Source organism: Castanea sativa, chromosome 8 (genome assembly GCF_040712315.1).
Source record: "Castanea sativa cultivar Marrone di Chiusa Pesio chromosome 8, ASM4071231v1".
Lineage (NCBI taxonomy): Eukaryota > Viridiplantae > Streptophyta > Magnoliopsida > Fagales > Fagaceae > Castanea > Castanea sativa.
Genome location: NC_134020.1, coordinates 40,110,251 through 40,161,165, shown reverse-complemented (window position 1 = coordinate 40,161,165; position 50,915 = coordinate 40,110,251). Strand labels below are relative to the sequence as shown.

The 50,915-nt window shown below is 34.5% G+C and overlaps 3 protein-coding genes across 5 annotated transcripts; all 3 read right to left on the bottom strand.

Moving 5' to 3' along the window:
- Nucleotides 1-3,552: 3,552 nt before the first annotated feature.
- LOC142608172 (F-box protein At4g18380-like) lies at nucleotides 3,553-5,281 on the bottom strand. Its single transcript, XM_075779886.1, has one exon. It carries the CDS (start codon nucleotides 4,847-4,849, stop codon nucleotides 3,776-3,778), a length of 1,074 nt encoding a protein of 357 aa, XP_075636001.1. The 5' UTR covers nucleotides 4,850-5,281; the 3' UTR covers nucleotides 3,553-3,775.
- A 2,228-nt stretch (nucleotides 5,282-7,509) lies between these two features.
- LOC142605529 (serine--glyoxylate aminotransferase) lies at nucleotides 7,510-13,557 on the bottom strand. The gene is made up of 6 exons (XM_075776930.1): nucleotides 13,429-13,557; nucleotides 10,668-10,950; nucleotides 9,886-10,170; nucleotides 8,437-8,803; nucleotides 8,053-8,263; nucleotides 7,510-7,815 (listed from the first exon to the last, which is right to left on the bottom strand). The coding sequence occupies exons 2-6, from the start codon at nucleotides 10,870-10,872 to the stop codon at nucleotides 7,678-7,680; spliced, it is 1,206 nt and encodes a 401-aa protein (XP_075633045.1). The 5' UTR covers nucleotides 10,873-10,950; nucleotides 13,429-13,557; the 3' UTR covers nucleotides 7,510-7,677.
- A 1,585-nt stretch (nucleotides 13,558-15,142) lies between these two features.
- Nucleotides 15,143-43,316, bottom strand: LOC142607460 (protein CHROMATIN REMODELING 5). 3 transcript variants are annotated; one of them, XM_075778968.1, is made up of 32 exons: nucleotides 42,929-43,316; nucleotides 42,002-42,092; nucleotides 41,231-41,910; nucleotides 41,061-41,128; nucleotides 36,077-36,514; nucleotides 32,604-32,828; nucleotides 32,394-32,477; nucleotides 31,182-31,241; nucleotides 30,969-31,072; nucleotides 30,630-30,681; nucleotides 30,005-30,068; nucleotides 28,839-28,932; nucleotides 28,418-28,505; nucleotides 28,195-28,329; nucleotides 27,099-27,287; nucleotides 26,937-27,004; nucleotides 25,927-26,020; nucleotides 25,437-25,561; nucleotides 25,276-25,339; nucleotides 24,829-25,038; nucleotides 23,371-23,613; nucleotides 22,927-23,037; nucleotides 22,646-22,732; nucleotides 22,242-22,424; nucleotides 21,811-21,891; nucleotides 21,466-21,702; nucleotides 19,209-19,364; nucleotides 18,921-19,098; nucleotides 18,652-18,833; nucleotides 16,543-16,893; nucleotides 16,368-16,461; nucleotides 15,143-16,133 (listed from the first exon to the last, which is right to left on the bottom strand). In XM_075778968.1, the coding sequence occupies exons 3-32, from the start codon at nucleotides 41,868-41,870 to the stop codon at nucleotides 15,628-15,630; spliced, it is 5,211 nt and encodes a 1,736-aa protein (XP_075635083.1). In that variant the 5' UTR covers nucleotides 41,871-41,910; nucleotides 42,002-42,092; nucleotides 42,929-43,316; the 3' UTR covers nucleotides 15,143-15,627. The 3 variants fall into 3 exon arrangements, with proteins under 3 accessions (XP_075635083.1, XP_075635084.1, XP_075635082.1); XM_075778969.1 differs by having other exon boundaries at nucleotides 42,051-42,092; nucleotides 42,929-43,068; XM_075778967.1 differs by lacking the exon at nucleotides 42,929-43,316 and having other exon boundaries at nucleotides 41,231-42,088.
- Between the last annotated feature and the right edge of the window lie 7,599 nt (nucleotides 43,317-50,915).

The window sequence follows — 50,915 nt, the reverse complement described above, 5'->3', positions numbered from 1 at the left end:
TATTGTTTTTTAAAAAATGAATCATTTTTCCAAAAAAATATTTTCTATAATATTATTTCATTTTCTTATATCCGATTTCAACCTTAAATGAGTTAAAAAATAATCTTTTAACTTCTTTTATTTAGGTTACCATGAGATAGTTTCTCAAAAAAAAAAAAATTTACTGTGAGATAAAGTTGTTTTCCAAATAATTTTAGTAAATAACAATCTCTAAAAATAAATTATGTTTTTTCTATTGAAAAAAAATAGTTATCCTTTGATACTCATTTTTTCTAATGCTACTAAATTTTGAAAAACATGAAAATTATTTTTACACAAAGTTTTCCATTGAAACAAATGGAGTAGATGGAATTAAGTAGTTTTACATCAAATAGTGATTAGCATAACATTTTTATCGATCTTTAGTGCATTCACTAAATTTATTCTAAGGACTTCTTCTTCTTTTTTTAACGTGGCAGGAATATGATCAAAAGTGAATGCCGATCGATGCAGAAACCTACCGGCTATTACACCCACAAGAAGAATATTATTACTTATTTCTCATTAGTTCGTGCGTCCTCAGTTTTATTATTAAAAAAAAAGTGTTAAAGTGTACTAGAGTATAGTAAAAGAAAGTCAATGAGATGTATTAATGCTTTATTACTACAAAAACTCATTTCATATACGCTCCTGGAAATGTAATTCCTTCAGAAATTACAAGTAATATGCTTTAAGAATAACTGCCCCAGGAGGGGTGGCTCAATTGGTGGAGATCCCGCAAGCAAGCACAAGGTCCCTCGTTCGAGTCGTAGCGGGTACCATATGGGGGGTGGGCTCCTAGCTTGCTTTGTGCCTCCTCCGCTGGCTCTCTTGGGGTGCTAGGGTGAGGTTTGTGGCACCCCGGTCACAGTAGCTATGGCTCAATCCAACATTCCCTAGCGGGGGTGCCCCTATTAGGTCACGCCTTGGAGGGTAAGCCACATATGGTCGCCCCGCCCCCCCCTTTTCGTTTATCAAAAAATATATATATATGCTTTAAGAATAACTATATCATTATTATAGGTATCTATTTCTCTAGTGACATATTTTTAAGAATTGCTATGTGTCATCTACCGATTGAAAACATTGGAATTAGCAGTCAAGTTACACATGCATTAATCTCAAGTGTGATATCCTAGATTTTATGGACTAAAAATGATATGAAAGCACTGCACTTGCCTATATATGCTGATTGCTGAGTCTCGTATTTGTGCAAAGTAGATTTAGGTTAAATAAGTAATTATGGGGAATTTCAATGATCAGTTATTACGCAAAGTTATAAGAATCTTACTCTTAGCTATGTCCCAATCTTAATATTTCACTATCAAAATATGAAACTAAAATTCATCAATTAACTAAGTGATTGAATAATTAGAATGATTCCGGTTATATAGGAACTAAAATAAGAACTTGAATGGCCAGTTTGGATGGAGGGGGAGAAGAATAGAGTCAGCCAAAATGTATAACCCATAGAAGTATTACACCTGTACAAGCATCACATGTGCACAACACATGATCCACTAACTAAGCCTAACATATATTTACAGAAGGACTAAACGATTGTAGTTTAGCTACCAGTAATACACTAAGCTATTGTAGCTTTGGAACTAACAGATGAATCTTCTTCTTCTTGACTTGTTTTTTCTATTCCTTCTTCTTGCTTATCTGATATCCGATTTCTGTTTCCTCTACTATAATGTGTTGTGTTTGATTTTATTTGGCGTAAATGCACTTTTAGTCCCTACATTTTGACCCGATTTCTATTTTGGTCCCTACATTTTATTTTTACCACTTTTAGTCCTTAAACCAATTAACACATGACGTTTAGGTCCTTTCCGTCACTCAACTAACGGCAAAAGCTGACGTGGCAAATGAGTGCACTGTTGGCACAGTAAATACTGACGTGTCTATTAAAATAATATTAAAAATGCTAACGTGTCCATCTACGTTAGCTTCCACATCAGTATCTAATCTTAAAAAATAAATTTATTAATTTTAAAAATTATAAAAAACAAAAAAACATAATTAAAAACAAAAAAGATGGGGAACTTAGATCTGTTATGTTATGTTTGTGCCTAGTTTCTTTTTCTTCTTCTTCCCACTTTGCGACTCTGTCAATTCCTTCTTCTCTCTTTTCTCAAAATTAAATATAACAGCTTTTAGACACATTTTAAAAAAAAAAAAACTTTTGAAACCCCCACAAACCTAGATTAAAATCTCAACCCACCGGCAATATAGATTCAAAATTGTCTTAAGTCCTTTCTCTCCAAACTGGTTTAAGTTCAAACTCTCTCTTTAACTCACCCTCTCTCTTTACCTCTCTTATTGACCCTTCATATTAGATCGTGAAGAGAGAGAGTGGGCTTTCTTTTCCTCTCTTACTAGCCCTTCAGATTAGACGGAAAAGAGAGAGAGTGGGCGAAGGTGAGAGAATTAGAGAGGGAGGTGTGGGTTTGGGAGCTACTGCCTAAGGTGGCAGTGTTGGCGAACGGTAGTGGACAAAGGCAAAGAAGATCAGGATGGCGGCTTAGGGTGATTTTGGAGTGGCGGCTTGGGGTTTTGGTGGACAGGGATGGATCTTGAGGTGACACTCTTCTTCAGATCCCAGCAAGTCCACCTCCACCACCGAAGCAGTGGCGCTCTTCTTCAAATCGGTCATTCTATTTGGGTCTTGCTGGGATTTGCTGGGGTTTGTCTTGTGGGTCATGTTGTTTGGGTCTTGAGACCGTGAGAGTTGATCATGATTTTGAGTGGTCATGTTGCTTGGGTCTTGAGACCGAGAAAGTTGTTCTTGTTGGGAATGAATGGGAGAACTCGGGTTCATCAATGAAAGAGTTATTGTAATCTGGGTTTGTTCTTATTGTTCTTGTTTGATCTCTGTTTTTTTATCTCTGTTTTTTGATCTCTGTTGTTCTTGTTTGATCTTTGTTTTTTTTTTCTTTTTTGGTTTGTGTTGTTGTAATCTGGGTTTGAGTTATTGGTTGCTAGGTTTGTGTTCTTTGTAATCTGGGTTTGAGTTCTTGTTGCTGGGTTTGTGTTCTTGTAATCTGGGTTTAAGTTCTTGTTGCTGGGTTTGATTGGGAAGATCAAGAAGAACAGTTTGTAATTTTCTTATGAAAATTATTAATGATAAGTATTTTTTTTTTAAAATTAAATTAGATTTAAGGTTTTTTTATTTTAATTACCAAATCAATGCCACATCAGCGTCACGTCAGCTAATAGGGTGTTCCGTTAGCCACGTCAGCATTTTCTGTTAGTTGGGTGACGGTAAGGACTTAAACGTCACGCGTTAATTGGTTTAGGAACTAAAAACGGTAAAAATAAAATGTAAGGACCAAAATAGAAATCGGATCAAAATTTAAAAACTAAAAGTGCATTTATGCCATTTTATTTTCCATTTAAAATTAGATTTTTTTTATCAAAAAAAAAAAAAAGAAGAAAAAGTGACATATGACGGACTTTAATTAAAGGAGCATAAAATAAAATAAAAAAGTGAGGGTGAAACAAAGACTATGACCAATCTAATCCCAACAATCAAAGAAAACATTGAAATTCTGATATATCGTGTGTTATATACAAAATAAATAAGTACAATTATTAGCTTACATGAACACCATAACGTAAAGTCCACAATATTGTAGACAAAAAGATTCTTTCTGAGTGGAAGTGTACGGGCCTTTTGCCAATGTACACTTCACATTGTATCGTTCATATAAACTAATAATTTTCCAACAAAATAAATATGCGAGTCTACAACTCAAAAGGAACTCATTTCCATTACATACATTACCTTCTTCTTGATTATCTCTCTCACAGCTTCACCAAAAACTACCTTCTCTTCATCCTCTCCATCAAAATCATCACTTACCAACAAATCATCTGCCACCAACAAATCACCATCACGTACTACCTTTCCAATTACCCCACTGACAGGCTTGATCAACACAAGTGCCACTTCTTTCATGGCATACCCCAATGCTGGTAACTCCATTACAGGCACATACCAGAGCTTCATGCACAACTTTGGTATTGGAGTCCTCTCCAACGAAGACTCTGATGTCCTTGGTGAGTTCATACTGTTTCTAAGCTCAACAAGTTGTTCTTTCCCCATGCAAAGCTTCCCTCTCTTCCCTGCATCCGTAATAACTAATCTTTGAAGCGTAGGAAAGTTGGGTACAATTTGTTTCAACAAGTGATGCCTCACTGATGCAGATACTAAGCAAGATATTGTCCATACTATTCGTGACTTTAGCTCATCCTCAGCTAGAAATGATTGGAGTTCTTCTTCTTCCTCTTCACGTTCATTTACATAGGTATAACTTGATGATGAAAGGTTTTCCCTACAAAAACATTTTGAGCTAAGGATTGTGCAGCTTTTGAGCTCTTCACCAAATTCAGCTTTCCACTTGAGCAATGAACTTCCACCATTAAATTCAATCTCACTCCCTAAGGAAGGAAGCTCCAAATGCAAAGATTTTAACCCATTGAAGTTTTTCAAAACTTCATTAGGTGAATAGTACAAGAAATGGTCAGAGTTGGAGTTTGCGGCATGTGTACAAGTCATGATATGGTGAAGGACTTGCATAGGTTTGATGATTAACTTTCTGGCCAGAATCTTGAAAACCTTTCTGGACAAGCCACGCCTCCTTTTCTTGTTCTGGAAATGAGGAGGGAGAGTAACGAAAATGGTGTCTATTTGTGGTATGATAGAAGCAAAGCGCTTGGAAACCAAGAGACATCGGATTAAGGTCTTAGCATCAAGCGAATTGCTCAATATGAAGAGGAGAAGCGCGTCTGGAAGGCGATCAAAATGATCAACCTTCATTAGCATTTATTTGACTTCAGTTGAAGACAAGCATTTTTTTTGGTTGAATCTTATAGTGCAAATAAATAGAGGAAAAAGTGGTTAGGATTGGAGAGAATAGAATGGTTGTAAATGGTGTCCGTGGTTTATTGGCCTATGTAAAACGGGGCCATTACGCTGTTTATTTGACCAGAGCCTACGAATTTGGACACAGTTTTAGTAAAGACCAATATTATAGAAAGGATGTTCCAGCAAGGCAACAACTTTATCCTATTTTTCTATTGAAAAGAGAAAAAAAAAAACAACAAAAATAAAGAAAGAAAGAACCAAAAGAAGCAATAAACAACGAGGCATTCGGAAAACTTTGACGCTGCAAATAGTTAAGCTACCTGGCATACTCATCCTAGGAAACGAAATTAGAAGTTGAGATATTGGTGGCATACTCAACTCATGCTAGGAGGCTGAGGACGGAAAATTAGGTGATATCGGGTTTAAACAGAATTACAACTCTTTTCATAACTATCACAACATGTATGCTGTGATTGGCATTAGTAAAAACTGGTGTCCGTGGCAGGCTTATTTAAGGAAAAATCTTGTTAGGCATTTGTTATTGCACACTTTATATACACTCTTTGAAATCGTATTTTCGGTCAAGATTATGGAGCTGTGAAATCATATTTTCACAATTTTAATTAAGACAATGTTTCGAAACACAATTTCTATCCACGTGGCAATGTGTGTATGGTGAGTGTGCAATAAGGAATGTGTGATAATCATTGCCCCTTATTTAAAAGTGATATTTTAATCGCAAATTAACACTTTTGCAAATTATATGAAAAAAATATTATTAAAAAAAATGGTGTCAATTGATCTTAAAATGATGTAATGCACTGCATTATGAAAGAGGTGACGAAATGACTTGAGAAGAAGAGGTGAAAACGCTACCCACGTTTCTGGTCTCTGGTCCAAGATTGGCTTCAAAGCCAACCTAAACTTCTCACTTTTTCTAATTTTGTTGCTTTGTTTCTTCTTGCTTTGTTTCATGTACCCATTTTCTTGAAAGTTTCTTTTATTATTTTTTTGCAAGCATGTTTTCTTATTTGTCAAGCATTAAGTTATCTTGACTAAATTTTTTTTTTTAATAAAACGAAGAGTCAAAAGCTCCCTCAGATATAACATAAATGGTTCTCCTAAAGAGCAATGGTAGAACTAAGATTTTTTAAATCAGGAGGAATACAAGATTAAAGGATAAAGTTGACAACAAAGTGGCTCTGGAAATGTTAATGGATACAACTAACAAAATAAATAAATAACAAAAAATTTTAATTCTCCATTAAGATAATATATTGATTGTATGTGTAAGGTACAAGGCAAGGTTATGGATCAAGACCCACGGAGTGCTTATTTAACTTAACAATAAAAAATTCATCAATAAAACTTTTTTCTGTTGAAAAGTTTAAACCTTCAATGAATTTGAATGTAACCAATCAATATATATATATAAAAGCAGAGACCTCATACGGGAGACCTTATACGGGAGAGTATGAGGTTCTGCCATGTGGCACACCCTATGAAGAGAATTGAAATACCTTAACTCATATAAGAGATAAGAACAAATTAATTATTGACTTTTGATTTTATTTGATTCAATGTTTTAAGACTTTTCTAATTAAAAAAAGATATTCTTTGTATTATTTGGTTCAATGTTTGAAGACATTTCATCTCTCACGCATACACACAAAACACTTTGGATTTTAATTCACTCTTTTCACCTCTTGCACTTCTAGCCCTTTATATATACCTATCTATTGCCCTTTATGCTATCCCATGTCAAATACATATAGACAAAAAATAATGTCATTTACCTTCAATCTTTCAAGACACCTACTTAACTCTAATATTGTTGCTTCATCTACTTCTACCCCGTTTGAGTTGGCTACAACCAAGGAAGGAGGGTTCGCGTTTTATATTGAGTGACGATGGTGATTACAATTTTGATGTCAACGTCCAATGTTGTAAATTTGTGGGTTTTGTAAATAATGTGATTAACTGTGGGTGTTTGGGATGTGTATTTTGTTTTAGAATTAAGGAGAGAGAAAGACACATTCTATAAGAAATTTTATTCTATAATTTTTCTCCGAAGTTTTTTTTTTCATTACTTCAATTGAATAATTATAATGAATATGTGTATACAATTTATAATTGTTGCTTTTTTTTATGAACTCATTACTAATAAAGTTTTGTAACAACTATACTATAATACATATACAACATTGTCCAAAATCATCTTATATAAAATATTATAATATTATCCGTGCATTGCACGGGTAACTTACTAGTACTATATAAAAGCTAGTTACATGACTTTTCATGATTAGGTGTTTGATTTGCCTTCTTCTCCTATAAACAATGTGAAACACATGCGCACTCACACACAAAACAAAATGTTGTGCAGCAATTAGTCAAATTCCATTACTATGTTGTATGTCAATATATATGTAATGTCGTTGTCATAGGTGTAGTGGTGCCTGGCATAGTGAAAATTAGATATTCTGTACTTGTGTGATAGAATTGATGGATTCCTGGACATATTTATTCTTTTAACTAGCTTCTAAGACATTATAGTTTTAAGCAAAGTGAGTTGATAATGAATGTCATGTTCAGGACCATAATAATAAAACACATGATTGGCCTCAGAAGATATTTCCAGACTCAGGACAATTAATTTAAGAAGCATTGAATAACATAGGGAATGTGGTGAGCCTCAAAACAGTGCAGGCAGAGGACATAATACAGTTTTTTACAAGAACAGCAGAAGGAAACAACAGGAGGAAAATTACATGCATTGAGGTGACTCAAATCCTGGAAGGGATGAGTGGAATGTTGTTCTGCAAGTACGCGCAAGCAGCAGCAACTCCACTTCCTAGCTTAACCGGGTAGCCCACATCCTTGAGTAGCATCTCCACACCAGCAAGACAACCCAATAATTGCAACTGAACATAATGAAAATGGTTATCATACAGAATAAAACAGGGCAATTCACAAGGCAATGGAAAGCCAAGAAAGAAAATGCTTAGACACAGAGAAAGAATTTAGCATCATTTCACAAGGCAATGGAAAACCAAGAAAGAAAATGTTTAGACACATAGAAAGAAATTAGCATTTGGAATATCAGAAATTTATATTCAATACGGTTATAGTGACATTAGAGATATTATAAATTAACATACCTCATTCAAATTGCCAAGATGCCCTATTCTGAAAACCTTTCCAGCAACTTTGTTCAAGCCCAAACCTAAGCTTAAATTGTATCTCTTCCATCCCCTTTTAACAATTTCTGTACTATCAATATAGGGAGGAACAACAACTGCAGTCACTGTGTTACTGTGCCACTCTTCCTTTTGGGTGCAGTTCTTCAAGCCCCAAGCCTCCACAGCCAGCCTGCATTTTAAGTTATAATGGCCGGTCAAATCTATCGTTCATATATGTAAGAGATTAAGATAACATATGGAACATGAACATCACAAGGTTCTTCTTTCAAATATTACATTGGATATTAGACTCATTTTTTTACTTGGGAACAGACCTTACAAAAAAGGAAAAACATGGCTCACCTTGTTGCATTGCCAAGACGGCTATGCCTTGCAATCACATTTTCAAGTCCTTCCTCAAAAATGAGATCCAGAGCAGCTCTCAGTCCATACAGCAGTTGAATGGAAGGGGTGTATGGCCAAAATGTTCCCATTTTGTAGAACTTCAAGTAATCTTTCCAGTCAAAGAAAACTCTAACTGATCTTGCAGTTTTAGAAGCCTCTAGAGCTTTAGGGCTTGCACACAGAATTCCCATCCCAGTGGGAAGAGAAAGAGCTTTCTGAGATCCAGTTAAAGCCACATCTACTCCCCATTCGTCCATACGAAAATCAAGAGCACATATGGATGACACTCCATCAACAAGGAAGAGGGCTGGGTGCCTGTACTCATCTGAGATTTTGATAATAAACATAAGAAACATTTTTTAAAAGGCAAACAGGAGAAAAAAATACAGAGGAAGAGAGTGTTGTCCATTGCGAAGGGATACATCACTGATGAAAATATCTGAAGTGGAGTAAGAAAAAAAGTAGGAATTTTATGAGAATTTTTAGCATGATGTCTACATTTGCAGTGGCAAGTCAGTAACAAATATTAGACATTAGGCAATATAAATAAGCATGTTATATTTTGTACAGATTCTGGGAATTTTTGATTTGTACATCATGCACCATGTATGCCAAGCAAACTGTGGCTGATCTGTACATTTCTAAAACTTTTTTTTATTACAAATTATTGAGTAGGCAATAGCACTTTATGGCCGCCACTAATTTTGGAAGCTCAAGTATTTGACTTGCCACTGCGATTCAAATACTCCCATGAGGCTGGCCCAAATTAAGAACTGAAAAAAATCAGCAAGCCATATGGATATCAGAACTCAGCTGCTTTCTCAGCAAAGATTGTCAATCCACAGTATAACTTTAGAACGTCCAAGTTTGAGATAACAGCTAATCACAATGGCCAGCTATTTAGCCTTATTAATAGCATGAATGGAGAGAAGCATAATTTTAAAACAAGGGATCTGATCAATTTTATTACTATAATACAGGCACACGTGTGGCGTGCACACATGCACAGAAGAAACTTCATAACAATTGAAGTACGTATATATGTGATGAGCAAAGAGAGGCTTTTAGTATCTGATGTTCAAATGATCTGAAAGAACTTAATGTATTTAATCATGCCCAATGTACACCTACTCAAGCAAGTATTATCCACCAAAATAATTTGCATAATTCACAGAAAAAAACACATGTCAATCACCAAATACGTTCCAAGAAACTCACCCAAAAAGAAAATGTGTTCTGAGAAAATCTAAGTCACAAGTGTACCACTGTAACTAGCAAATACTTTAATGGGTTTGTGTATTGAGCAATGACACCCACCAAGATAGAACATAGAAGTATTGAAGAATGATGGTTTGGTTCTCGTTTTGACTATTTTTACCTCCAAAATTCAGTAGATGATACACTTACCAAGGAGTTTTCTCACTTTAGACAAGTCATTAGTAACCCCAGTTGCTGTCTCGTTGTGAACAATGCAAACTGCCTTTATAGTGTGTGCACTATCTGCTGCAAGTTTTGATGCCAGAATGTCTAGGTTGGCACCTTGGCCCCATTCACTTTCGACGACATCAACATTGAAGTTAAGGCGCTGCTGCTGATCAATCCAAAGCAGACTGAATTGACCAATGAGGAAAGATATAGTCCGATCTCCAGGAGATAATGTGTTAGTAAGTGCACTCTCCCATGCACCAGTACCTGAAACAGAACAACATTGTTTAACACATAAATACATAATAGATACAAAAATAACCAAAATGCATCAAATTGTGCCTAATATTCCCAACCTCGTGTGGATGTTAAGCTTGAAAATAACAGAAACAAAATTTTATTAGTAGCATTACAAAATTACAGGTATGCTATTGGTATTCTAGAAATGTGCCTAGACATATGCTCCATCCTTCCTATTAAAAGTCAACTTTAAGATTGGTGACAGAAAATGAAAAGGATGAAAATCCTTGAAATTGCAAGAATAGTTGTCATTCATAATACCAAACTAAGCTCAATTGAAATGATACAAATAGATTTTTTCTTCTTTTAAGAAACTGACACATTTTGATGCATTAGAAAAAGAGGAGCCAATCTGAACTTAAACCTTATGTTTATTAAGATTCAATGTAATTCAAATCTATAAAACAAAACCCCATATATGACTTAATGAAAAAAATGCTGTGACCACAGTAATATCACAGTACCAGTGGTAGGGATCAGAAATGGGGTTCCAGTAGTAGACTTGAAAATCTTCTTGACATCCTCAAGCAGAGTTTTTGTCAATGCTGGGACTGCTGGAGAGCGGTAATCCTCATTGTTTCTGTTCATGGCCCGAATGACAGGTTCCGGGATATTGACTGGCCCCGGAACAAAGAGATGGTTCCTTCCTGGTCCATAAACATAGTCCATCTTTCCCTCCTTGAAATATCAGTATGGAATTGAATCCTAACAAATTTCTTGACACTTTTGAGTGCCAAAACACATCAACTGCAAAAACACATGAAAAAATTAATCTTGACTTATTTCCATTATCCATTTGTGTTAAAGTCCTTGAAAGTACAATTCTGTTACTGCAAGTATAGGACTTTAGATGTCAAGACTTAGAATACCTCATCCATATTTATTTATATCTAAAAAATAAAGCTCAATACTTATTATTGTTAAGCTTCTGTTAAACCACATTAGTACTCACGTCATCCACCTATTTCCAACGTCAAAACTCAAAATACCTCATCTATATATATATCTAAAAAATAAAGAATAATGCTTATTATTGCTAGGCTTCTATTGAGCCACATCATTAGTCACGTCATCCACTTATTTCCAACCCTCTGTCTCTCTCTTATTTTTATTTCTTTTTCTTCTTATTAATTCTCAATTTATTGTTACACTTTCCCTAATATTTTTCCTGTCTCTTACATCTTCATCTCCCTGTTATTATCTATACCTTAATATCATTCTTCATCTATCCTTTTATCTTTCTTTATTTTTTTCTCTTCTTATTTATATCCTCTTACTATAAATTTCCAACACAAAAATATAATTTCTCTCCCTCAATTTTTTTCATTTTTTGGTGAGTTTTTTTATCTTCCATCTCTACTTTAGGTTGATTAATTTTTATATTCTTTAAAACTCTACTTTGGGTTGATGTGATTTAGTTTTGTATTTTTTAGTTGTTATCTTTTTTCTTGGATTTCATAGATGTTATCCTATTGCATTATAAAGATATTATATACAAATATAATGCTATTATATTACATCACATGATTTAGATAATTTGGTATTTATTACTATATTTTTTATTTTCTCTTTTTTCTTCTCATCTTATTTTTTATAAATTTGTTATCATCTCTCATATTCTCTCCAAAAGAAATAATTATTCTCTCTCTCACTCAATTTTTTATTTTTTCTTGTAACTTTACTTCAGGTTGACTAGTTATTGTGTTTTTTTATAATTCTAATTTGGGTTAATACATTTTGGTGTTGTGTTTTTTAGTTTCCCATCACGAGTAGTCTCTCTTCCTCTTATAGCTTTGGTTTGATTTTTTTTATTTCTTTTGAGTTAATAGATTATTATTTTGGAAATGATAATTTAAATTTATATCAAAACACTATTGGTTATGCATTTGAACGTGCAATTATTTGAGTAATATTAAAAGGTTACATTTAGTCATTCAGAGACCCATACAGTGTGCGTTTAGCACTGAAATTATTTCAGTGCTGCATTTTGCCTTTTTTGGGTCCCACGACACTGTTTATGGGACCCACAAAAGTCATCCAAACACAGATTTCAATATAAATTTGCATCCCATAGCATTATTCATTTAAAAATTATTTTGCTAGTGTTTTCAGCAATAAAATTTTAGTTTTCAGCAAATAAGCGGTATCCAAACATATCCATAGTCAAATAGAGTACTAGGGGAAAAAAACACAACGTGACAAAAAGTTCAATGTCATAACATTCGATTTTCTTTTCTTGACTTATAACACTCGATTTTCTTGATAAGAAGTATTTTGTACCATTTGAAAAAAGAGATAAGAACAAAGGGGAACCTGACATGTGATTGTAGATAAAATTCTAAAATTTCATCCAATATTTCCACAAAACTATTCCTGGCCTTAAATAGGATGAAAAATAATGGAACTGACCTTTCCTTTCTTTCTCTTAGACCATTTATTTCCTCGAAGTTTTTTTTTTTTTAAGAAATAATTACAACATGGTGGTATTTTTTAAATAATAAGAAAAAAAAACCATAAATTGAACACACATGTGCTAGTAAATACAGACAAAAAGAAATTACTGCAATATTCTGTTACTCCATATCAGAGCAGCAAGAGATTTTTGTAATATTGTAAAGGCTTTGCTTTAATTTCCCTTCATTTATTCTCACTATTAATTAAGGTAATTAAATTCAACTTATTAAAGCCATAATTGGAGAGAAAAAATAAAAATAATTTTAAAATGTTATTGAATCATTCATCACAAACCTTTACAGCTAAAATTTACCTAAAATTTTAGATTCAAAATCCAAGGAGGAGAGGACAATTTCCATAGAAATACAATATACAACAATACAATATGCCAAATATGATATATTCACTCCTCCATTGCTTCTTCCACTACTTATTGGATAAGACAAATAAAAATATGACGTGGAGAAGTTAGAACAAAGTTTTTTTTTCTAGTTTGTTTAGTTCATTAATTTCTTCTACTTAATTGTATTCAAATTTTCTTGTCAGAGGAAGCAAGACAAGATTGGCAGCAATAAAACCAGAGTCCAGACTGACTCAGCTACCAAACATAGCTGAACCAAGAAACAATCAGAACTAAGACCTACATACACTGACACACATGTAACTATGTAAGGCTTGTAAGCACTGAAATATATATATATAATAAACATAAGAAATTCTTACTAAGTTTTACCATATATATATATATATATGTGAAGATGGAAGAATAACCTGGAAGAGAATCTTCCTTCCCTGAATAGGGTCTGTGCTTGATTTGCTTTCTCTCAGTCTAACTTTTGCAGAGAGAACTCACAAGTCTGAATTCTCAACCTTCACATAAGGGTAAGTTTTGGTTTTATAACACAAGAGCGCGGGAGAGCCAATCAAAACGTTTTCTACGGGCCCCACCCATGCACAAACGTGGCAGATAAGAGCTAGTGAATGAGTGATATGAGAATCTTCATGAGATTAATTTGCAGTTTTGTACCATAATTTTTTTTTTCTTTTATATATATATATTTTTTTTATATTGAAAATTTTCATGTGCCCTTGTATTTTCATTGATTTTATATAATCCCATGCAATACTTACTATAGACTCAGAGTGTGGAAATTATTGTTTTTAGAGACCTACTGAACTTTATTTTGGTCAAATATAATTATGTATTGAGGTAAGACAAACCTTAGGTACAGTACCTTATTTTAGGTTTTAATCTTAAAATTCAGTCATGTGGCTATTTAATTAAAAAATACATTTTCATTTCATGAGAAAAAATTCACGTAATAAAATCTTAAAAGGGGAACCTAAGGAACAGCACCTAAGTACTGTGCCTAAGTCTTGTCCATTAACTTATTTCCAGATGTTTTCTTATAATTTGTGTATATATGATCATAATTTTAGCTATTGGAAATCGCATCAAATTGACGACTCAGATTATTGAATCCAGTCCAAGTTGGCTTAACAGTCTTTTGGAAAGTGGAAGTCTGAGGTTGAGAAGGTCATGCAAAAGATAAAGTGATAATGTTCTGTCAACCACACCTGGCTTGTGGGAACCATGGCCACACAGCAATTTGTATTTATGCAGCTTCTTACTTCTTTTCCTAGCCCCTAATTTTGAGGCTGTTTGTGAAACTTAAAACTTGTGGGTTTAATTTTTAAACATGCGTGGCTGCACGGGGTACAAATTTTGTCCTCTACTCCTTATCGCTGATATCTAAATTCTTTTTGGTAGTACTAGAAACTAGTATGTCCATGACATGTATGGTCAAATCTCTCATTGTAACTATAAAATATAGATTATAGAATAAAGCAATGTCAGTGGTTTTATGGTGTTTACAATAACAAGGCAGACCTCCCGTCTAAATGCAAAATTGTTTTGAACTTTTCTTTGATAAATAATCAAAAACTAATAAAGACACAAGAAACTGAATACATCTGAATTACACAACTATTGAAATCCGAACTGTTATGAAAGTGTTACAGATCTACCCAGTTCCACTTCTAATATAAACAGTTTGCAAATCAAAACTAAATTCCTTTCTGCCACAATAAACAAATTCCATACCATAATTTATCAATTCGACACACGTTGCAAATCTTGAAATTCGAATCTCCAAGTAAAACTGGCCCCCAAGACAGGCATTCTGTTCTTTGCTCTTGTTTTCCTAGAAATCTTTAACAGCCATTGTTCAAAGTGCATGTCAAAGCCATATTTCAGCAAGAGAGATGAAAGCCAAAAACATAAACACGAACCAAGACATTATGATAGAATATGATGCAGCTTTGCCCCAAGACCTATAGTTATTAGTAGTGTATAGTGTATACATACACCGATATAGGTCTTGGTGGTGCAAAGCTGCAACATCATATTCTAGCTAGAGCCGCTACAAAAGACGATTTGAAAAACTAACGAAAAAACATCAACCTTCTTATGGACAAAAGGAAATAAAAAATGGCATGAACAAGTCATCCAAAATTTTTTTGCAAAATTTGATAATGTACAATTTTCAAAGGCATATTACATATAACAGGCTCTTCTAATGTGTGTGTATATATTGAATGGGGTAAATCCTTTTTCTGATATTTTTTCACTATTTACGAGAACAAATTACTGAACTCTTCAAAAGAAGAAAAAAATTGGCAGCAAGACTCCTCGAACCTCGGACAAAATAGAGCAATTTTGGCTCTCTTTTCATCAGCCAGCTTTGATGAACGGTGGATGCAATTCCCATTTGATGAATACTTTTCCCATTTGATGGATACTTCTGAGATCAGCCGCAGGATACCTAACAGGAATCTGAACCACTTATTCCCTTGGGAGAAAAAAAATTCCAGGGAGAATATATAATGGCTGAAGCAGTTGTCACCAAGTGAGCATATGGCCATGATTCTCAAATCAGATGTGCTCCCCTCCCATAGAGAGCTTGAAAACTACTTGATACCAGATGAGAAACCTTGCCTCGGAGGGAAACCAGTCTGACGCATCCTAAAAGGCTTCTCACCACCCAAATGTCTGTTGTCAGATGGTCCAGCCCCAAGAATCCCCAATGAATTTGGATCAGCTACCCGAGCACCATTACTCATAGGTCTTAGAGCTGGGGGCTGAACTTGGATATGATTATCAGTTTCTGCTCTTCTCCTTCGTTTCCATGCTTCAAATTTCCCTGTATCAAGACCCTTGACAACTGGTTCTGACATTTGATAGTTACTCATATTTTTGAACCCTCTTTGCCTCTCAAATTGCCGAGGGAAAGGAGGAAAATAATTGGGGTCACCGTCTTGGCCAATAGGACCATGTGTGGATCCATTAACATGGGAAGGGCCAACCGCTCCCTCCTCATCCTGCTCCTGTCTAAGTTTTGAGTAAATTTGATGAAGCCTCTCACCGGAGAGATTTGAAAAGGTAGAGACATAGTTCCAAAGTCGCATGGTCATCCCTGAAAATTGAATAACCACGTTGTAAACATCAGATTAAATTTGGAACAAAAGAGAAAAGATCATTAACAACTATAACATAAAAACAGAGTCATCTATTATTTGCGGGGAAAAAAAATTGGAAAATGGCACTGTACACTCACGAGGGAAAATGAGAATCACTTACAGACCCGAATTTAGATTGAAAAGCAACATAAATCAGTCACTAATATATGAAGGATAAAAAAAACACTTACTATCTTGTTTATACGGCTCCTCCTCATGTTCTAAAACAATTTGATCAATCCTTCGGCCTAGAAGCTGCAAGTAATTCCGAATTTTTGAAAGCACCTGAAGAAGAAGATAATGAAACATAAAGTCAATAATAAAAAAATGACAAATGAAGAATGAAAAATTAAAACTAATATGTACCTTTTCCTTTGGGAGATCAGCACTAGTGGTCTGCAACCTCTGAAGACGTTTCAGGGTTTTTATTTCATCAACCATGACATCTTCACACCATTCCATCCATTTCACTTCCTTGAACTGCTCATATACTTCTTCATTGTCCGACATTTCACCCTCCTCTTTTACTAAAGGTTCAAGTTTCATGGGTTTCAAAGGTCTTCCTTTGTTCATTTGAACATTGAGTTTGGGAGATCCAGGCTTTCCTTTCTTAGCCCGGCCACGAGAGATTGAGGTGCTCAGAAGATTTTCCCTCTCCTTCTTAGAAGTTTTACGACCCACTTTAGCATTTGCTTTCTTTCCAAGAACCGCAAGTTCCTGGCAACAGAAGTCCTAGTCGTCAGTTCATGCAATTCATGAACCAAAATAATACTAAAGATGTGTTTGGATACCGCTTATTGCTGAAAACTGAAAACAATGTAGCAAAATAATTTTTAAATGTGTGAATAGTGTCATGAGACCCAGTTTTGAAGTTATTTTAAAGGAAAAAATGTACTTGCGGGTCCCGCAAACAGTGCACAGGACCCACTGTTTTAACGCAAAAGCAGACGTGAGTTTGGATTTCAGCTGTATCCAAACTCACACTAACATGAAGCAAAAAGTGATTTTTTTTTTTTTATTGGTAAGTTATACACATACCCAATGGGCCTTGAACCCACCTCACCCTCCACCTAAAACTTATTAGGGGAGGAGGTGCCAATTGAACACATGAAAGAAAAAAAAAAGTGATGTTCATTCTATAATAGATATCAGCATATTTTACAGAAATGGGCACATTCAAGTTTGCATCAAATAAATGACAGCAAGATGATATGTGCAGCCACATACTTCAGGATTCCGATCTTACCGTTATGGATTTTGTTTTGATGTTGTGATAAACAGATTCTATTAGACTGAAGAAAAACCTCAAGTCTACAATACATAAGCAAAAGGTTCACCTAAAATATACAAGCAAAAGAACAAACTCTACAAACTCCTCGTATATCTCTATATTGAGTGTGAATTTTGAAAATCTAACCGTTATTCTTCATACATGTAAAATTTCAAGAAGATAAAAGGTCAATTACTATCTCATCAAACAAATGTTAAAATTTCAAATTTTTATGATCTAAAATTGTGTATAAAAAATATGTTTATTGATTGAATAGTAAATAATATCCAATTTGAATGAAATTTAATATGCATGTTAAGAACATAAAGAACATGAAATTCAATGGTTAGATTTTCAAAATTCACACAAAAAAAAAAAGATATATGAGAAGTTTAAAAAGTCACTCCAAACTAGTTTGGAGAAAAAACTTTGTTCGGAGTAGCAGCGTTCCAAATCAATCTGTCGGTATGTCTTTGAAACAAACCTTTCCAACAAAATAACATATCAATAACCTTCAAAGATCACTCACTAATGCAGGGAACCAAGATTTTATTTTTTTTATTTAAATTTTTTATTTCTTTTATTTTTGAATTTGGTTATTAATGTTGAAGGTTTTAAGGGATTTGATTAGATGTTTTCCATATTAGTATAATCCCTAAAACCTATTAAACTGGCACTCCCGTAACGGTGAAAGGCAGTACAATTTGAATAAGAATGATTTAAGAATATATCTCCTAAGTGGTGATGCTAAACGCCCTTAGGTGGTGATGCCTAGGGTTTGCAGGCAAGTTCTAGGTAGGGAAGCTTAGGATTTGTTCTGCTGTTTCTTTTGTTCCTCTTTTGTCTCCCATTTTATTCTTGTGTTTTGCATCACTCGCTATACCCCAAATAAAGCGAACATGAACAACTGAAGCTCCCTAGCAATCTGATACTGGACTTGCATATACACGCCAATTCACTAGAATCATATTCCTTTTGATGAGATTATCCACAATTTAACACTTACCCCCCAACAGGGACACATAAAGCAAGAAAAGGATAATTTTATGAACACTTCTGATGTTTATACCCCTAATGCCAGAGCAGCATATTCACAATTGAAGCTCAAAAAAGGAAATTTTATTGAAACTAGTGATGGTTATATGTTGAGCAAATATTGAAAGGAAAAGGCCAACAAATCTATAAACATGCTAAAGATTGCCTACCATTTCTAGAAGAGCATTAGCACGGTCTCTCAAATTTGGAGCACGTGGTAAAAAGGTTTCATGGTGTTGAAGTTCCACCGGAGCAATCTTCTTCATAAGGCCAAGCCTTTCATCTAACCTTATCTTTTCCCAATTGCCAAAACCATGGTAGTGTATTCCCAGAAGCAATCTTGCATCATCAACTATCAGAAACCAAAAAACATTCTTTGAAATCACGATATAATGGAAAGAAATGAAAAAATTAGTACAATGGGAGGAGAAACACATACTCTGATTCCAGCCACAACCTTTGGACCAGTTTGAAGGTTTGAGGTACATCAAAACCCGGAATTGGGCAATGGGATCTTCATAGCGACTAATGCGCTTCGCTAGGAGTTGCAGCTCTTGAACACGAGTGATAAGATCATTAGCCTTCACAGGAACACCAAAGAAATCCAACAAAGGCCCCTATCAATAATTAGGGTATAAATTTGTTAGATTACAAGAGCAAACAAGACAAAAAGGATGCAAAGCATTCAAAACAAAAACAGAAACAAAAGAATAAGTCTAAGGCCAACCTTTGGGTCCAGGATTTCTACTTCAACTGCTTCTTTACATCCATCAATCAAAGCATCAAAGAGTTCAATCTGTGCGTCGGGTGGAGCTGCTCCAACTGCACCCCCAACCTCCTCAGCTATGAAGCTGATTTGGCTCTGATTTCCAAATTTCATGACCTAATTTTTTAATGGTGGGAGAAATTTGACAATTAGAGCTTTGCCATAACAGAGCAAAGAAATACAATTTCCAGCTATCACGCCCAAAGATTATAAATAACACACTCATTGCCATATGACTACAATCCTTGAACATCTAGCACAAATTATCATACTTAGCTACTACCCTAGCAAATTGTGATGCTGGATTGCCACTTCAAAATCTGATGCACTTTTGTTCCAAAAGACTAAGGTTGGCAATCCACAAATTCCCTTAAATTACCTCCTTAATAAAGTTATACTAAAACTTCATAGATTATAAAACTTGGGGCTAAAAGAGGACAAAAATTATAATATGCATGTTTCACAGATTAGGAAGTGATGTCATAAGAACATATTCATTCATGCTAACATAGTGTAAGATGAAAATTTGAATCACAAGTAAACAGGCTGGCTGTGATGCACCAGATTGACATTGAATTGGTTGAGTGTGTTGAACCGCACATTGAGCATATACTGGGTTGGTCTGAGCTTTGTAAACAATTACAGAGAGCCTCAATTGTGATTAGAATAGTCCTTTTAGGATATAGCGTAGATCTAACCAGTGTTTTTCCTTGGTCATTACAAATAGTACCAGAGCCAACCTAGTAACACAGTGTGGGCTCGACCACAATACCCCACAACTTGGGCCCTAACGAGGAAGTCGAGAATTTAAATGGGGGAGATTGTAATGCCCTAGGAGTGTATGTTGAGTCGAGTATATACTAGATTGATCTGAGCTTTATAAAAAACTACAATGACCCTTAATTGTGACTAGATTAGTCTTTTTGAGGCACAATTCAGATGTGAAAAGTGCCTTTCCTTGAGTTGTTACACTGGCTGTGCCAAGATCGAAAGTGGAAATAAAAAAGACCCCCCCCCCCCAAAACAAACATTAAACTCAAACATAAACAAGACCCCCAAAGCAAAATTATTTAAAAGAGAGAGGTAGAAGAAGACTCAAAAGCTCCAAAGACATTTTCCCAAAACATATAGCCATACTCATCAATAAGGTGGATAATATGAATATCTTTTTGTCCTCTTTCATTGTAATTACAACTAAATTCGCCACATGCACATTAACGAGTAACAAGAAGTAGCATTGGTAACTGAACTGATACACAGCATCTCATAAAACAAAACAGCTTCTGTAACTGAGTCAAACAAAAAAAGCTATGCTTTCCTGATCTGTTACACACTAGTTCATTCAATATTCACAGTGAAAACATACAAATGGTGCCCCCCCTTCCCCCTCAATGTTCATGGCAAAAAGGTGCAGGAATGAAGAAAGCCAGTAAAAGAGAAAGGGAGTTGCTTACATTAAGTATATTAAAGAAAATGCATATTGGATATCCCAGACCCAAAATTGCAGAAAGTAACTTTATCATGTCACCCCATAATTCCACATGTAGCCAAGATCCCAAAAGCTATGACTTCCAAACAATAGGATGGACCCATCACCCAGGTATAGAATCTAAAAACTTCCAAATAAAAGGACCCATCACCACAATTAGCTAACGTATATAAACTCCCAAGCAACCCCCTCCCTCACCCCCCCCCCCCAAAAAAATAATAAATAAATAAAATAAGTTACATAATTAAAAACCAAGTGAGCATGCAAGCTTAGTATATATTCTCTCTCTTAAAATGAAACCAACCAGGGCTAAATTATTTACAATAAAAAACAATTTAATATGGTATATAATCAACAGCCTTAACATCATAGGATAAAAAATTTAAAATTTATATAACAGCTCGATTTTTCAACAAATAAACAATGTAATGTTAGCTAGTATATCCAAATACAAACAACTGAATCAGGATGACCTACCAAAAAAGAAATAATGGACCCTCTGTAAATCAAGGAAAAAATTATAATGGTAGATAAAACACAATCTTTTTTTTTATATATATAAATCTCTATCATCATGTTACAAATAAAAATTGTAAATATACTAATATTAAGGTGGCCAAACTATCAAGGGCATGATATGAACTTGCTCTAGACAATCCAAAATAAATTAAAATAAGGTGTAGTGAAACACAAGGCATAGAGTTTGTAAGAATATCAATAGAACTTTACCGCACGAGAAAAACGCAATGCATCTCTTTTAGACAAATTCCCATAAGACCATCTTCTCACTTGAAAAGTAGCTCCCTCGATCATTGGTACTGCTGGCACTGAATAATCAGCTCTACGTCGTTTCTGCAATCTCTCCTGAGGCTCAGATCCTTTCTTTTTCCTTTTATTACTCATCTCAGGTTGGTTAGCCTCTGCATAGCTTTTGGTATTTCTTGCAGCACGAGGAACTAGAGCATCCTGAAGGAGAACAAATGTCTAAATGATTAAGAGATTCCAAAAATGAAGAAAGAACTCATAAGTGTAACAAGCAAAACTCAAAAAGCTTAGCACAGTCAAAGTACATACTTCAGCGTGGGCTACTGCTTCTGGCTTTATCCAACGACTCCAAAAGCTCCCATCATCTTCAGCACTACCGAAATTGGCAACCTGGATGTAAACAAATAAATATATAAAGGGTTCTAAAAATCATTAACGACTCTATGTCTGGATTTAAAAGCCTAGAGGAGGGACAAGTTATTTAAATGAACCCACATATTGCTCCCAACCACAAAACACTAGAAGAGGGACAAGTTATTCGAATGAAGTATTCTTTTACATTACTACATTACACACACATACAGTGCCTTGGAACTATGACCTAACCCTCCCCATCCTATCCTTATAAGGGAAGGAGATACCATTTGAGCAAGAAGTCACTGGCTAACAAAAAAATGTCAAGTTACTAGAAGGAGAATGACAAAGATTAAGCCACCAAGAAAATGGTTTTATAATCTTGCCTTAAAAGCACTCAACAATTCATTCCCTTGCTCTCCACCAGGTTCCTTCTCTTCAACTTTCTCTGCTCTTTCAAGAATTTCATCAATATCCATGCTTAAAAGTTTCTTCTTGCTTTCTTCATCATTCTTGTCTTCCTTAAAAAGTTCCTCTGCTCCAAACCTTAAGATAGCCGATAGCTCATTCTGCAATCATGAAAAATACAAGACAAATCAATTCTGCCAAAGGACAAAAAGTACAGCAGTCACTACAAAGTAAAATTCCAAAAGCTGCATTAAGGCCCAGGAAAAAAGAATTGAGCTACAAATGGAAGCTTATATGCTCATGAACTTCTTGTGTTTCTGCTTCAAAGTTACCACGTAATCCAATGAAATTTCGATAATCTTATTGTAACAAATGTCCTTACTTTGTCAAAGAAACTCCCTTTTTTCGATTCTTTCTTCTCCAATCTGCCCTCTGCGTTTAATTTTTGGATCACCAAATGGTCAAGAACCTATAGAGGACAGATAACACAAGAACATGTAAAATTATTATCTCAAATTTCTGAGGGAAAAAAAAATTCACGTAAAATGCATGAACATTGGTAAAGATTAAAATGTTTACACGCTCACAGACACTAACTAATGCATCTAAGAATAACTAGCAAAAAAGGAATTAAACAATTTTAAACGTTTTTGTTCAGTATACCATTTTTTTCTTGGCTCGCTCCAGGATATCTTCCTCAACACTTTTGCTTGTAACAAATCTGTAGATGTTAACAACTTCTTGTTGTCCAATTCTATGAGCTCTACTCATTGCCTGATGCAAAACAAACAATAATAGTAAACAACACGACTGAACATATCCGCTATTTTTTTTTATAAGTAAATAAGAAACTTTATCAAAATGAAGAAAGGCACATCCTAGTACACAAGATGCGTACTGGAGATGTTCAATTAAGACAGATTACAAGACTATAGAAACTCCAAGAAATTGGAACTCAAGTATCCTGGCATTACAGCCATCAATCAAACAAAGACCATAAGACAACCATCTGAATGAACATGTCCACTATTAATCATAATCAAGAAGCATGAAACCCAATGACATAATCACAAGACAACAGGAGGAGAGATTTCATCCAGTACAAACCTGTAAGTCATTTTGGGGATTCCAATCTGAATCAAATATTATTACTGTGTCAGCCGTTGCAAGGTTGATACCCAGGCCACCTGCCCGAGTTGAAAGAAGGAAGCAGAAATCATCACTCCCAGGAGCATTAAAATGATCCATTGCCTGCTGGCGTAACTCAGACTTTGTACTACCATCAAGCCTCTGAAACTGAAAACCTCTAAGTGACATATACTCTGCTAGTATATCCAGCATTCGGACCATCTACAATAAATCATGTAACCATCACTCAATCACTTGATGGGTGTGAAAACTCAATACTAGTTCACAATCTGACACAAGTCACACAACAATCATCAACACAATCATAATTCATTAACAACCTCAGTGCAATGTCAATACAGGATGGTACCTAAGAACGTCAGTAAATTATGAAACTATCTAAATTGAACAACTTCAAATAAGAAGTCTTAGCAAGACAAATATTCAAAATAACTTTGAAGGCTTTTTTTTTGTTTTAGTGTTGTGGGGGGGGGAGGGGGGGGACGCTTGCGAAATTTACTACTACTAATGAAAATATAACATGTAACCAATAAAACCCCTTTTAAAATGTTAATTCTAAAACTATTCTCCGTCTCTTGTCAGAATCCAACCGCACTCCCTTCAAGAATCATACCCAAACAGTGACCTCTTATCATAAACCAGTGCACTACAGCACTCCCATTAAGAGATCATAACCTAACAATCCATTTAATAAAAGTAGCTCTATCTGGCAGAAACAGCCACCTAACAACAGTATCATCAACTCAAGCTTGCTTTATTATGAAAGACGGCATTTTCATTCCCAATGCCAAAATACATATACGCAGAAACTGTGCTCCCATTCACAGCTATTTACACCCCTAACCACATCAACGTGGAACAAATAAAATGACACATTTTTGTTTAGTTTGATTGGTAGAAAATAAGTACCAAACAGAAACCAACATTGGTGCACATTTGCATGCAACTTGTTCAGCTCCCAATAAGTTCATCTAGAACCCATGATAACTTACTTATAAATCAGGTAAGCCAATTACTAGTCTCAAGACAAACTTCTAGTCAGGTAGGCAAATCACATGCCTTAGATGATACAGGGAATCTGCATAAGCCAACACGTCACTTATATACTAACAGAAAAATTACCTGATGATTGATCACTTCCAAAACATATTTCTGATACTTCCCAAATAGTTCAACTAAAATCTAAGTAGCTAAGAAACACCATATAGAGACATCCATGCACTACAGGTCAAGATAATTTATCCTGCTGACTAGCCTATCTACACGCAAACATATGAAGACTCAACAAAACAAAACTATAAGGTAAAACAATAGACTATTCATAGCTTCTTGTAAGTTTTTTTTTTTATATATATATTATAGCTTCTTGTAAATTCTTAAGCTACAAATTCAAAGCAATTATTCCGGAAAACAAACCTGGGAAAAAATCAGAACACGATGCTTTGTCTCATGTAATCTAACAAGTAGCTTATCAAGTATGACTAGCTTCCCACTGCTTAAGATAATTCTCTCCAGTTTACTGCCATCATTTCTTGAGTCCCCACCATAACCATGGTCCGCACTTTCAAACAGGAAAGGATGATTACAGCATTTCTTCAACTCTACCACAATATTTAAAAGTGAAACCTGGAAAGGAAAGTATAAATATGTGCCAATTTTTAAATAGTTAACAAGCAAACAGGCATTATTGAACCAATTACAGATTCAGTCAGTTTTATACCACACAATGCATTCTTCCTTTTAATTACTAATGCTATAAAATTATGACAGAGACCTTTTACAGGACATACGGAGATGTTTCTTATAATAATGATAAATGGTGTTCAAGCCTTAAAACCATATAAAGCTAAAATGTATAATAACCTGATTCCCACGAACTCCTTTGTTCAGGTCATGAAAGTTGCGTTCCAAAATCCACTTGTAGTACCTAGTTATATGCAACCAGCACCAGGTGTGCAGATAGTGAATTCAGATGGCACGATTGGAAGAGTAAAACTTCATTGCAAGCTGATAATAGCACTTACTGCTTCTGAAGAGGGGACATTTCAAGCCGAAGAATACGCTCAATTTTTGGAGGCAAAGACTTCTCTACATCCTTTATAACTCTTCGGAGAATATGGGGCCTCAATTCCGTATGAAGATTAGCAAGCTACAATAAAATAATCCATAAAAAATAATAATAATATGAATAAATATTTAAGGTACAAACAAATTAATGTTTTTCAAATAAATTAAATACGTATAGAGATACCACCGCACACCCTTGGTGCAAAGGTCACTCCACAAGTATAAGTGTTTGTGAGATGTGGGGGGCAAGGGCCAGGGTTCAAATCTCCAAGAGAGAGACTCACACACATATACACTTAAATTAAGATAGAGTAAAATTTCTATCTTGTATAAAAAAAAAAATATGTATATATATATATATATATATAGAGAGAGAGAGAGAGAGAGAGAGAGAGAGAGATAAGCAAGTAATGTAAATGAACATGTGATGAAGAGTGTAAATTGCACCTCATTCTCATTGAATGAGCTGAGATTCTTGTAATTCTGAACAAAATCATCCTTACTCTTGAACTTCTCATGGTCAAGGAAGTGAAGCAAAGCCCTATAGCAAAAAAGGGTGGCAAATAAGCAAAACGATGAATAACATTGGTACCAATAATAGCAAATAACTGCTTCTTGCTTTCCTAAAATTTTGTTTACAGTCAAAAGCAATCTCATACTGGCTCACAGATCGTTACAAAAAAAAAATCAACAATTTCTTTTCTTTTCTTTTTTGTTGGTAAAAAATCAACAATATCACACTAGTGAGATCAAGTTCACCATTGTTTGGGGAGGTTAGAATATATAGAACAACAAAACGTTTATGCAATATTTATTATCTATGGAAAACACATCATAGGATTTTAAGGAAGTAATGTGGTAGCCGGTAAGGTTGGATAAAAATAACTATGAACAAAAACCTAGAAGGCATTAAGGACAAAATTAAACAAAGCATTGGTTAGTGCAGAAAGCAATTGGAGAAGGTAAAACTCATGTTATAATTTTTATTATGATAAACAAAAACTCATTTTCTAATCACAAAAGGCTAATATAACAAGCCAAGATTAAACCCCTGTACTGTACATTCAGTACAGATGAACCTACAAGAACTGATTCTCATCTGAGTAGAAGATACGAGACACAATAGGATCAAAAGTTTCAGAACACAGGGCTAAGACCAAAAAAAGGAAGCATGAAATATTTGTATATCGAAGGTGATAAGGAGATGAGTCTTCCACCTAGTCACTAGGACACGCATATGCAATTGCCACCCCCCAACAAAAGAAAGAAAAAGAATGGGGTTTTAAACATAAAGAGATGCATCAGAATATGCTAAACTATAGTTGAAAAGTTATTTATTTGCCTCGCAATACATTTGTTATCAGCATTAGTGCATATTCAGCAAGAAGTTAAGAATGAAATAAACTAGCATGCAAAAAATGCAATGCTCTTTCTAATATGAAGAGAAAATTCAATACCATAGTTCTTCTACACTGTTTTGTAAAGGAGTTCCAGTGATAAGCAACTTGTTCTTGGTGCTAAATTCCTGAATGCAGCAGGGCAATCCAAAACCATCCAAATTAAATTAAAATGTAAATATATATGTCAATCATTCAAATTCATTGGAATATTTAGCATACCGAAAGGGTTGTGTACAATTGTGCCTCACTATTCTTTAACCTATGAGCTTCATCAACCATCAGATAATTCCATTTGATCTTCGAGAGAACAGCCTTATCCTTCAGAACTACTTCATATGTGGTCAATATTGCATTAAATTTTATATTCCGCCCAACTTTTTCATTGTAAAATTCATATTGCTGACAAACCTGCAATCACATAGCCAGCCAAAAACAATTAACTATAAAAAATATGATGCAAATATCTAAACACAGGCCAAATATATAGTCCTTAATGCAGATATGAATCAGCTAAATACAAGAGGCATATAGCCTCCACCTTAAGCTTTCTCAATTATTTAAAGGAAAGAGAACAATCAGTAATTGTGATCTGTCATTACTCCCATCATGATGCAAAGTCCCATCAATTATAATATTAATGATTGCCAGGGAGATTTGACATTCACATGCGCCATCAAGCAATACCACAATCGGAACCAAAATTTTGTCTTGCATTCAAGAATCAAACAACATATGACATAACATCCACTTCTTTTTTATAATCAGCCACTTTCCCGAGCTGATCTACCATTATTTTATCATAAATGTCATCGGAGAAAGAAATTCACTAATTTTTTTAAAAGGTAGATAGTGGGGGACGGGGGAGGTGGGGTTCAAACCAGACACGAGACACCACAAAGGATGCCATGTTGAACTATCACTTGAACCCCCCAAAAAGGAATCACTAATTCCACAAAGCAAGACAGCATGGGGAACAAACTTAAAATTATGGTCAAATATCAAACACTGCAAAAAGGCATGCCAAAATGTGTATCACTGTGCTGATATTGTAAGTCATATTATATATACCAATTAGACAAGCAAGCTCTAATAGTACACTCATTAAACAACTCATCAACATAAACCTTTTTTTTTTTTTATGAGTATCAACATAAACCAACTTTATCATTTGAAAACTACAACTATCTTAATCTAGAAGGAATTTTTGGCAAAAAATGTCACCGCTAACAATCACAGATATAGCATGCCTATCAAAAACTTGTGCATCCTATCCTAGTATATACATCAAACATACATATCCAGAAGTATAACTAACCTCTCGGCTTGCGCGGGTACCAACATATACAATAACATTCAAATCAGGAAGCCACTTTCTAAATTCTTTTGCCCAGTTTGACAACGTAGATAATGGTACAACAACAAGAAAAGGCCCATGGATTTGTTGAGCATTCTGTAAGAAAAAAGACTTATTAACACATAATATGACTAATGACAGCAGAGTTCTATCATGTCATCAGCAAAATGAAGAGTAAGTTCACCTGTAAAAAACCAAGCATGGAAACTGACTGAACAGTTTTCCCAAGACCCATTTCATCAGCTAAGATTACATTTGTATCATTCCTCCAACTGGCACATGAAAGAGAAACCAATTAGAACACATGCAAGAGCAAGCATATTCTAACAAAACCATTTTTTAGTTTAAAGAGAGGTGAAAAAAAAAAAAGCAAGCTTTAAACTATAGAGAACCAAAGCACATAGGCAGTGTACTAAGGAACCAGAAAAAAAAAAAAAAAAAAAAAAAAAAAAAAAAGCAAAAAACTATAAACCAAAGAAAGTACAACTATCTAACAAATCCGTCAAAGAATTAAAATTAAAAACACCCAAAGCATTTGCCCACTCTAGCAATGTCTGGAGAAAAAACAGCTTAATATCACGAGTAGAAAATTAGAGAACATATACCTGTTAACAAGAAAATTCAAACCCTCAAGCTGATAATCACGAAGCTTTCCTCCCTTCAACCATTCAGGCTGTTCGTCAAGCTTCCTTAAGCTTGCTAAAAATTAAAAATTTAGATTAATTTATAATTTTTATATCATTTGCATGCTGCAAAATAGAAAGAAAAAAAAAATCGACATACATAAAGAGAAAATTGAAAACTTATGGGACGATGAAGGGATGAAATAATACAACTTCAATTAAAAAGAACTAAGGCTGTTACCAGAAACTGTTTGTAGCAGGAAAGAAAAACAAAATGTTAAATACTTCAACCTCCCCAAAATCTATTGAAAATACACAGATAGAAATTATTATCAATATATTTTTTCTTTTTTCTTTTTTTTTTCTTTTTACAAGTAACAAAAGATTTTATTGAAAAAACAAAACCAAGTACACCAGGGCCAGGGGTGTACTCAGGGAGACTAAATAAACAAAAAGCCATTGTCCACAGCTCGTAAGCCATTGGACAATGATTAAGAAGGTAGTCCACAAACTCCCCACACCTTTTACACATGCAGCACCAATCTAAAATAATAATACCTCTCTTCCGAAGATTTTCAAAGGATAATATCTTCCCTAGAGAAACAGCCCAAGGAAAGGCCACCCAAGGAGGGACCTTCAATCGTCACACCAATTTCCAAGGGAAAGATGTGCTATTACTAATTTATATTGATAAGACTATAAATGCCTGAAACACGTACATTACAAAATTCCAAATAATATCAGTAACCTTTCCAATGGAAATCTAAATCCAACTTACAGGATAAGACAGCACTTGGGTAATACTTTTAGATGCATAAACAGTGCATAATTGTTTCAGAAAGTAGACAAACATTTGGGACATCCCAAAAATGAAAAAAGGATAAAAAAGAATAAATACCACATACATACATATACGTATACATATATATATATACACACACACGTGTGTGTATGTGTAAAACTTATTAGCAGTTCACAGCAGCTACTTGTTACAGTTCATGTGATGCAAGTTCCAAGGACCAAAAAATACTTTTTTATTGGTAAGATACAACTTGAACCCATAATCTTACCTTCCACCAAATTCTTACAAGGGGGGAGGAGGAGCCATTTGAGCTTGAACTCATTGGCAAGGACCAAAAAATACTAACCTTTGCTCTTCTTGCGCTGGAAATCCACCATTTTCCCTTGTACAGCCATTGCAGCCTCACGAGCCTGCTCGCAAATATAAAACCACAAACTTTAGTAAAAACCTTTGTGCATGGGTTCCTGTGCATTTGCTCGTATAATAAACCGTAACAGATCAAACAAAGCTTAATGATTGATACTGACAAGAGAGCTGTGAGAAGCACTTATTTAGGAACAAAAAGGGGAAGAAATAAAGCAAAGAAAATATCAAGTGACAATATTTCAAAGCCCTAACTTCAGTTCTGGTTGCCAAAGCATCAAACAAAGACTAAAAGCTTGATACTATTCCCTTTTTTGTTAACGAGTGAACCACTAAATGGTCCATCCCCAAAAAAACACCTGAATCAATATGAACCCTACACATGCTATATTTAAAACAAGCCATTGACACTGCTTGTCTTTTAGAAAATCAGACAGCTGTAAATAGAAAGAAGGAATGTTAATGAGTGCCCTTAAAGAATTACAAATGGACACTCATGAGGTCCAAAAAATCAACAATAAAAGAAATTAAACCAAGGGAAATTTAGGCATGCTCTTTCACAATCATTGAAAATCAAAACCAAGAAGACAATTTAAAACACATAATACCTTGTACTCATCAATGGATTCTTGAGCAAATGCGATATCAACATCCTTCTCCCTGATACCATATATAAATTTAAATATAAGCATTCCAGCTCTTACTTTACAAATAAAAATGAACCCTGTTTTTTTATACGTAAAAAATGAACAAACCAGTGACCAAAAGAAACAAACAAAAACCCCAAAACGAGCACTACAATGCACCCATGAACCAAGATCGCATCCTCCATCCCATTCAGATGGGGAGAGAAGATGCCATTTAAGCTAAAGCTCATTGGCCATAGCAATGAAAAAGAGTATATAGTACAAACAAGTATCATTGCACAATATTCTTGTCCAGATTACCATGTTGCTTCAGCATAAGACAATCCTTGCCACTTAACTAAATACTCTGGTATGACATTGCCAGAACTATCTTTACTGATTCGGTCTGCAATAATTCTCTCCACCTGAAAAATGGATGTGGAAACCATTTATTAAAAACAAAAATCAAATTTAAAACAAATTATTTGACGATAGAAAGGAAAGATTAAAAAAAATGAAAGCAGGAAAACAAACCTGACTATTTTGCTTGATGAGATCTAAGTCCATTTCCTTGCTCACATCATTTACCTCAATCTAACAGGCAAAACAGAACCAGAAAATGAAAAGGATAAATTACCTCACATAAAGGAAATTAATATACTGAATTTCAAGAGCACAGAACTTCATAGGAGAACGGAACTGTTATATAACTTCGAAAAAAGCATATCTGTAGTAAGTAATAATTCTTTTTTTTTTCTTTTTTTGACAATTCAATAGTTGGGGTGGTGGGATTTGAACCCAGGATGCGTGTCAGCTGGAAACACCAGGAGGTGCCAACCATTTGAGCAAAGGCTCTTGGCTTATAGTAAGTACTAATTCTCACCCACGTAGAGTCCATTATATAGAGAGTTCATAAAGTAAATAGACAATAACACACCAAAAAGGTTTTATAGCTATGAACTCCCGTATGGGTAGCTAAGTACCTTAGTTTCACTATAAACGTATACTTAAAATAAGAATAATTAAAAAGCTGTGAACCATACATGTAAGCAAGCTAAAATTTATTGATCAATATCTGACATCAAAAAATAGCTAAGCCTCATTTAGATTGTAAAGAGTTACCAAGAGAGAGGAATAGAGAGACTTTATATGTCAGAATTCACATATTACCTAGCTATTAATAATATCATAAGTCAAAAGCCAACACAGCAACACATTGCTGTTCAACCTTTTTTGTCCTTTCAAAGACTCAGACAGTGAAATCCAATATGTCACAAAATTAAAAGTCAACAATAATCCTCAGACCAAAAATAGTGTAAATCGGTCCATAGCAAAAAAAGCACAAAACACAGCTTGAACTCTCGAGACAGACATATTAACGACATTGCCAAAGAAACTTGTGTATGCCCATGTTGCTAGCATGACAAATTGTTTAGCATCTTGTTCTGAGGAAGCAAGTCAGTTCAGTGCCAATGTTCTATCCCATTTGATTATAGCTACAACTTTGGAACCAAATTCACATAAAAAGAAACAGAAAGTAGCAACTCAAAGCAAATTACCAAAATGTTCCTATAACATGTTCATATGCGTACATGAGTAACATGACCTCACAAACATTTTGAGCAATTGTTTCTTTCCAGTTTGTGTGTCGCTGCTTGCAATTGTTTATAAATCAAACTACCAAACATACTTCATAAATCTTGCTCTGCTATTAAAATAAAGGAACTCTAAAACTCAGAATATTACCTCTTCGCGTGAGATTGCCTTCCTGTATCTAACATCCTCCATCACTTTTTTCGTGTAATTTAAAACTTTCTTAAAACCACTAAGCTGCAAACTCACATAGACAAAAAGCACAGAGCTGCAAATGTGAATAACAATTGACAACAGAATGCATAAAACTAATTACACCATTAGCACCTTACGCAGAACCAATAGGAAGAACAAAAGGCATACATTTTGTAGCTCAGAAAATGACTTCCACTGACAGTGCAAATGAGATTGGCCTTTCCATTTTATCAAGAATTCAATCTCATTCCAATCTGGTTCAGTATCATACAAGTGGCTCCACAGAACAGGCTCCGTTGATCTATTGTTCCTTAGAGCATCTTCAGCCGTGCCCTTTGGCTGATGCCACAGAACCTTCTCGATGCAGTCACCATCCTCTTCTTCAATTTCCTCCTAAAGATGTAATTTAGAATTTGGAACACCTTAGAATCTCATACATAAAAACAAATTCATGAAATGATCCAAAAGAAACCATTGCACAGTAAGCTTTCTAAGAGAAATCCAGTAAACAAACAGATGTGAACAAAACAAAAGTAAACTATCATTAGATTGGAAGAGTCCAGCGTATTCAATTAATAAACAACACAACTCCACAAACAAGATCATAGACACATCACAGCTAGTGTAAGGTATTTCAGCTCCAAATAATTTAGAACTTTTACCTTTGACTTTGCCCTGGGGTCTATGGAGCAGTGTTCCTAAGCATTTCACACTTCAAAATTTCATAGTTTAGCACACAAGCATGGAAAATTAATTTGTTACTACTTCCCAAATTCACCTATTCAATGTTTGTTTCATAGGGCCCAGATGTGAAGTCCAATTGAAGTAAAAGTTGTGTGGTTTTAAAATTCTAGTTATATGTGTCCTAGGGTTGAAACAGTTTTTAACTTGGATTTTAATTTAATAAGTTCTGGTCAATTTTGTATTCAGGGGCAGAACTATAATTTCTGCAACCCTACAAATTAAAGTGATTTTGGTAATTTAGTTAAGTCTAGAATTTTCTAGAACATTCTATGTACCTTAACTTTTCTTTTCCTTGGGTCCAAGTTAGCCCTTTATTAGTTATTCCCGTATTAGGATTTTAGTTTAACCTAGGCAAACTAGGAGACCTACTACTACTAGTACAAGAAAGAGTATATTTATGTTCAATGTACTCGAGAATAAATGGAGTTCATTAATATTGAGGCACATTGGTGTTATAGCTCATTTTCTCCCTTCCTCTTCTTTCTTTTATTCTCCTTCTTATGATTTCTTCTTCTTCTCATGATCCTGTTCACAGGTACAGTTAATCCAAACCTAAACACTTTTCCTTCCTCCTTACAACCCCATGTCAAGCCCTTCCTCTGACCTATCAAAAGCATAGAGCCTCATGTCCTTTCTCTATCACAAAACTACCCAAGATCTTAATTTCTTAACCTGCCACAGCCAAATTTGCCAATTTTTCCTACTTCAAAACCTAACCACAAGAGAGAAGAACACACAGACACATAAAGCTAAAAACATTGATTAGATTGAGCAGGTCAAAATACTTTAAAAGCTACACAAGATGGCTTCAAAGGGAATAATAGGCAACAATGCAAGTAGGCTTCCAGCCTAATTATTTCCAGACAGCAGAAGCCACAACTCAAAGATCAGCAGACTGCATAATAATTATGGTGTATAAATTAATTACTTCTCATTACTTTTCTATTTTTTATTTTTCAGAAACAAGTTAGATCTGTAGACCTGTGGTTCATCAATGTTTCATCCATTTGATAATCACTAATAGCCAACCAAAAAAAAAAACTATTGCTAAATTTCAGACAAGTAATTAATTTGGACCTCCATTCCATAAAATGCATATCCAACAACTATTCTCCGCTAGTTTCAGACATGTCTGCTTCTAAAAATATTATTTTCAAGTTAGACTGTTAAAAGGATACATACAGTGCTTATCAAACCCATATCAGCTGTATCCAGTGCATTCCCCATCAAACAGTTGTTTGTTAGTACACATTGCTTCCAACGTATCATGACTAACAACCTACATCACATTGGTAAAGAGACACCACCAATTTTTTGACAACTAGCTGAAACAAAAAAGTATTGGATCTTCCCAGCGGATCCAACACAGCATACTTTCCAAAAAAAATCTTTATTTTTAATCATCACAAAGAAGCCAATATCCAGTGGACTTCTCCAAAATCCAACAGAAAGCTGATCAAACATGTCATCTCAAACCAAATGAAGAAACTATATATCTTGGAAAGATCAGGAGGAGATTCCTCTGATCTGAAGAACATTGGTAGCATTTACCTTTTTTCCAAGACAATCAACCTAAGCAAAGGCTTCCATTTCAAAAGCACTTTAAATTGCCAAATAATCAGATAGGGAAAAGAGTAGCTACTATATTGGGCTTCAACAGAGTAAAAAGAAGGTAACTTTGCAAAATCAACTGGATGATCTAAACACCAGAAACTAGTCTTTTCACTTTCTTAAGCAAGTGGATGGGAGAGAATTCACTTGACATAACCATCAGATATTCCACTTCAAAACACCAATTTGCACATACAAAGCTCCTTGGATCTGTCTAAAACTTTTTTTTTAATAAGTAAGGATCTGTCTAAAACGTGCCTACCAATCCTGCCTTATTTCTTATCAATAGATCCATCTCAGCCTCTACTTTATAAAGTTCACAATGCCTTAATGATACGCTCCAGATAAATTCCCCAGCAAATATATATATATATATATATATATATATATATATATATATATATATATATATATATATATATCAATCAGAACAAACAAACCATCAACATCGCCACTAATGGTAAAGGCGCTAACTAGGTAACACATTCTGATGTTTAATTTCAAAGGTAGATATAAATATGTATATTAAATAAATAGCAAAAATAAGGTCAACATTTCACATTAAATAGTGCTTCAGCAACACCAATCTGTAATTCTTTTTTCCCCTTAATTTTGTATCACAAAGTGTTTCATCATAGAAATAATGTAAAAAACATCCAAATTTTCTAGCAGTATTTCACTAACTGCTAGCCTAGTCCTCAGCAAAATTACAAAATAACTAGTCAAGTAGGTATTTTAATGTCATCCAAAGGAGAAAAAATATACAAGGTATAAATAACAAAATGTGACAAAGCTATTTTACATTACTGAAACTCTAGTTAACAAAATTACTAGTTCATTCCATCAATGTTGTGCAAAAAATTGAGACAATCTTTTCTGCAAAAAAAGAATAACTTAAGCAGAAGCTCAAAAAGAAAATTTCCAACTGTCATAAGGAGAAATCATCCAGCAGCTACATTGCTTATATGATAACCCAAAACCCAGCCCTCCTCCAAAACCCCTAAGGGATAGAGAGGGAAAGACAATAACATGAAAGATTAAAAGACCTTATGAACAGCCCTCACATATCCTTTGCATGCTTAAAGAAGTATTTGGCTTTAATTAATATCACCAAAAAAAAACTGGCTTACACCATGAAAGAGCCCTATAACAAGATCTCATTTTACTCCTAAAATGCAGATACAGCAAAATTTAAATCAAACACAAGTCAAAAGATATAAACAAAAGAGAAAATAATTATAGCTGTCAGGTGAATGCATCTATTTAACACTATAAGTAGACCACACCTTTTGACCCTTTTTCTTCTTGCCTTCATCAAGTTCTTCACTTTCTTCACTTTCAACATATGATACCTTTCGAACTGACCTACTAGAAGTACGGACCTCACTGTTTCGTCCAGATTTATTTGTTGACACAGTGGACCGGCCACCATTTTTACGGAGATTTACACCTCTCCTTGTCATGCTTTTAAAAGCCTCATCACTGTCATTGTCAGAGTCCTCTGCCGAGGACTCTTCCTCTTCAAATGATGATTTCATTCTCCTTTGTCGACCAGATGCACGATATGATTTATGGTCTCTAATCGACCTTATATTACGTCCAACTTTACCTTGTTGCCTACCCTTAGGTTTCTTCGCATAATAGGAATCATCTTCATCTGAACCTTCTATATCATCAACGCTGTCATCATCTTCATCAGAATCTTCACCATCCCAATCTTTATGCTGTATCATTAAATAGAACTTGGTAAGTCCACAGACACAAAAGACAACTAAGAATACAGAATCTATATTAGTATCCAGAACCAGCAGGAAACAAAATCAAAAACCAAATTTAAGTTCCACATAACATAACCCCCCCCCCCCAAAAAATTATCCTAACAAAAAAAAAATCAAAATAATTAATATGATTTGTTTGATAATCAAGCAGGAAATATATCAATGTCATTGACAAATGCAAGAATTCTTTTTTTATATTGAGAAGTTAAACAAACACCCAGCAGGCTTTGAAGGTCTCACTCTCCACAAGAGGATTAAGCTAGATCTCATTGGCAACAATGCAAGAATCCTATCTTGTCAGACACAGACAAAAACATAAACATGTATAGTATCTGAATCTAGTAGAAAGGGCATCATGTCAAGTATCCTAAACTGATTTTTGTTTGCAATGCTATTAGAACTTTTTTTTTTTTTTGATAAGTAAGAATGATATATAAACGAAAGGCTACTCTGGGCAAGAAAAGCACAGAGCAAACCAGAAAACTACAAGAAGGAAAAAAGGAAAATACAAAAAAAGGAAAACCAAACAACAAAATAATTACAAAAGAGGAAGAGAGCTCAAAAAAAAAGGAAGATAATCACTAGTCGTGAGTGCCCAAGTCCGAGACCAATCAAAAAGAGTTCCACTAAAAGATGCAAGTATCTGATCCCCGGAACTATCTAACTCCTCAAAAGTCCGTCGATTTCGCTCCTTCCAAAGACACCATAGAATGCACAATAGAACTAAATTCCAGATCTAAGAAGAATGCTTCCCTAACCAATTCCACCAGCCAAAAAGCATATCTGGAATCAATCTAGGGATGACCCACAAGACTCCAAGAGTTCTAAAAGCAAAGCTCCATAACCAATACGTCATCTCACAATGAAGAAGTAAGTGGTCCACTGTCTCCCCACAGTGTCGACACATAATGCACCAATCCACAAAATTCAAGCCCCTCAATCATAGATTATCACCCGTTAGGATCTTATTACAAGCTACACACCAAACAAAGAAAAAAACACGTCTAGGAACCTTAACTCTCCATATACCTTTCCAAGGAAAGACAATTGAAGGAGAATTCTTAAACTTATTATAATACGACCGGATGTCAAAATCCCCATTAGGCTTCAACTTCCATCTTAACCAATCTCCAACATCCATTGGAGGCGTATTGGCACCCAAGATACGAAGAAAATGCAGCCCTTCATCCATCTCCCAATCATTGAATTCCCGAACAAAACGAACATTCCAAATTCTTCTCCTCCCCTTGCCTTGCCAAAGAAGCTTCACACCCGCACTGAGCAAGCATCGGTAAATCGCAAAATGCACTTATATAGCATATAGTAAGACAGACCAGCAAAAATGAACAAACAAGATTAAATAGTACAAATCCAGATCAAAAATTTTCATTTCCTTATTCATTGTATTTTCATTTGATTGCACTTCTCTCTTAGTACACCGCCAGTGTACACTAGGTTTGCTTTTTTTTCTAATAAAATTTTTCATTCTTAACAAAAAAAAAATGTTTCCTTATTATTTATAACTTTCCACTTATATTTTCCAGCTCAAAGGGGAATATTTCCTAGAATAATGAAATCTACAAGGTTCTGTATATCAAAGTCCAAAAAATTTTACTGAACCAGTTAACCTAAAGTTTGAGCAGCAAGAGTAAAGTAGGCACATTTTAATCTGGACAATTTTTAGACTTTCCTAACAAGTGTCATAAAAAATTCTGTTATAGGATTGAAAAGTTAAAGAAAGACTTCTTATGGAGTGGCATGAGGGACGAGATAAACTCCATTTGGTGGGATGGGATACAGTGCGCACTCCTATTGCTAATGGTGGATTAGGGATAAGGAAGCTTACCACTATCAAAAAACCTTATTGGGGCAATGGTTGTGGCAGTTTGGAATGGGGGTGACACGGTTATTGATGTATGTGGTGGCCTTAAAATTTAGAGAAGAATGGGGGGATGGTACTCGAAGTTGGCTAGGGGCCAGTATGGTTGAGTGGCCTTTGGAGGGGTATTCAGATGGGCTGGGAGATTTAAAGCCAGCATATTTGTTTTGAGGTGGGTATGGGAAATTCAGTAATTTTTTGGCATGATTGTTGGTGTGGTGACCAATCACTCAAAGTGGCTTTCCTGGTCTTGTATGAGAATGCCATAACTAAAGAGGCTTTGGTGGAGTCCTTATTGATGAGACTGAGTATAGAGGCAGAGCTGGGATGTGAGGTTTCATCAAAATTTTAGAGCCTGTTTGGTAGAGGTGTTTGAGTATTGTTATTCAAAATAATGTGAAAACTGTGGTTTAAAAAGTGTTTTCAAAACACGTATTTAAAGTACTCATAAGGCAAAAAATGTGTTTGGTACTATATTTCTAATGTCTTTTCAAAAATGAAAAAACATAATTGTGTGTTTGGTACGTGTGTTTTTTAAATTTAAAAAAAAAAAAAAGTAATGACATGTAGTCTAATTGATGGGACCTACAGTTTTTTACTTATTTACAAAAGTGTCATCAAGCAACGTTATTTGAAAACTGAAAACTAGTAAGAGAAGTTTTCTAAATTCAATGTTTAAACACCCTAAAATGAGAAACGTAACTCAAACACTCCTATAAAAATCTCTTACCAAATGCATTGTTTTTTTTTTTTGGAGTTCACAGTTTTTAGTGTTTAAACACTGAAAACTGTTGTTTGACTTACCTTACCAAACAGGCCCTTAATGATTGGGAGCTAGAGGCTGTGGCAGATTTTCTTCATCTTATAGAGTCTCATACTCCTCTAACTGAGGGTGGTGACCAAGTGAGGTAAAAGTTGAAGATAAATGGAGATTTTGACATTTGCTCTTTTTATAATATTCTGAGGGGGTCTTCTTCTGTCTATTTCACTTGGAAGAGTTTTTGGAGTGTGAAGGGCGGCTTGGCAAAAGATACTCATTAGTGATAACCTGAGGAGGAGAGGATATACTACAGTGTATTGGTGTTACATGTGCCGATGTAGTGAGTAGAAAGTGGACCATTGATGCATTGTAGGGAGGCTCATCACTTATAAGTCTTTCTTTTCAAAACATTTAGGGTCTCCTCGGATTTACCAGATAGAGAGATTGATCTTCTGGCGGCCACCCGGGGGGGGAATCGGTTGGGGAAACATTTGTAGAATATTTGGAATTTGGTTCCGCTACGTTTGTTGTGGAGCATTTAGAGGGAGCGTAATAATCGTAAGTTCAAGGATTAGGAGGGCTCAATCAAACAGCTTCTAGTCTTTTTTTGTAGGCACTTTGTTTGATAGGTCTTAAGCTTGGGGATTTACATTTAGTGATTCCATTTCATTGTTTATAGATTCCCTTTCTTCTTGTACATAAAATCTAGTATCTTTGCAGTTTTTTTTTTTTTGGCTCCTTGGTGCCTTTTTCTGCATGTAATATTCTTTTTTCAATAAAATTATTCTTATTAAAAAAAAAAGTTTATGTTATCCTAAATGCTTGTATCAAATATAATGAAAAATCCGCATCCTAACAGATTTGGAAATTGATCATAGTCTACATCAGAATATTGATCTTTACATACCAAGTTGTAGTTGCAGAAGTCAGGTTATTAAACACACAGCACCTATGTGAGACCATACATTAATCGTTATATAATAAAAGCATCAAAAGGTTCAAACAAAGCAGTAAGTGTCTTCCTCTAATAATACAGTCCACTAATCACAATATCCCTCTCCTAACTTCTTTTCTAACCAGAAGTATAAATTTAAACCAGACACTGCAAGCCCAAACAATAATGAACACGTAAATGTAAGTCTTGATGGATGCATAAAACAATTAAAAATAAGTAACAAATTGAACATGACCTCAACAGCATCCCAACAACTAGATGTGTCTTAAGTGCAGGCACCAGCTGCTCAGCATAACCCACATGAATAAAAGTTTTAGCATATTGACCTAAAAAAGATATATCCCACAATCAATTACATGCTTAGACCAACTCCTCAAATATTAACAATTTTGACTTGTTATATTATACCAATACTACTACATATGTTACTACAACAAAAACAGAGCCTTAGTCCCAGTACCAGAGACTAGAATGTAAAAACCACTTTGACTAAATAAATTATGACAGCTTACAAGGTTCCCTCAGAATTGCACCAGAACGAAACAAACTTTAAACAATTTTTTTCTCAATTCGATCCAATAGAAGTAACTGCTAGCAGGGAAAATTTTTTACTAGAGCCAAAACCTGCTATATTCACTTTTTTTTTATAACTCAATAGTTGGGGATGGGAGGCAAAACCAGCTATATTCACAGATGTTAAACCATATGAACTAAAGAAAGGACTACATGGAAATATGGTAAGGGGACATCATCATGCCTTGTCAGTTTGTTAATTTTCAATAAGTAAAATGTCAGATCTAAAACCACATTCCTACTTCAAATAAAATAAAATAAAAAAATGCATTATAATGAACCAATACTTATAGCAACTATGACAATGCAATTAAATTAAAATAACCTTGTTCCCTGTGCGACCAATTGTGACACCAGAATCGGGTTCAAAGTCTGCATCATCAGGGTCATCCTCTGCATGCAAAAAACAACATAAATTTAGTGTCAACTCCCCGAGTGAATAGTGACACTACAGCAATAATCAATTAGACAAAGCAACAATGTAAAACAAATTACCATCTGCCTCATCCTCTTCATCATAATCAGCATCATCATGATTGTCGTCATCATCTGCATCATTGTCATTCAATGCTCTAGAATTCCTTTTCACATGGCTACTAATAGCAACAGGCTTTGATTGTGGCCTAGAATTCGGCCCAATGGAATGATGAAACCCTCTATAGTGCATTGAGTCACTCTGCTCTTCCCCATCCTGCTCATAGTATTCATCAGATAACATCTCATCCGCAGGGACATCGGAGTGGACCTTGTGACCCTTGCCCGCTTCCTTTTGCCTATCATCATCTTCTGACTCTAATCTATCTTCCCTGCCATCTGATGAATTATCTTCCAACCCTTCTGCATTTCTATACTCGGACCCACTTTTAGAATCCTGCCCAGAATCAGAGCCACCCCGAGTCATAGGTTGGCAGTCCTTCCAAAAGGTTGAACCCCATTTTCCTGCCATAGCCATTCTCCTTGAAGTTGGTTGAAAATTGGATGTTCTCGTATTAACATCATTAACAGCTTCCTCATTTTGCAGCCTATCAGCACCAACCGCTTCAGCTTCACTTTGATACTGCACGTCCAGGTTTATATCAAATTCTCTATCACTCGAAGTCGCATCAACATCCCCATTCCCTACTGAGCTCCTCATCCTGTCTTCACTCTGTTCCTGCCCTTTTTCTTCCAGAACACTGTGTGAAACTGTTTCATTAGTATAGTTCCTAAAAAAGGCCATCCTTTCACATGGACCCTCTATGTAGCATATTTAACTCAAATCTCCACCTTACTATAAAGAGTATGATTTCAAATAAAGAAAGCTTCGAGCAAACACCTAGTGCCTCAGTTTTCGTCTCCAAAAATCTCCCGAAAAGGCCTGAGTAACAAGCAAGCATGCAAAGGCTAGTCAGTAGAATCCCCAGACACTAGCAAGAACCCGAATAAAAAAATGAATATTTCAACCATTAATCACTCAAAAACTTACAAATTACAGTAGAATGTAGGTCAAAACCAAATAACAAAGAGAGCACGTATTCAAAAAAACAAACACCTGAATCTCACAACTTCTCAGGAATCCCAAATAATGATTTATCTCAATAAAGTTGACTCAATTTTCTCAGAAACCAAACACTGAATACTTGTCCTCAAGTGTAACCTTAGCTCGAAGAATAATTCGAACTAAATAACACAAAAACAACATTCTCCCATCAAATTCAAACCTTAAACTAAAACAAAGAATCAATAAAAACTGTCCAAAAACAGTTCAAATGAGGAGCACCGAACACACTCGAATTTCGAACTCATTGCAATCGCAATATTCATCAAAACCCGATCCAAACTATCGAAAAACTCACGAATGCAAAAAACAAAAAAACAAACCAAGGGAGCGAAAACGAATCAAACGGAACAAAGCAATAGATCGAATACCAAATTCTCAAAATCCAACGAAATTAACCGCTAAAAACCCTTTCAAAAAAAAACCACAAACCCTAACGAACACAAACCACAATACCCTAAATCGAAACCCTAATTTTCAAAACCCGAAACGAATCGAACACGAAAAACATAGAATCCGATATAATCGAAAAACCATAACACAAAGCTAACCTTTAATTTTTTTTTTTTTTTCTACACGAGCTTAACTATAAACAAAACAATACAGGTTTATAAGAGAGATTGAAAGAAGGTGCGCAGGTTAACAATCGTGCGCACCTCGTTTAACTTAGAAGAACTCGCCGGGTCACCGAATCGCCGGCGAAGAAAATAAACGGAAAATGAGAAAATCCGAATTCGTTTTTTTGTTCCCGGGTTCGGGGCGGGTTTCGAGATTCGTCGACGGCTAAGATGCGCCGAAGAGGTCGGAATTAACGGTTGGATTTAAAAAAAGAAAATTAGGGGTTTTAATTTTTTTTGTTTGTTTTGTTTTGTTTGGAATAATCGTCGACGATGACGATGGTGTGCCAGAGACAGAGAGAAAAATAATTTTGTAGAGAGAGAAAGTAATTTTTTTAGAGAGAGAGTGTGAGATAGGGTATTTGGGGAAAAAAATTTAGATTGTGGGTAAAGGGTTAAGGGGTGGAGTGTATTTGATTTTTTCTCTGGAGAAACGTGTTTATAGTGGTTTTCTCTCTCTAAATTTTTCCCTACTCTCACATTTTTTTTAATTTTCTTTTTTTTCTTTTATTTACTTTTTGTAATAACAAAACGAAAAATGTAAACTCTTTTTTTTAAAATGCTTTTAAAATTTTATCAAAAAAAATGTCAAAACATAAATTGTACTCTTTAAAATTAAATTGGATGCTTAAATTTTATAGATTTAAAAATTATAAAACTTAATTGAACAAAAATAAGGTTAAAAATTAAAAATTTTATTTTTTAAAAAATTTAAAATATATATTTTTTGAGTTATGCTGTGAACAAAACAAATTGTTATAAAATTTTCACAACAATTAAGGTCAAAATAAAGTATAATGACTTATCTAAATTAAAAATAAATGGATTATAAAAATGTCGTAAAAATTTGTCGTCTCAAATAAAATTTCTCTTTTTTATTTCTGGGTAAAAACTTTTTTTTTTAAGTGAAAAAAAGTATTTTTAATTTTAACTCTATGGGCCAAATTTAATTTGCCAAAGGTGAGTTTTTGAAAAGTTGTAAGATGGCCAACTGGGTGGGGCCATGTGGCGGTGAGGTGAGCGTGGAGGGTATCCAAGTGAGGATACCAACAAGGGTTTCCATTGTGGGGAGCACAAATTTGGATTACTCCCATTAGAAAGAAAGGGTAAATTTGAAAATGTGACTGTAATTCTTCTTGTAGCCTCTTTTTCTACATACAGTGCAGTTTATGTATAAGCAGTAATTCTTCTTTTGAAGTCTGTTTTCTACAGATTACCCACCCAAAAAAAAAAAGTCTGTTTTCTACATATAGCATAGAGGGTTGTATAGGCAGTAGATAGTAACAATTGGGAGGCCTTGCAACTAGGGCCAGTTCCATGATTTTCACACTAATCACTATGTTACTATATTTATGAGAGTGAAGGGAAATGAATCCAATGAATGAAGTTATTGTGGAATATTCAATTTCATTTCTCTGTTTGAGAGTTTTAATAGAAGAAATTAAAATGTTATTTTATGTTTGAGTGTGAGAAAATGAAATGAATAAAAAGAAACAAACACTCATTTTTTTTCCATTTTCATTTTTCCCTCAATATCTGAAATTTTATTTCCCCCCAAAATTCGGAGGAATCAGAATGAATGGACTAGACTTAATGAAAATAATGGAATGGTAGCTTGGTCTAATGAAAAAAAATAATCATTAAGAAGCACACGTCATATGTTTAAATTTTATCTTATTTATAAATAAATAAAGATTTAATGAAATTTTCACTAATAAAACTCAAAAAATAACTATGTATATATTTAGTCCTTTATTTTTAAATAGGTGTATAATAGTAATATTTTTATAAAATAATTTTGTTAAATTATTTCTAATTTTATTCTCAAATAATATGGACAAAGTTTAACTACAAAATTAGTTGTGGTCTAAGTCTACAACCTTACTCAATATCTTTTTATTGAAGGTGAATTTTGACAAATCCACTATTAGATTATATTTTCTTCTTATATACTCTATACTTATACAAATTTTATAAAATTAAAGATCAATCCTCAATAAACTGTTTAAATTGCAAGTTTTTGTTATTTAAAATTATACATAAAATATAAGCTTATAGGTCATATCTATATCTATATATATAATAATAGGTAAAGCAGAGTGAAAATCCAATTAAATTTTAAATTGGAATTTAATTAGAGTTTAATTTTGCGATGTGTGTCTCATCTAATCTAAATTTTAGAATTTTGTGCCAAACAAGTTAATTTAGTGTAAAAAATGAATTTCAATTAAAGTTTAATTTTGTGTCACATGTCCCATCTAATCTAAAATTTTAAAATGTAGAAAACAATGAATCCAATATAATAAACCATAAAAAACATAATCATATAACTAAAAAAATTCAAATTTATAAGTCATCTACATATATATATATATATATATATATATATATATATATATATATATATATATATTAATAGTGTGGGGGGCAAAAAGATCCTGATGGGAACGTGGGCCTTGTGGGCCGTGTTAAGGAAGGCCGACCTGATCCTGGGTTTAGAAATTGTTAGTACTATGGGTCGGCCCATACGCCGAGGATCCGAGGGTCCAGCCGAGAGTGACCTTATCCTCGGATGAATGTTGAAGAACTCGGGATTTCCTAGTAAAGATTAGGGGATGACATGTTTAAGGCCAATGGTTAAAAGGGGTGAACCCTAGAACGTCCCAGAAGCACCGGTGTTGAAGAAATGTCAAAGATAAAGGCTGCTACCTCCACATTAAAGACCCTGCACCTACCACCCTGGCCGCATTTATGGAGAAGTGACACCTGAACAGTGGAAGAGAAACTTCTGGTTACTATTCAAAGGCATTAAAAAAAAAAGAAATATCTAAACTAAGGGGGAGGTGAGGCAACACGTGTACTAAGCACTCAAAAGAGTAGTATATAAAGAGCAATTTAAGACAGAAAGGGGGAGGACTTTTGTAACCTAAAAAGAAAGAAAAAGACTAAGAAGGGGATATAATATAAGAACAGCTCTCGGCTTACGTCCGAGGAGGCCAATTTATAATATTCCTTATTGTTTCCAAATATTCGAAATCCTTAGTTTGTCATTTAATCCCCAAATACTTCTAACCTGGGTTTCAAACCCACACTCTACAAATTCGTATTGTTTAAGGCTCATTGGGCCTGAGCCCACAACTGTTCTTGGGTCCAGGTGCAATTGTGCACTTACAAATAGGTAAAGCTTAAAGAAAATTGAATTAGAATTTGAAATTATAATCCAATTTTGCATCATGTGTCCAAATTTATGTGGGAACTATATTATAATTATCCATTTAAATTTGTGCCATGTGTCTACTTAAATTTTTTAATCTTTGTATCAAGTGAGTTAATGAATGCAAAATACTAAGAATCTAATATTAATGAACTATAAAATAAATAAATAAAACTCACATATACTCATGGGGATAAAAGGCCCAAGATGCGTTTTTGGGCCATGTGCTTAGTTCGAGGACATTTACTTGTCGAGGACTGATTGATGGTAATAAGGATGTCAAACTTAGAGACCCGCGAGAAAATGTGGCGGAAGAAGTTAATGGAAGTAATCCGAGGAGGAGTATCTTCTCGATTAAGTGAAGTAAGGGTCAGATGATATGTCATGTTGACTAAAATGATATTTTAGGAGGTCTTGTGGATGAAAACATGTTTCACAGGGGCACAGAGAGCAAGAACAGTTGGGAAATATCTTAGAGAAAGCTGCTACCACCGCATTGAATGCTCTGTACCTAAGTCTTTGGCTGCATTAATGAGGAAGCAATATTTGAACAATGATTTTCAGTTTTACAGCTATTACCTAAAGACTTCAAAAAGGTACTGATGGAACAAATATCAAGGGGAGCAGTCTAGATCTACACGTGGAGAGCAAAAATGAAGGAAAAGGAGGAAGGATAATTTCATTATATAAACTCATCCTTATCATTTTGTAATCTTGGGTCATTGTTGTTACTGTTTAAACTCATTAGAAACAAAATTTATAACCCACTCTCTATAAATTTATTGTATTGGGCTCTTTGGGCCTATATCTTTCCTCTTGTTGGGCTTAGGTACGAATTGCGTTCTTACAATACTTTATAAAAATCACCACATGTTTCTCAAAAAATAGATAAAATAAAAATCATTACATAACAAAAATCACCGCACATTCTATCTTATTAATAATTATAAAAGAATTATCATAAGTAGTACTAAATTTAGGTAAACATTTTAATACGTAACTAATCACGTTTACTTTAAAAATATAATTTGACTAATTATCTATATTTTATGATTAAAAATTGTGTCTAATTTTAAATTTATCTATATGTATGCATGAATGCATGTGTTACATGCTTTAAAAAAATTAATTTGACTAATTATTTATATTTTTATAATAAATAATTTGTTTAATTTTAAATCCATCTATGCGTTTGCATGGAGTTACATGCTAGTATATAATAATAGGTGAAGCTAAGAGAAACTCAAATTAGAATTCTAAATTAGAGTTCAAATTTTGCGTCATGTGTCGTAAATTATTTATTATTAACAAGTTTTATTTTTTAATTTTATAATCAAATGTGGGACGACATCTTAAATATTCATCAAAATGAGTTATTAAGTTCAAAAACCAAAGAGTTTTGAATAAATGAATCGTAAAAAAAAACACTTCACAATAATAATAAAAATAGACAATTTACATTTTATACCTAATAATATCCTTACAAATTTTTTTAAAGAGTTAATAAAATATAAAAATGACTATTAATAATATTTAAATTATATATGTGAAGGTGAAAAGGTCAGGATATGTTATTGGGCCTTGGGCCTAATTCGAGAAGATTAATTTGTCCAAGGAAGGTTTAAGAGTAGTAAATATACTGTATTTAAAGGCCCATAAGCAAACTGTTGTGAAGGAGGTTGGTGGAAGTAGTCCAAGGAATGGCATTTCCTCGGTTATATGAAGTGAAGACTATACTATACGACGTGACGTTTATAAGGACATTCTAGGAGGTTTGGTGGATGAAAATGTGTTCCATAAGGACACAAAGAGAATGAGTGAATGAGAAATATCTTAGAGAAGACTGCTACCACCGCATTAAAGACTTTACACCTACCTCTCTAGGCGCATTAATGAATAAATGACCTTTGAACAGTAGTGATTAGCCTTACAGCTATTGTTTGAAGACTTGAAGAGGGTGGTGGATGGGACAAGTATCTCGATTGGTGATCTGAGCCATACGTGGAAGATGGAGGGAAGAAGGAAGATGATATAAAAGGAAGAGAAAGGCATTCAAGCAGGGGGATCGAAGAAGAAAGAGAAAAATATTGTACACACCATATTCAATTGTAATCTATTTTTAAGACAAATAAAAGCATTACAAGTGATCATCGGCTTACGTCCGAGGATAATTTCTATTACATAATCAGTTCGTCGCACGTAGATTGGGGATCTAACCCATCATTTTTGTTATTCAACATCCATAAAACCTAGATTTCAAGCCCACACTCTACAAATTGCATTGTATAGGGCTTTTTGGGCCTGTACCCTTCATGCCATTGGGTTCGAGTGCGAATCGTGACCTTACAATATATACAGGAATTATATTATGTGTCTTATTATATATCTTTAAGCGTATTCGTGCATATGCATGAGATTATAAGCTAGTAATAAATAATATTTGATTGACACAAAATTTGACACGTGTGTTAAGGGAGTAAAGTACAGTCAACTAAACGGTTAGATTTTCAAAATATATAATAATGTTAATTTTTCTAAAGAAAGTTGCAGCGTTAGGCTACAAGTAATTTTGTAGCTAAACTTTATCCAAATAATATATATTACATTCGTTATTTTATTTTAAAACATTAAAATTAAACTACTTAATTATATTCCACCCATTCATTTCTCTTCATTTCCTTTTCATTACTTGAATACCTGTTAGGATAAAATTTAGCCACAAAATTAGCTGTAGCCTTCGACTACAACTTTGCTCAATAACTTTTTATTTGAAGTGAATTTTGACAAACTATCATTAAATTACATCTTTTTCTTATATCATCAATAGTTGTGCCATTAATAAATTGTTTACAATTCATTAAAAAAATTAATTGCAAGCTTTTGTAATTGTAAATTATGCATAAATATAAGCTTATAGAGCATATAGAAAAATAATATCTGATTAACACAAAATTTGATATGTGTAATAAGAGCGTAAAAAACATGTGATTCAACAATTAGATTTTCAAAATATGTAATAATGTTTATTTTATTGAGTAAAGTTGTAACAAATTGTAATTAGAACCAATATATCACAATTACCAATAGCTTTATGAGTGTAATTTTCTAACCTACATGAATAAGGTTTTTCTCTAAAATATCAAATTTTCAATTGATATTTGAAAATACAATTTTTTTTTTATATATGTTATTTAAGGCAAGGTTTTTTTATAATTATTCAAAAAAAAAATGGTAGGCTTAAGTTGTGTTTAAACATAAATAACGTATAAGTGAATTTTATTATTTATTTTTAATAATTCTATAACTAGTATAAGGGTTTGAACTTTAAACCATGATATTACTTGTAAAGGAGACCAATCAATACCACTTAACAAGAAGATTTTTGGTAACTTTATTCCTAATTCTTCACAAACTTATGAGGTTTTTTCTCCCATACAAATTCTCAAATAACATTTATATTTTTCATTTTAATTCAAAATCCAATGTTAATTAGGCGACAGTCGTAGTAGGATAATGTTGCTAAAACCTTTTTAATTTTTTCTCTTTTGAAACTGTATTCAAATGACAATTGTAGAATCATCGTGTACCCTTGGCACGATAGTCACTCCACAAATATAAGTGTTTGTAGAGTGTTAGGAGTAAGAGTCAGGATTCAAATTTCCAAGAGAGAGCTTCACGTACATATACACTTAGATTAAGTTATAGTATAATTTATATCCTGTATTAAAAAAAATGACAACTGTAGATATAATGAATAAAGAAATGACTATGATAGGGGAATGATTTAGCCCATCTCCAAGTCGTCCATATAGGTCGTCCATAGCCCACCTACTACCGTAAACACCCTCAGAAACTTACCTACAAGTGCCTCGTCCAGGGAAGAAGAGCTCAAGACGAGGTACGCGCCATCAGTGATGCACTCGTCCAGAGTGTCGACATCCTCGTCTTGAGCAAATTCACCCGTTAGACGAAACAGCCCCCGCGTGTGAAACAAAGCACGCCCAACTGAGGAACTCAAGGACGAGGGTGTCACACTTAGGAAAATCTCCAAATGAGATATGATAATCCCTTATCCCACGCATAACCGCCAGGTATCCGTTGTGAAACAAGAGCATAACTTCCAAACGGTTATGCAAGTTACGTTTGATTTCTATCTCTCCTTGAAGTCAGGAGAAGTTCCAATTTTGGTAACCGCCTATGAGAACACTATATAAAGGCTGTTTCAGACAAATCCAAGGTATGTTCAGTTTTTACTCCAAAAAAGTTGGAACTCAGATAACTTAGAGGGAAAAACTAACTTTGCCATCGGAGGATTTTTGGCCGGCAGCCCCGGTCGCCTTTGATACGCTTTTCTTTCTTTTTCAGGCCGTAGGAAGAACCCGTAGTCCTTTCAAGTCCGAAGCATCCAACCTACTGATTTTCTTCGCATCATCAGTTGGCGCCGTCTGTGGGAAAAAACTTGTTATTCTATCCCAGACAAAAGGCTGAATGGTTCGAACAAGATCAAGGGCTACCAGCCCAGGCCACCAGGAGAGTAGGGATGCCTCCAGCAATCCCCTTCGCGATCGCAGATCAGCGCCTGTAATGCAACCGCCTTCTATTCAGCACATACAATCCATGGCTGCCGCTATGGCAGAACTAACGCGTCAGAACCAGGAGTTGAATAAGGAGATCAACCTCAGGAGGCAACGTCAAGGACATACGGAGGGAAGAGCCCCAAGTCAGGAAGGAGGAGGGGAAAATGTAGAGTCCGAAGATCAAACAAGGGGTACCGCTTCAAGAAGGGTGCCGCACTTGGAAAAAGAAATGGAC

What these genes read in the sequence shown, in the direction of transcription:
- LOC142608172 (XM_075779886.1), bottom strand. Translation starts at nt 4,849, where the DNA reads ATGCTAATGAAGGTTGATCATTTTGATCGCCTTCCAGACGCGCTTCTC.
- LOC142605529 (XM_075776930.1), bottom strand. Translation starts at nt 10,872, where the DNA reads ATGGACTATGTTTATGGACCAGGAAGGAACCATCTCTTTGTTCCGGGG. An exon ending in CGTCTTGGCAATGCAACAAG is followed by an intron (nt 8,264 to 8,436) that starts GTGAGCCATGTT and finishes CTTAAAATGCAG; the next exon opens with GCTGGCTGTGGAGGCTTGGG. An exon ending in ATCTTGGCAATTTGAATGAG is followed by an intron (nt 7,816 to 8,052) that starts GTATGTTAATTT and finishes CATTATGTTCAG; the next exon opens with TTGCAATTATTGGGTTGTCT.
- LOC142607460 (XM_075778967.1), bottom strand. Translation starts at nt 41,954, where the DNA reads ATGGCCTTTTTTAGGAACTATACTAATGAAACAGTTTCACACAGTGTT. An exon ending in TTGAATTTTCTTGTTAACAG is followed by an intron (nt 28,506 to 28,838) that starts GTATATGTTCTC and finishes TTCATGTGCCAG; the next exon opens with TTGGAGGAATGATACAAATG. An exon ending in ATCCCCAAAATGACTTACAG is followed by an intron (nt 23,038 to 23,370) that starts GTTTGTACTGGA and finishes GTTTTGCATCAG; the next exon opens with GCAATGAGTAGAGCTCATAG.